A 53,731-nucleotide genomic window follows, 5' to 3' on the forward strand; every position below is an offset into this window, starting at 1 on the left:
CTCATAAAGGAGAGGTTTATTAAGGCCCAGATCACTGACTCAAGCAGTGTGGTTAATTACAGCCTATGTCTTTTTAAAAAAAAACCTATTGTATATTATATTGTTTGTTAGTTTTTGTGTCAGTAATATAAGTAAACTGTTGATTTAGACGATTCAATATTAGAGTGTTTATTTCTAGACTGTTGGTATTTCAAAATGCCTCTTAAATCTGAAACACCTATTCAAGGTTGTAATATTCAAATTATGACTATTAAGACCTTTGTTTTTTTTTCCTGTGTTGATCCTTATCTTTATGCTAGAATAGAGGCTCAGTTTTCTATCCTTTTTTGGTTTATTTTCCAAAATTAGCCTGGTTTGGACTATTAGATTTGCTATCTATATTAAAATTTTGTGTATGTGTGTGCAATTGTTTGTAGGTGTGTGTGTGTGTTTGTGTGTGTGTGTATATTTAGAGAAGAACCAGCTAGAGCTTGGTCGTTTTGGGGCGTTGCAGGTCTAGCCTTGACCCCAACTCAGAGAGCACTGAACCCTGTAGACTATTGACAATGCCTGTGTGCTTTAGATAATTCTGCTTTACTGCTGGTTGACATGTACAAAGGACAAACCTGTAAAAAAAAAAAAAAAAAAAAGGTTCTTTCAGTCCATCTACTATGTGTTTAGTAGAAATTGTACCTGATATTATTATCGATATACACAACGTATATGGCTACAGTAGGGTTTTTTTTACATCCCAGTAAAGTGTACTAAATATTGCAGTGTTTAATTTTGATTAAACATTTGCTCAATGAGTAATAAAGTGCCTCACAGAGGAGCACTATAGATATGGATGTGTATATTATAATACGAATAAAAAAGGGGGAGTTAAACTACATCCTTAATACTCAGCACTTGAATAATTATATTTTATATATCAATGTTTTTTTTGTTCTTTTTATTGTCTAACTGAACAGGTCTTTCTACACAGAAAAGAAAGTGAGTGCGACTTGAGCCAGAGCAATCAGAGAACAATATAGCCAGACAACCAATCTCAAAAAAGAAATAAAAATCATTTTAATGCAATAAAATATTATATAACAATACAAGAAATCTACCGTTATTCTCTTTTAGCACACTACTTCATTGCATGGCCAATACTGTTACAATGCGTTGCATCATACCTCTGCAGTACAACTCTTCCCTCGACAGCCACTGCCCCAGATTTTTTTGGGGGGGAAAATGGTATTTAAATAACAGAGTATTATTATTATTATTATTATTATTAAAACAGTAGACATTTCACCCGTACAAAAATACTGTACAGACCAAAGTACATGAGCATGGGGGGGGGGTTCCACAACACCACCAGAGTGACACCAGTCATCGAGCATGTGAGTGTTGCGCAATCCAGGCGCCAGTCCTCTTTACACGCTCTTGTAAACATTATTTTAAAAGCACTGTTCGTTGTTTTCACGCAAATTTGACTCATTTGTAAAAAATAAAACAAATACAAACAAAAACAAATAAACAGAACAAACAAACAAACAAAAAAATGCATACTCTTTGGAACCGATGCATTAAGAGTCTCACGCAGAAAAGCGGGTAAAAGTCAGCGTTAGCACTGGCCGGTGGCGGAGAGCAGGTTGCGGAGGGTGGAGAGCTCTCGGGAAAGCTGCTCTACGCGCTTCTGCAGCCGCTCGTTCTCAGCCGCGAGCTCCAGCACTTTGTGCTGCGTCTCCAGATTGCGCATTTTCGCTTTGTCCCTGCTCTTGCGCACGGCCAGGTTGTTGCGCTCGCGCCGCATCCGGTACTCGTCGCTGTCCTTGTCCAGCCGCTTCTTGCCTTTACCCGAAGACGGGATTTTTCCGCCGTGCTGAGGCGACCTGGCTTTGCTGGGCGTCGCGGGCGTGCCAGGCGGGCTGGAGCACGACGACGAAGCGTTGGAGATGTTTCCCAGGCTCCCGCTTGGCGCCGTCTGGTACTGCAGGTACGAGCGCATGTCGTAGCCTCCCGGTCCGTCCATCCGCGTGTCTTCGTTCACGTCGCCTCGCCACTGACTCTTGCCGTAGGCGCCCAGGAAGTCCGGGCTGAAAACGGTGTCAAGGCGCGTCTCCTGCAGCTCCGGGTAGCCGAGCTGGCTCCGGTTGACGTCGCGTTCGGTCAGCGCTGCGTAGCTCTTGTACACGGGCGCCTCCGCGGCGGCGGCGGCGGCGGCGGCTCGCTTGCTCTTGGCGTCCTCGCTGGACGAGAAGTCCCCAGTGAAGATCTCCTCGCCGTGAAGAGCCGGCTGCTGGTAGTGAAGAGTGGAGTCCAAGTAAATGCTGAAGTCGATCGCCTTCTCGTGCTCGGAGATGCCGAGTTTCGTCATCGAGCCGTCAGTGGAGGGTTTGTACACGCCGCCGTGGACGGGACCCAGACTGTGGCCGCTGTGGAATGCGAGGTCCCTTTCGTAAATACCGACCACTTCCATGGATCTTAACACCCGCCGGATTGCGGCAGGACGCTAAAACAGGGGCTGATCGCCCTGACTAAAAGTTTAAGACCAACGAATAAACTCTCTAAATAAACAGCAACAAGCACCAGTCACGTTGCACTAGAAATCTTCAGGACAACACTAGTTACTAAAGTTGACAAATCTGTCTGAACTGATCGAATCTTCACATACGCGTGGCTTCGTGTGCAAACGCGGTGTCACAAGTCCCATGTTTTGGAGGTTGATATATATGCTCTTGAGGAAGTGGGCGGGGTCCTGACTGTCGTAAGTAAAAGAGAGAAGAAAAAAACTCAAACCGGCCTAAACCTGATAGACTGTACTAACGGAGGTTGGATGTCATTTTCCCCTTACTACAAAGTACACCAAAAAAAAAAAAAAAAACACATCAACTATATATCAAACTGAGACGACCCCCAGAGCCTAAAATAGCACAGGGAGTAATCAAGACCTGGAAATGTGAAGCTATTCTCAAACAAACACAATATGGTTCAAATCAGAACATCTGATCAGCCCATTTGGCAGATATTAAGTGTACACATTACAGGCTGTTGAACAAAACAGAATGGTACAGTAACATAACACCAGAGACATTGATCAAGTTTATTTGTAAAACTGCTTTGCTACATTGATCTGTTCTTTATTGGACATACAAATCTGATTTGTTGGATAATTTTTGTAAAAAAAAAAAAAGTTAGATTGGAAAGCTCTAGACAGGTAGATAGATAGGCTTTGATAGTTACATAATGTCATGGTCCACATTTACCCTGCTTCTTAGACCTTTCCGTAATATACCTTGATTCTAAAGTAAACATAGTCTGGGACCATTCATTCAATTACCATTAGGAGTTTATTATTTTTTTTATTTTACCAGTATATAGAGAGACAATGTAAATAAAAAGGCAGAAACATCCATCTTAAGAACTTTCCACATTGTACAATAAAAGCAGGCTTATCATATCACACTATGTAACATGCTGCTAATAAAATCTAATTTCTAAAGCGCACATTACAATGTCATGCATACTGAGTTATACAATAAAGATTGTCTGGAGATAAGACTGTGACAATTGTGAAACAAAAATGGATTATGAATTTGCATATAGAAGCTCACTCAGTAAAATCATAGCTGTCTGACTCTTTAATCGGTGGGACATCCACTCATAAATAAATCCTGATGGTATTCTGCTTGAAGAGTCTGTTTCAATAGGAAACGTGTCGCATAATAGAAAAAGTAACTTTAGAACCGCAAGAGAACTAGGACAACATGAGGTTCCCATTATGCTCTCATTTCTGTTCATTATATTACCAATGGCATTTCAGACAAGCCATATTAGATCAGAGGAGTCTCAGTATAGTTGTGAAGGGCATCCGCATGGCATTTTTCCAATCGAATTGCATTGCTGATCCATAGTGTGGATTAACTGATCAATCATAGCAGGGCATTGGTAAAAATCCTGAGAAACGGACACTGGGGAATACACCACCCCAAATTTACATTAGGCGTTGGCTTAATTCTATAGTTATTTGCTCTGGTCACCGTTAATTGCTAATTTACAGAGCTGCTACTACAAGATTTTCTTAATTAAAAGAAATAGACAAACCCTTTCTAAGGGTTAGGTTTGTCTGACCAGCTACCAACAGCCAAAATACAGGCCTAGCTGGTCATGTCAGTCAGTTCTGAACATCTAGAGTACTACCACTAATTCTATATTAGAGACAGGTTCTTCTTAGAAAAATGACATAAATGATCAATATCGTCAAATAATAAGAAAGCAGACTTGGAAAGACGTCCACCAGCTTCACCTGCTGGTGCCTGTGTTTTGGTAGTTGGTCAGACTAAGCAGGATGTTTCAAAGGAAACCTCTATTAATGTTAATTAATGTTAGGAAGTCAATTTATCCTAAAGACATAGGCCTTCAACTGATGTTCAATATGGACTTGCTATATAATCTGAATAGTTTTGTTCCAAAACACATCATGCCTGCAGTTGGGTAACTTAAGTTTTAAAAAATTGTAACACTCTGAAATAAAATAAAAATAAAATGAAATAAAAGCATTTAATGCTGGGACTGTTTATATAGTCAGGAAACCAAAGCTTAAGCAAACTCTAAAGAACTGAAGTTGGGCCACGCTTGTAAACTGAAAGACAATTACTACGCTGACACCTAGCGGAGACTATGTAGTACTGCAAGTAACGGCGCCATTAATTCTTTGCAGAACTATCAGCGTGTATGTAGTGTCACGTTGCAAATGATATGCAAACTCTGTGCAAATCTAAGTTTATTTGCTCCTATGCCTCGAGATACGTCCTGCATACTAATTTGCTGTATTGGGTGTAAACAACAAGACAAATTTTTCAATTTCATACTTTGTATACTAACCCAATGTTTTTAATCCAATTACAATCTAATGTAGTACGTAATCCAATTTACTACCATAACATATCTACCATAAGCAGTAAACATTGATTTATTTATTTTTTATTGCTCAAATTACTCATCCAATGTAGTGCACAGGATTTGAACACCCTGATTGTTCCCAGTGCAACAAACACACAGAGATTTTCACACTTTTTCAGGCAATGATATAAAATAATCTCATTTTTTTATAAATCTGGATTAATCTACCGAGCTACCTGCTGCTAAAACAGCTGCTACAACACTGGCAGAGCTAGTCGAACTGGTAGACAATCTTTTCCAGGAGGTAAACACAAGTAAAAAAATATATATATATATAATAAAAAAAACAGAAGCAATTTGTGATTTACTGCTACTAACATTTGTTTTATGAAAATAACACATAAGGCATTCAGAGAATCTCTACTGACTAGTCAAATCTAATAATAAGAACACTGATAAAATAACCTAACATTTAGGTCTAACAGCTTGGCTTGTGTTTGGCAGTTGCTCAGGCTAAACTGGATTTTTCCAAGACGTTTGTAATGGCTTATTTGACAGAACAGAATACGTGATTTTATTTTTAAATAGTCATGCTATCATCTGCATTGCACTCCTGTTCTAAAAGGTTAAAAGAACTAAACAGCTCAAGTCTGCGTTAAAGCGTTTTCCTGATGCCTCATTAGTTTTTTTTAAACACACACCAAAGGGTAACACGTTTTGGTTTGAGATAAAAATCCTGTGCAACAACTTAATTGAACTAGCAGGGATTCAGTGAAGTGATGCATGATACATAGTATAGGTCACGGTGTACATTATAGTGTACAATATACAACATTCAGTGTTTACATGTACAGTTTGTTTTATTAAATAAACAATCTATTTGAAAGAACACACATTTTCTGTACTGGACGGTCACTTTTTTCTATCGTCTCACTGGTTTTTTTGTACTAATGTCACACACATGCACTTTTTGAAATGCGCAAGTTAGTTTTGTTCAAGTTCAAGTTTATTTCTATAGCACTTTTCGCAACGGACATTGTCTCAAAGCAGCTTCACAGAACTTAAGAATTAAAGTGAATTGTGTGGTTTTATCCCTGATGAGCAGCCTGTGGCGACTGTGGCAAGGAAAAACTCCCTTAGACGTTATGATGAAGAAACCTTGAGAGGAACCAAACTCAAAAGGGGAACCCATACTCATTTGGGTGATATCAAGAGTGTGGTTATAAATATTTAAAACAATACAAAACACCAGAGATACAATGAGCACCGGAATGTATGATTATGAGTAATGTCCTTTCTACAGTTGTATATAGTCAGATGACGTTGTGAAACCCGGAGCTACTGAGCAACTCAATAAATAGCTCAAAATTTGAGATCATCCTTGATACAACACCAGCTTCTTCATGCCTTTAAGTCTATAAATGTTCAAAGAGGTCTAATCTCCAAACTCTGCATGAAGTCTGATTCAAATGATGCTGGTACGTCTCTAGATTGTTTTGGGATGTTCGCGGGGAGGACATCTACTCTTTGAAGGTCCATAATCTTCATGAGGTGGGACACGACTGGAGCTGGCGGAACCTTCGGGATTCCTCGGGGTGGAGAGAGAAAGAAAAGCAGTTTAGAGGAATTAGCGTAGCTGCTGTTCATAATATTAACAAGCACAAGTTAATAATGTGCCTATGATCAGATGTACTGGAACACAAGATAATGAGATCTGACACGTGTAATGTGTAGGTCTCGCTGAAATAAATATGTCTCTGGTCCTCGAACACTGTAAGGAAGGATATTCCAAAGTAATGGCTTAAACAGTTGTGTAGTGTTTTGTGTTATTTTTGACATGTTGTATTAAGTAGCACTTTGGTCCTGTTTCGTTTCACTGTGCACTATACTGTATATTGTTGGAATGACAATAAAAGCCTACTTGCCCTGACTTGACACTGTGTAGTGTGTAGTATACAGTGTATATATACCTTGAGACGTGTGCACAATAGGCTACAAGTGAGCCAACATTTAAAATTTTCAAGTATAATACACTATTCTGTAGACTATCCATAGCAGGCATATTGCACTGTTATAAACTAGTATTTGCTGTGCATTAGACAGCGGTTCCGAAGCATTCGGGCCGCCACATCCAGACTGTGCAATAGTTTCTTTCCTCAAGACATCAGGCTCCTCAACAAAGAACTGAACTGAACTCTCACACACACTCACACCCACCATTCAGTACCACTCACACTAATCATTACCACAAAAATGTTTACATGCCGTTTTTGCACTTCTGTTCACTTTATCTCTGTTGAGTTCACTTTATCTCTGTTGCTGCTATATGTTTAATTGCACAATATTGTTTACATTTTTCTGCTACTGTGCACCTTATTTTATTTTGTTAGGACAGGTATACTGGCGGAGCTATTTTGTGTTTTATGTATTGTGTATTGTCCTGCACTGTCTTGTGTTGTCTTTTTGCACTGTTTGCACCAGTTGCACACATGCACTTTATGTGGCGAGGATCATTCTACTAGTTCTTGGCCCTGTGTTTTTTTTCCGTTTCTGTGACTGTTGTTTTATGTTGTTGTATGTAGCACCTGGGTTCTGGAGGAACGTTGTTTCATTTCACTATGTACTGCATCAGCTATTGAAATGACAATAAAAGCTTCTTGACTTGACTTGACAGTGCAGCATAACCATACGACTTTTACTTTCGTGGAGATCAGGAAGTAGGTTGCTATTTTGAACCCAAATGGGTTTGTCCAAAACTGCCCCTATTCACCAGCCCATTATTTTTTGTTGTGTACAGAATGCCATTTTTTCCAGGCTCACTCTGAGAGAATACGAATATCCAGTTCTCTAATGACTTCTTTCTGCTGTTTCTATAAAAACTGCAAGACACCAATGGCGAATCTAATCTAATCTAAATTCTTTGTGCATCACGTGACCCCGTTCGAGGACTATGGTACCAATAAACGATGCGCGCTGGATGGTTTGTGTGGGTGTGGTTGTTGGACCGCCTTCTAACCTGAACATGCATTCTGATTGGTGGTATACGGGTGGGGTCATAAATTACGTCTGTCCCTTGTTGCAATTCTATTGGCTAAGATTTCTAATTGGAAGCAAGTGTAGGGATTGATGATTGGACCACGCGACACGTGACCGAGAGCACTAGGGCGTGGTTTGTAGTTTGAGGAACAGATTCGGCCGGGTTGACTTCCTCGCCGGGGAGAGAGAAACTAAAGCCGGAGACAACATGACCAGCAACCCGAGTGACCACGGGGCTGCGGAGGCCAGAGGGGAGGAAAGCGAGTCGAGCTCTCCGGCTCGGGCTTCGGCCAGATGGGGTCCTCAACACGCCGGCGCTCGGGAGCTCGCGAATTTATACTCACCAGGTGAGAGCGCAGGGTCGCGCTTAGCTCGATAGCATAGCTCGGGATAGTTTCTCTGCTAACGAAGCTAGTCGGGTATTAAGTGCTTTATCACTGATGGGAAGTCAGGAGCTTCACCTGCTCGGAACTGTGCAGAACTTTCTGCTTCATGTTCAGGTTGGTGCTGGGTGTTAATGTGGGATAGAAGTGAGCAGCTGCTCGCTGCCTGATACGCAGATGTGAAGTGATGCTGTGATGTGACTTCATGAATTGTATAAGTAAATAACATTGCTGTGTGTGTGTGTGTGTGTGTGTGTGTGTGTGTGTGTGTGTGTGTGTGTGTGTGATGATACTGAGGGATCTGTAGCCGGATCCTAATTACACTCTTCGGTCACTTCCATATGATCCTGCTGGGAGAGGCGCGTGCGTGTGTGCGCGTGCGCGTTTGGACAACATCTCCATTACTGTTTTTCATTCAGCTTTGTGAAATTCTCACGTTGTATTTACCTAAAGGCAGTTGTATGCAAAAGATTGATCACATCAGAAGAAATCAACTTTAATGACCCGGATGACAATTGCAGCGTTGCAATCAGATAGGAGAGGCAGAGGGCTGTTACCTCTATAGAGATAAAGCACATCTCTGTAAACGATGCACTAAGATGTGCAAATGTGTAAAGATGTGGAGGTGGCATGTAAAATATGCCATGATGTAGTGTTTATATATATATATATATATATATATATATATATATATATATATATATATATATATATATATACACACACACACACACACACACACACACACACACACACACACACCGACCAGGCATAACATTATGACCATATAAAAACAGTGAAAACCACTGATTATCTCTTCATCATGACACCTGTGTGGTTGGGATATATTAGGCACTAAATTAACATTTTTTGTCTCAAAGTTAATGTTTGACAAGGAAGAAATTGTGATAGGTTGATGACTGGTTCAGAGCATCTCCAAAACTGCAGCAGGGCTGTTCCTGATCTGTAGTGGTCAGTATCTCTTAAAAGTGGTCACAGGAAGGAGCAGTGGTGAACCAGCAACTGGGCTCATTGATGCACGTGGGGAACAAAGGCTGGACGTGTGATCTGATCCAACAGACGAGCAACTGTGTCTCAAATTGCTGAAGAAGTTTATGCTGTTAATGCTTGATGGGTCAAAATAGGGACCATCACAATATGAGGCAGGTGGTCATAATGTTATGCCTCATCAATGGCCATATATATATATACTTTTCCCTCATAGTCCTGCTAATAATTTCTACCAAATAATAATTTTCTTCCTCTTTCTCATACTAAGCACTACTACTTCTACTATTACTACTTTTGCTACTAAATTTTAATCCTCATACTACAACAACTTCTAGACTTTCTAGATTTATTTATCGACTTCCAGAAATCCATCACTACCATTATAATATAATGATACAAACAAATACCATGTTGTATTTTTACCTATAATATAATAGTCATTCTTATTCTCATTATCATACTACATAATAGCAGCTACATCAATACAGGCACTACTAGTTTACTGCTACGGTTACTACTGACACTACTATTAATAATAATGCAAATAGGATCTGGTCCTGGTTCTTTCTGTAAAGCGGAGATGTGGGAAATTTTTATTTGGTTAACCGTGTTTGGTTTTTATTATCTCTTAAATATGTGTATTGTTTGCAGATCAAATCATAGTTGAGAGCAAAAAGTGCATAATCATAGAACAATAGTAAAGACAAAAATTTTTGAAGTTCTGTAGTGTTTAAGTTTGTCCAAATAACCAAAATTGGACGTTAATTGTAAATAAAATTATGTTTGTTCTGAATTGTGCATCTCTCCTTTTAATAGACCAAATTAATTATATTAATTTTGTACCACACTGCTGTCTACTTGGTGAGATTTTTGATTTATTGATTTATTTTTAGAGGAAAGGCGTGTTCAGAGTTTCCACTGAAGCTGGCCTATTGTTTTCCTACACAGCAAAGTCTTTGGGATAGAGAGCTTTGTGTTTTTTCAGTAACATGACAATAACAATCTGTCTCTTTATTTTACATCGTAAACCTTTTTATCCATTTAAGTAATTCTTAAAATGGATGAAATCTATGGCATGTTTTCCCTTAATTAATATTGAAAGTGTATGTTCTCAGATTGCTGTGGAATGTTCTGTTGTGCCGTCTCATTTGTAAAATATTAGCATTCTTTGTGATCTCTCTGCTCTATGAATGGTCTCCTTCACATTCGATCTTGATAGTGGGAAGGTCATAAAATGTCTTTTGAAAAATAGATTGAATTGTTGTCTTTTTGCAGAATATACACATGTTTTCTGTCAGGAAATTGAACAGTAATGGTGAATATCCTTTACTTTTCATTAGATTTTTTGTTTTGTGTTTAAGGGCTGTTCTGTTATAAATAAACTAGTTTACATAGCAGTTCTTTTGTGGTCATCTACAGCTTTCTGGTAGCATGTGATGTAAAGGAACAATGTGATTCAACTGAAAAAAATCCAGGAACTGAACATGTGACTGTCTTTATTGAGAGCGGTTATTGAGAGTACGTTTGTTTTGTTACAATATGTATATGTTACAATATGTATGTACAAGTGACTTGTTTATAGGTAGACTAACATACACTTACATTGTGTCAGACTATTTTGGCTGAGGTTTCATTGACTTTGTCTTAATTTATTGTTAGGAAAATACAATTAAAGTGATTACAAGTTAGTATGGACAGTATTAGTAGTTATGAAAGTGATAAATGTTCAACTTTTTTTTACAGTACTAGTAGGATGTTGCTATATCTACATATTTTTAGGAGTTATATGTCTACTTATTTTATTATGGGAGTCATGGGCGTACGCGTGAGTTAGTGTGTGTGTGTGTGTGTGTGTGTGTGTGTGTGTGGGAGAGAGAGAGAGAGGTATGAATGATCTGGAACTCAAATTAATGTTGTGTCTTTTTCTATGATCGAGCACAGTACACATATAATTGCTGAAACAGCCTTTTTTCCACCAAAGTTCAAATTCACATAGATGATATCAGCAGCTCTGAGGTTGCAAAGGTTCAAAACCAAGATATCAACATGTGTAATAGCTGCGTGCGTGCATGTGTATGCACTCTTTTAGAAACATATGCTGTCTGAAATGCCAAATGCAGAATAAACCCAAATTGTGTCTGGACACTACCATCATTATATCCTCCAGCATTCTAAAAGCATACTAAAAGTTTGTTTAACCAACATGTGTTTTATGATTGTGTTTCCATGTTGGTGCTCCTCCTATGTCCTTTTTCCCCTGCAGCTATTTTACAGATGATGAAGAAAGGTGATTTTTAAACCAAGTTTACACAGTAAACGCACTTAGATGTTGGACAAATAGAAACGAGCAGCAGAGTGTAGGAACCTGAAACCTGGCATTTTCTTCAGCATGAACATCTCAGAGAACTAAACAGGTTTAAAAGACACTATACACTATTTTTTTTTGTGCAGGTTATTCATCAATAAAACCGTAAATTAAGTGTTTTGCTGTTATGTTTAGTTTCGATGGAGACAAGTGTTTACTGTAAAGCCAGCAAGTACAATGTATATGTAGTTATATCTTCAATGCACTGCTTCTTCTCGCACTTTTTACGAAACTTTTTAGTTTCACTCGCTTACCTCTTAAATATAAATCGGAAAGTTCACAAACATGTTTAAGTCTGACTTTTTGTGTAAATGTTGAACATGGACCCAAACAAGGAATTTTTCAAAACATCAACTGGAGCGATATCTTATAAAATAAATAAAACAGGCCAGGGTTTTGTTGTGTTGTATGTACCTTTCTTTATTAATGAAGTGATATGTGTAGCACTCGGATTCTCCTGTGTATTGCGCCTCGTGCGCTTTAGTAGTTACCGCACATGAAGCACGCAATGCCTGTTAATCGCTTTACTTTATTTTAGTTGCCATTGTTGCTTTAGTGCAGTGGACGCATAACAGATTTGTATTTACTACACTTTTATATATATCATTTTTTTTTTTAAGACCATTTTTGAGTCCCGCAAATGATTTTATTGTCCCGCACGCACGAGTATTTTATTGCCCGCACCCGCATTCCCCCATCAAATCTTGTCCCGTATGCGGCGCTAGAGAGTGCAGGTCTTTATACTGTGTTCTGCTGATCGGTTCATCACCACCACCGGATACCGACAAGGAGCTCAGGAGATCACAACACTTGTTTTATTGAACATCGGGAGGTGAAACTCATACATTAGCCACAACGGATTAACCAGTGTATCACGCAGCACGCGCTAATAACCTCTCCGGTTACCATAGCAACGACCAAACGAAGGGAGGACGTTTTTAACAGCATGCGACGCTCCAGCTTCTCACCAAACACCGGTTAAACATCATCCACATTGTGTGACCAAACTTTTGACCACTCGACTTTTCCGCTTAGAGAGTAATTGTAGGCATCCAGACAGCGATCAAACTTTACTGCTTCTCTCGTGTCATCTGGTTGAGTCTCAACCAGATGATAAAACATGTCTGGGTACGGCAGAGGTAAACATTCAATGTTCTGAGTGAAAAGGGGGGTGGGGGGTGGGTTGGGGCTTACTTCCAGTCAGTGGTTACTGACTGGAAGATCAGTTTCACGCCTTGGCATTGCCAAACTGCCACCCTTGAGCAAGGTTTAAAATGTAACATTTAAAATGACCCCATCTTCCCAAAATCACTGTCAAATGTGAAGGATGACTTTCACTGTGCGGGTTTGTATATGTGACAAGTAAAAGCCCCTAACCTTACCGTACATATACATGTCTGTGTATTACATACCAGACAAGAAGAGTTCCTCTAGAAGTTATTGGGTGCTGATGAGTAAAATGTTATATGAAATGTTAATAAATGAAATGGCTATAATTTAGAGTAGGCATCTCTCACAGGATAAACAATTTAGCCAATTTAACGCAAAAGCAATGTATCGATAGTGTATTGAGTGTGTCAGTACTACACAATACACAGTGGCAATACAATATAGCAGCAACTAAATGTCATTCTACCTTTGTGTGTGCTGTACAATGATTTACACTATATGGACAAAAGTTTGTGGACACCTGACTATAAGATGTGCTTTCTGACATTCTCTTACATTCAATTCCTATTAGCTGTTGTCAAAACCGCCACTCTTTTGGGAAGATGTTTCACTAGATTTTAGAGTGTGCGTGTGCAGATTTGTGCTTATTTAGACACAAGGGTTTTATTAAAGTCAGGTACTGATGTAGCATGAGGTTTGGGTCTCTGAGTTCAAATAAAGGGAAAATGTAATGTTTCCACATCGATAGACATCCTATACAGTTGTGTGCCTTTAACATTGAGGTAGTAGTTTGGGGAAGAACTAAATATGACTGGAAAGGCCAGGTGTCCCAAAACATTTATCCATATAGTGTATCTTATACTATGCTATTTCTAGTATTTTTTTTATACCCCTGGCATTGTTGTGTATGTTTTTTAAGTCTAATGATTAAAAAAATAATAATAATAAAATAAGAAATGCACTCAAAATGCGAGGCGTAGACTAAACAAACCTGTGGTCCCCCACTTTATACAATTCTGAGGGGACTCATATTTTAACTTATATTTTAACTTCTGTTCCACACGTAAAAAGGATTTCATTTGCTGTACTGAACCGAAAGCCCTGTATGTTAATATTTTATATGTATATAATAATATAATATTAATAATATTATATAGATATATAATTAATATTAATATATAATACATATATTACTAACATTTATTTTGATAATCGGTTGACTGGGTTTTCTATTAATCGATTAATCAGATCTTTTTTTTATTTAACGTTTTGCCTGTTATAACTATGTTTGTGGATTTAGAGAGAGTGTAGGACAGGGTGCTGAGAGAGGAGTTGTGGTATTGTATGAGTAAGTCAGGTGTGGCAGAGAAGTATGTGAGGGTGGTGCATGACATGCATGAGGACAGTGTGACAGCAGTGAACGACAGATTGGTTCAAGGTGAAGTGCATCAAGGCTCGGCCATGAGCCCTTTCCAGTTTGCTGTGGTGATGGACAGGTTGACGGACGAGGTCAGACAGGAGTCTCCATGGATTATGATGTTTGCGGATGATATTGTGATTTGTGGTGAGAGTAGTGAGCAGGTTGAGAAGAGCCTGGAGAGCTGAAGGTATGCACTGGAGAGAAGGGGAATGAAAGTCAGTAGGAGTAAGACAGAGTACGTGTGTGTGTGAATGAGAGGGAGGGCAGTGGAGTGGTGCGGTTGCAGGGAGAAGAGGTGGTGAGGGTGGAGGAGTTCAGATACCTGGGGTCAACAGTGCAAAGTAATGAAGAGTGTGTTAGAGAAGTGAAGAAAAGAGTGCACGCAGGGTGGATTGGGTGGAGAAGGGTAGCAGGAGTGATTTGTGATGAGGGTATCTGCAAGAGTGAAAGGGAAAGTTTATAGGACTGTGGTGAGACCTGTGATGTTGTATGGTTTAGAGACAGTGGCATTGAGTAAAAGACAGGAGGTGGAGCTGGAGGTAGCAGAGCTGAGGTTTTCTTTGGGAGTGACGCGGTTGGACAGGATTAGAAATGAATCTATTAGAGGGACAGCACATGTAGGACGTTTTGGAGACAAGATGAGGGATGGATTATGGATGTGGTGAGGGAAGACATGCAGGTAGTTGGTTTGAAAGAATCGGATGTAGAGGACAAAGTGATATGGAGACGGATGATCCGCTGTAGTGACCCCTAATGGGAGCAGCTGAAAGAAGTAGTAGAAGATATTGTCAAACAATCTTTTTGCACAGTGATCTCATTGAAGAAAGGGGATGCAGAAATTGAGATACACAGAACAGGGACGAGCTGGTTCTAGAAACATTGGGTTTGTTGCTGTGGGACTGTATTCGAAAAACATGCTGACACATACAATGGGAGGACATTTGAGCTATTTTGTGTGAGTCACTCTTTTCTCTCTCTCTCTCTCTCTCTCTCTCTCTCTCTCTCTCTCTCTCATTTTAATTAGGTAAAAGGTGTCAGGAATGGATCAGTGTTATTCTCTGTTTCACGCTCATGGCCTTTAATTTCTTTTACCTCCTCGCCCACTTCCACCTGGGCCATGTCTGGTACATCCTTCTGGGAATTGGTAAGTAACACGTGCGCACAAGCACGAACACACAATCACACAATAGACTAACAAGCCTGCCTTGTGCTTTACTAATCACCCAGTATGACTCAGCACACACGATTGTGTCCATGTAAGCAGCTAGACTGAAACTCTAGACTTGGGTTGTGTAGGCACGTATATTTAGAACATTGTCACAGTCTCCAGCGTCCTCGTACCGTGACAGATTTTTGCAGGAGGAGACGGGTTGTATTTTTGACATAATTTCGAAATGCACTTTCCATGATGCAACCTGTAACACAGTTACGTGGACGCGCGAAACGTAATGTGTGCTCTAGGGTTGCGTTACTAGCTAAAATAATAATTATGATATTTATAGTCATGTTCCAGAAATATTCAGCTAATTTGAGAACACGTTTGTTATTAATTATAATTTCCTCATTTAGCATTCAAATTATTATTTAAATGCTGTACATTGTTTATGTTAAAAATTTTCATAATGTTTTGAACTGGTAGTCTTGTAAAAAAAAAAAAAAAAAAATTATTTAATTTGAATTTGGTAAATTTAGATATTGTAACTTTAACCAACTTTAACTAAAACCTTTTTCACAAAAACTATGCATACAATATTAACATTTGGGCTGACGGATCTCCCATCACTCTGCATTTCAGATTATGTATTGCTATACTCTGTATATCCACCTGACCTCAACTGCATATGCATTTTTTTAGATTTCTACTCATGGATCGATTTCTTAATGAAATATAATATTCAGAAATTGTGTCCAAAAACCAATAAAGCTGTACCTGGTTTACTGAGTAACTACATGTATTATGAGCCATACACAATCCCAAATGGTATTTTAAATGGCATATTTTACCATTTATTTCCAGTGTGTGTCATTTGGTAAAAAAATCAATAAATAATTAAATAAATAAAAAATAAAAAAAATAAATAAAAAAGAATTTTCAGAAATGTTCAGGACTGAATCTGCATTATGAAATACTGTATCCCAATTTCCTGTAGCAACATTTATGTAAAGTCTTTGTCTAGAAATTACTAAATTCACAATAATAAGGCAATAATTGGAACAGTGAAAGAATCTGATTTATCTTGTACTATTTCCAGTTATTTAGACTATGCTGTACTTCTTAAGTCTTAGGGCATGTTGTCATGGAGATACTGGGTTATTGAAACCAGCATATCAGAGACCTTTACAGTTCCGACTCTTACTGTGTGTGTGTGTGTGTGTGTGTGTGTGTGTGTGTGTGTGTGTGTGTGTGTGTGTGTGTGTAGTGGCAGGAATTCTTACTGCAGATTTTGCCTCTGGGCTGGTTCACTGGGGGGCTGACACGTGGGGGTCTGTGGATCTGCCCATCATTGGAAAGGTATGGAGGTGCAGGATTTTGCTTTTCTACTCAACTATAAATGTACTTAAAAAATAAATCATTATTAACAGGAGTTAAGTGTCCAGAGCTGGGAACCCAGTTCTTATTAATATACTTCATGTTCTGTATAGCTGTATAGCCGCATTCTTTTATATGATTCAGGTGTTAAGGGGACATAAAATTTTTAACATTGTCAGAAGGATACAGCTGATCTTTGATGGTGCTCTGTTTTGATCTCAGAGTGAGAATCTTTTGCTTATAAGCAGTTGTGGTGTGTTCTGTCTCAGTGGAGCAGGTTATCAGGGTTCATGGTTTCTCGCTCTCGCTCTCGCTCTCTCTCTCTCTCTTTTCTCATTTGCTTCCCGCAGGCATTCATCCGTCCATTTCGAGAACATCATATAGATCCAACAGCCATCACACGGCATGATTTTATAGAGACAAACGGTGATAACTGCATGTTGACGATTATTCCCCTGGCTCATATGGCCTACAACTTCCACACTTTAACACCAGGTAAGGCAGACTATAGGTTTTGTGGCAGATATAGCAGATATGATTTCATGTGTTCATATATTTAACACAATTAATATGTATGTAGTAATAATATGTTCAATGACATTTTTAATAAAAAAACTCATAGCCCAACATCCACTCTTTTTAAAAACTTTCAATTATAGCTTGAACTCCATTACAAAGCACTGACACTAGAGACTCTTTACATCAATGTTAAGTCTACTTGGAGAAAACCCCAACATATCAGCAATGTTCTTGCTGTGTTAAATAATGCCTTTTTAATTTCTTTATTGTTAAACTTGGATTATTGGAGCATCGGCCATACAAGTTCATGCGAACAAGCACAATTTTGGACCAAAGTGGGTTTGAAAATACCACTGTGCTGGCAGATTTAGAAAGTCACACTCCCTATTGCATGTCTCTACCCACGTTAGCAATTTCAAAAATAGCAGCTGGGCGAAGAGGGGAGGTGGTTCAGGGCCAAACAAATAAGCAAAATGTCAGCCTTTTTACAGGTGCACCAGCACAATTCTAAAACCCATGAATTGATTGTTATACAAGCACCATTGCCATAATGTCCTTTATTTTATTTTCTCTCTCTTTTTTTTCAGCGGAGATTTATCATATCTTCCCCTTATATTGCTATTTGTATTCTTTGGGCATTTTTGTGACCCTGACCAATCAAATCCATAAGTGGTCTCACACTTATTTTGGGCTGCCACGCTGGGTCACTTTCTTGCAGGATTGCCACATCATCCTCCCTCGCAAACACCACAGAGTTCATCATGTGGCACCTCACGAGACCTATTTCTGCATTACTACAGGTACACACACACACACACACACACACACACACACACACACACACACACACACACAATTGTATTTCCAAAAGTAAATAATTTATTTTTTTTATTATACTGTTTGTTTCTGGGATAATGTTATAGATGGCAAGCATGTGCATACTGTGAAATTATGGTGTTTTTTAAAAACAGTATAACTTATTGTATGTGTGTGTGCGTGCATATATACAGGCTGGTTGAACTACCCACTGGAGAAGATTGGCTTCTGGAGGAATCTGGAGGACATCATCCAGAGCCTGACAGGAGAGAAGCCCAGATCAGATGACTTGAAATGGGCCCAGAAATCCGAGTGATGTTCCTCTGGTGCCAGCATCCCTCTCCTACCTCATACCTCCGCACAGAGGTCCAGCCTTCATCTCCTCTTCATTCAGCTCCTCAGCATTGACCAGGCGGTTGGAATGATAAGAACTGTATGATGCTGATAACTCAAAAGCTTCCAGCCCCACAGAGAGAAGAAGGAGGACGGAATTGGAGAGTGTGATTGCAAGCAATACTTCTCTGCACTTCTCATCCAGGAACAGATGTCAAATCTGTCTTTATACTCACCAGTTTTTCCCCCTTTTCCTGCACAAAAAAGCCATTTTACCTCTGCCGTGGGGTATTAAGCATCCTAAAGTTCCCAGTTGACAAACTTGAATCCCGAAGCAAAAAAAAATTCCACGTTTTTTTGAGCTGCAGTTTAAACAAATGCCTTTAAAAAAAAAAAAAAAAAAAGATTAAAAAAAAAAAAAAAAAAGGGAAACCAAGACCTGCTCACTGATTTCTGCCGACTGAGTAGTCTGATTGACTGTAGGACGGCTCCTCTCTGAACATTTCAGTCTGCAAGAAGAAAAAAAAAAAAAAAAAAACATCTCTTTCCTGGCCCATCTCTTTTTACTGACATCATGTCTCATTATAACTGAGGGCTGGAACCGGTGTCTTCACCTGTTGCTGATGTCTGAACAGACAAAGCCGATGAATATGCAGTCTTTCCTCAGTTCGCCTTACTTATGCAGTACATGCAGCAGAGAGTTCAAGCTGGTCTCTCTCTCTCTCTCACACACACACACACCGCTCCATGTTTTATACCTTACACTCCTCAATTTGCACCTTACACTCCACATGTACTCCATATAAAATCTTAGGGTTATGCCTATGAATGATACACACTCTTTGTTACAGTATGTTTTTCTACATTGTTTCACATTTATATCATTTTTTTTTTCTTTTCTTTGCACAGCCATATTCTTTCTCATTAATATTCTACCTTCATAGGTGCTCTCAAGATAGCCAAACACACAAAAATGACCTATTTGTAATGGTTGTGCTCTAAACTGAATTTTCAGGGGGAGTTTTAAGAGCTAAACAGGTCCGAAATCTAATTACAATTTAGATGCATAGAAAAGATTTGTGTAGGCTTGTTTATATTATCTTTGTTTTCTTGTCTTAAATGATCAGTTAAACACAGTCGAGCATGTCTGCTCAGTTGGATGAACTTGTGCTATTAGTCCCCCCCATTAGCTCATGGCCCTTGTGAATGACAGAAGCTCATAGGTCAGTTTGAGGATGTTATGCTGCTCCCAAGAACATTGTAACACTTCCATCAGCTGCATATACTATTTAACTGACATGCACTCATACAGCTAGTTGTAAAGCCAACTTGTAATGGCTTTCTGACTACAGAATATGTACAAACCGACCAAAAGAATATTTATCATTAACATATTGTAGTTTTTGAATAATGTTAATATCAAACAGCGCTTAGTTACTGAACTAGTCACTCGCCTTATTTCACTTGTTTGAGCTCAGTATGTGTTGGGACTGTAAGCTATGTGTATATTCTCTGCACAAAATTAAGTTTTCTGATAGTTTACTACTTGCCATGAACAGATGACTTAGCTTTGCTAATTTTAAGAAAAAGTAGGATAGAGTTTTTTTTGGTTTTGTTTTTTTGTGGAGAAGTATATAAATTGAATTAGCAAGTGCTGGTCAGATTTCCTACTTACAACAGCACTCTAAAGTTATTACTTGAAATTATGAATATCTATATATGATCTAATTAGTTACGTGTCTAGAAGGAATAGCTATCTAAATGATGTATTATTTATATATAAAAATACAATCACTTTTTTGTCCAAAGGTGTTTTATTTGAACCATTTTCTTTGTTTGATCTTCATCAGCTGTTCATCTTGTCCTCCTGTACTTCAACAGAGTACAGGTGATCTATTGAATAATTCTCCATTTAGACCTTTTCTGATTTTTGTTCTTTATGAATCAAATATGAAAACTTCTAGTAAAATGAAAAGCAAACAAACATGTGATCTGGGCATAGGGTGCTTCCTGTGAATGAAATGTTCAATCATAAGCCGGGATGCCAAATATTTTAAAGCTCAAGTCTTTTGAATGATATTTTTTTTTTTGTTATTGTTCAGTATAGAGACATATTTAATTAGTTCTGTTGGATACGTGATGGTCAATACTTAGATCTGGTAGATCTGGTAATTATAAAGGTGTCAAATTACACTGAGCATAAGAACAACTGCCAGGATTTGATTTGTTTTCTTTAAGATAATTATTTGTTAAATGTGCACATTTTCAGACCTTTTTTTTTTTTTACGGTGTTAATTTGTAGTATTCTTTTCAATATTGGTTTGTAAATTAAGGTTTCAGCATGGTGTTTTCATTATTTGTTACTGATTTGAGATGATTTAACTTGATTGGCATGTTGTAGTCTGATTAGACTGGTGTTCATTTTAGCCAGGGAGATCTCAATGGGATAAATGCATAATATATTTTTAATCACATAAGTACTTCTAGCTTACAGTAGAAAGGAAAATTTGCACAGAAATTCCAGGAACTGGAACTGTTTTGTTTATGTAATCATGCATTCATGTTGGTGCCCATGTTAAAATCCACACTAATTTAATAATACTGGATGAAACGTATCCACTTAGTTTTGCTTGTGCAGCTTTTTAATAAGATATTAAAGGGCCGTTCCATCAGTGCTGAACTTCTATCTTACTGACGCAGATGTTTTGAGACATGTTCATGTTTGGGCTGTAATCTTCTATCAACAATTTGGAAAAAAACTATTTACATGGTGTGTAAGTGACTTGTGACTGTGCACCTTAGTCTTTTAGATTCCACTTTACCACTGTAACACTGTTGCATTGGATTTGTGACCTGCAGGAATTTTACTAACCTGCTCATGAAGTGTCATAACATTTGTCTACATGTCTAGAGGTATTATGTTATTGTAATATTTTTGTGGCGTGCTAAACTGGTTGATTGTATCGATGAAAATGATTTTAAGTGTGTTGAACGATCTTACAGTGCTCAGATTTTTTGACTTTTCGAACACATCTGACAAACAAATTTAATGCCATTTATTCAAATTCACAAGCGTAGGGGTAAAATAAATGGATGTCTTTTTTTTTTTTTTTTGTGCGGTTATGTCTCATTTTGATGTATTTAGTATGAAGATTGTTACAGAAGGCAGCAAAGTAGGTAAAGAGTACGTCTGTAGCACTTTCTTATTTGATGTCACACCCCTCAAGGTCTGCTTAGTTAACATGATTTGCGTTTTGTTCTGAGTGGACAGTTTTAATTTGGATTTGGTTGAAGTGGATTATGTGGCAGTCAACATAAGATGAAAAATAATGCCTTGATGCCTTTCTGTTGTCTCCCAATAGGAAGACTTTAATGTTACATGTATATATTATATTTATAATGAAATTAATAAACTATCAGAGTAATCATTATGTGCTGTTTATTGATTTTTTTTTTTTTATTGTTAGTACATGAATTAAAAATGAGCTGAAGAGATCTGTGTAATTAAAAGGTGAAATGAACGGTGGGTGTCCACCTTTTAGGCAGATATTATGCAGATGTTCCTCAACACAGGTTGGTGGGCTTTAAAAATACACCACTGCAGGAAAAAAAACTTCGTATGTACAATGAACATGCATAATTCATTTAAAGTCCTTATTACTGAAGGTATTTGGCCAAATGCATACAACACTACAATTATTTACATGTACATGAACTGTATGCTCATAAATGTGTTTCCTCTGCATTCTTTGGCTACTTCATGGTTCCTTAGGTCCCTATTAATACATATTCCACAAACAGACTCACTGAAGAAAGTTTTAAGATATCCAATTTTCTCTTTCATAACATGGTTTTGGAGGTGGTTTATCCTTGTCCAGGTCCAAAGATTTGGATCCTTTCTCCATAACATTTCCCACTTTCTCTGGGTATGAAGTGGGAGAATTCACCCAGGACATGCAGGAATGCACATTCACACATTTGTACTTGGGAGGGAGTTTAGCATTGTTAATTTCGACCTGCATGCATTTGAGGGTTTGAGAAAACCCATGATAACCACCTGATGTATTTAAACTATTGAAATGTTATTCAAGGTCATACAAAATTACAGGAATAATTCACATTTTGTGTGTACAAGCAGCATCAGTGAATAGCTAAAATATTTGTAAATTTATGTTTGACTTTAAGCCTTTTTTTTGTTGAGCTCTATAAAAATATTCACCAGAGGGAACTAAGCCCTAAAAATGCTTTTTCTAAAAGTGTAATGAACTGAAATAATATGCCTATTAGATTTAAAATATATTAAAATTATATAAAATGTATATAAAATGTAATAGGCCTATTTTATACATTATATATACAGATGCCTATTACACCTACGCACCCCTTGAAATTTAACAACCATTTTAGTATATCTTGAACAATACTAATGGACAATACTAAAACAAGCAAATATTTTTGAGTAGTCGATGTGCAGCTTGTATAGGAGTACAGATTTACTGTCTTGAAATTAACTCAACATACAGCCATTATTGTCAAAGTAACTGGCAACAAAAGTGTGTACACCTTAAGTGATAATAGCTGTATGTTGTGTAACCATGCAAAGCCACATTTCCTATTAATCATGTTCATGTTTTTTTTGCTTGAGAAGACCATATAAATTTGTGCATCTTGTATTAGAGCAGTTAAAATGTGCTTTAAGTACAATTCTCTCATACTGGCCACTGGATGTTTAACATGGCACCTCATGTCAACTCTCATAACTCTCATGTCAAAGAACTCTCATTCTTCATTTAAGAATTAGAATTATTGCTCCACAAAGATGGCCTAGTCTATAAGAAAATCAATAACACCCTGAAACTGGTTTACAGTACGGTGGTCAGGGTCATACAGAGGTTTTCCAAGACGGGTTCCACTCAGAACAGGCCTCATTAGGGTCGATCAAAGAAGCTGCGTCAAACTGCCAGCATTAATATAGAGGTTGCTGAAGCAGAAGGTCTGCTTGTCAGTGCTCAGACCATACAGCGCACACTGCAGAAAGTCAGTTTTCATGGCCATTGTCCAAGAAGGAAGCCTCTGCTGAAGCTGGCTCAAAAAAAAAGAATAATCCAAACAGTTTATCGAAGACCTGGCTATGAGCATGACTACTGGAACCATGTCCTGTGGTCTGATGAGACTTAGATAAACTTGTTTGGCTCAGATGGGATCAAGCATTTGTGGTGACGCCCTGGTGAGGAGTACCAAGAAAATTATACAGTCAAGCCTACAGTCAAGCATGGTGATGGTAGCATCATGGTCTGTGGTTGCATAAGTGCTGCTGGTACTGGGGAGCTGCGGTTCATTGAGGTAAACATGGATTCCAAAAAGTACTGTGACATTCTGAAGCAGAACATGATGCCCTCCATTCAGAAACAACAGTTTTCCACCAAAGAACGAGCCCAAACACACCCCCAAGATGACTTCCCAGATATGTCTCTAGACCTGAACTCTATTGTGCACCTGTGGTGCATCCTCAAGCGGAGAGTGAAGAAGTGTCATGTGTCTAACAGCCACCTGCTTCATGATGTCATTATGGAGGAGTGGAAGAGGATCCCAGCAACAACCTTTGCAGCTCTGGTGAATTCCATGCCCAAGGCTTACACAAACTTTGGACATATTTTTACACTTTGGACACAGTTCTGACATGTTCAATTTGGGTGTACTCACTTTTGTTGCCAGTTACTTAGACAATAATGGCTGTATGGGTAATTATTTTCAGAGGACAGTAAATCTGTACTGCTATACAAGCTACACATTGACTACTCTAAAATATATTTCTTATAAGCTTAAAAGTACAATTTCTTTAACATATAATAAAATGGTTGCTGAAATGTGAGGGATGTACTCACTTTTGTGAGAAACTGTATATATTTGCTGCCAAAACAGCCATGACTCGTCTTGCATCAACAGCATTAACTTCAGCAATTTAAGCTACAGTAGCTAATATGTTGAATCAGACCACAAGGGCCAGCCTTCGCTCCACACATATGTATGTATGTATGTGTATATATATATATATATATATATATATATATATATATATATATATACACACACACACACACACACACACACACACACACACACACACACACACACACACACACACCCTTTGACAAAATTTTGGACAGGGCATGCGCATTTGGCACGATCTGAGCGCGCCCACGTGTGCGTGCGCGCACTCGTTAACTGTTTATTTTCAAAATGGCGGTCGCCGCCGGATCAGGTAAATCATTTCCCTGATTTTTCAGGTTTGCTTTAATACATGGCATGGGGATGTTAACGCGCTACCGATAAGCATGAGATTATAGTCGTGTTTTAGTTCAGGCGTGTTCGCAGTAAACCCACTCACCGAGGTGTAATTAATTGTCAGTTCCGCTGAGCAGCAGCGCACTTTACTGGCATTAGCAAGTCTGCCGGCTAACTAGCGGATAAATGAATGTTAGCTTTATTTCTGGGCTTCTCCAGCCGGCATCGTGCACACATCGAGTATTTAATAGTGAGGAAATGTGAGGTTACCTCAACTCTGAAACCGGTCGACGATTAAATAGAGGAATGGATCTGTAAATTAATCGTCAGCTCATTGTCATGTAAATGTTGTGCCACGGTTATTTATTCATTCAGCTGCCAGCTGCTTTGTCCCTTTAGCTATGCTGATGGACAGATCAACATTCATGGGTGAATAATACTGGGCGTTGGATTTGGCTTTCGAGATCATCGTTTGTTCTTGATTTTATTTATATATATATATATATATATATATATATATATATATATATATATATATATATATATATATATACAAACACACACACACACACCACAAATGTAATAGATTCATTGCAACAGCACTGCAGTATCATGTTTACAATGTGAATGATTTAGGGCTCATTAGCTCCTTGTTTTTTTTCACCAGAAGCATGCATTTATTCCCTCTTTTATCAGATCAGTCATTGTCAGTGGTTTGTCAGTATTCACACCGCTATTTCACACGTGAGTGCCATTTCCTGCAAAGGCACTCCCCAAAAGCGTAATCTAAAATCCTCTGACATTAAATCTAATAATGGCTTACATTATGTAACACTACTCCGAAGCATTCGTCATAAATCGACTTCGTATGATTCAGCAATATCTTTCAGGCCCCTACATCTTACTCAGCATTTCTGCCCAGGGCCTGGTCTTGTCTTTCTGCCTGGGTTTTAGAAATCTGGGATGCATGCTGTAATGCAGCGTGCTCATTATATATTTTAACACTGGATTGAAAATCAATATGGAGCAGAAGCCAAAGTTAGCAGCTGCATGTGCTGCTGGAATTTGTGGAGTCACTCGGTGGAAAAGTTCTTGCTGGTGTAGTTGTGAGCTGAAATACTCAGGGGAGATTTTGCATCCGGAGGTTTTTTCCTTTCAACTTTGGTTGCATTTGCATTATGTTGCACAGAAGTATGTATAAGTGAAATGCATTTGTCTTTTTGTTGTAGCATCGGCTGTGATGTGCACAATTTCAACTGGATGTATACGCTGCTGGCTTTACAAAATCAGGGGACCGCAGTGTGTGTGTGTGTGTGTGTGTGTGTGTGTGTGTGTGTGTGTGTGTGTGTGTGTGTGTGTGTGAGTGTGTGAAAGACAGATGAGGTAATGCAGATGGCATCCGAGCTTTTCGGTGATGCTTGTGCAAACTTGCAGAAGGGAGAAAGAGATGAATGAAGTGCACCATGACAAATGCATCCTGGCTCATTTTAAAAGAAGAATTTCACAGGTTTAGGCCTCCTGGGACAGATGCCCTTGAAAGAAACAGTGAAGGTCCTTCATGCCTGCAACAACAGAGAGCTAAAGAATGAAAACACTCGGTCTGAGCTGTGTGAGATACAGATTACCCTTGCCCGATTGGATTCTGGCTTTCCGCTAGAACTCGGTCATCAGCAGTGTTTGGGTGAAAATCATGTGAACCATTTTGCACTGCAGGATGCAGAAGCAGTTGGATGTTTTTCTTTTTAGAGAGAGAATTGAGATATCGGTGGAATTTATACATTAACTAATTTTTTAAGATATTGCAGTTTTAGAAAAAATGTCTTTGGAATATATATCTACTGCTTTGAGCTTAAGTGTTTCAATAATGTTGTAATGTGTGTTTCTGTGGTTAGGCGTGAAGGTGCCACGCAACTTCCGTCTGCTGGAAGAGCTGGAAGAAGGCCAGAAGGGAGTGGGGGATGGAACTGTGAGCTGGGGGCTGGAGGATGACGATGACATGACCCTCACTCGCTGGAGAGGCATGATCATCGGACCACCACGGGTAAGACACTGGTGTTATAATCAGACTCGTATTGGTTAAACACTTATATGCTGCCCGTCCAAAAAAAAAAAAAAGTCACCACCTGGATTTAACTTAGCAAATAGGTAAGAGCCTCCTATTGGATAATTACTGCATGGATGATTGTTTCAGCTGACAACAAGTTCTTTAACCCTAACTGATGCAGTGAGTAGTTTCTCGTTTCTTAAACAACCATGTCGGAGGACACATCCTCTGTTTGTGGAAAAGATGGTTATCTTTTCCAGGTGGATAAATTGGGTTAAGAACTGTCCAACGCACTATTAAAAACTGGAAGTATAGAGGGGGAACCATCATCTTCGAGGAAGAAATGCGGTCTGTAAAAAAAAAAATCACTTAAACGTTAAAACGCGATCGCTTAAACGTTTTGTGAAATCGAATCTTAAAAAAAACCCCTCCGAACTCACGGTTTATTCGTGAAAGTAAGAGCATTTCTACACGCACAGTGCAAAGGGAACTCGAGGGATTGGGACTAAACAGCTGTGAATCTTATCAGCGAGGTTATTCAGAAAAAGTCTTAAATTTGCTTGGGAGCATAAAGATTGGACTCTGGAGCAATGAAAGAAGGTCATGAGGTCTGATGAGTCCAGATTTACCCTGTTCCAGAGTGATGGCATCAGGATAAGAAGAGAGGCGGATGAACTGATGCACCTATAATGCCTAGTGCCTACTGTACAAGCCTGTGGGGGCAGTGCTATGATCTGGGGTTGATGCAATTGGTCAGGTCAGGGTTCAGTAATGTTATGTGCCCAAAGAATGAGGTCATCTGACTACCTGAAAATACTGAATGACCAGGTTATTCTATCAAAGGATAGATTAGATAGAGATCTTTTCTTCTCTGATGGCACAAGCATATTCCCAGCTGACAATGGCAGGATTCATCAGGCTTCCAGTTGTGAAAGAGTGGTTCAGGGCACATCATTTTCACACATGGATTGGCCACCACAGAGTCCAGACCTTAACCCCATTGAGAATCTTTGGTATGTGCTGGGGAAGACTTTGCGCCTTTCCGTTCTGCAATGTTGTAACGTTGCCACGTGTGTGCCCTTTTTTTAATTTTGGACAGGCAGTGTACAACCGTACACATTTATGTTGGGTAAATGAGTAATGTTTTGTTGGGGAATCAATATTAGATCACAGCAAACATGTTCATAATAGAAACATGACGGCATTTCCTACCTCCCATTGCTTTCTCTTTTTTTCCTTGTAATAATTTGTTCTTTTATTTAAAAGTTCACAGCAGTAGAGCACATTATACACCACACTCATAACAGCCCACCAGGCCAGCATATATTAAATCCAGTTTTCTTTTACACAGGTGGAATTTTTCTTGGCCATAAGGTGTAGCAAGATTTATAGGGTTATTAATGATCAATTCTATTTCTCCTTCACTGGCTCTGGGCTGATTACTTCTGCTGCACGACTTAGAGACTGACAGCTTCAACTGGGTTTAATTCTGACGTTCTCAGTGTGCTTATAAAGCAGTAGGTAGTGATGAAACTTCATTTAAAACTTCATTTGGTGCATTCTGCTGTTGTACTACTCCAGTAGAGGTTCTCTACAGTTACTCCCAAGTACTCTGCAGTTACTTTCTAGAATTTTTGTTGCAAAGTAGCTAACTTTTCTGTTCAACTTGTCAGAAGGACTGGTTTAATACAGACATTATACATTTTGAAAAGTTACATTTTGAAAAGTTTTTCTATTTTTCTTCCACCCAAAGAGGTTTCTTGACATCATTATTGTTTGTCACTGTTACAGTACCAGCAACATCTTATCAAGTGACGTAGTATTTTAGTTTGGTGTAATCAGTTAGGCTTTTTTTTTTTTTTTTTTATGTATATCTCGCAACACAGAAAGAATGTCCTCTTCTGGATCCAATACAACCTGCTTGTGCACACAGTTACAAGTATTTGGTCTGTACTCATTTTCGAGGTTGACATAGTCACCACAGGTTCTTGCAAGACCTTCCCACTGCCCTGTTGTGTAAACTAGAATTTTCTCAGACTTTTAATCTGCCAGTCATCTGTAACTTCTCTCTTGCTTTCTTAAGTATGATGAGTCACATCCTCTGTGTCAGTCTGACATTTCTGCTATGTACCAGAATACCAGGTTGTCTAAAAAGGGTTTCTGAAACAAATCCAACATATCAAATTTTACTTTGTTAGGGATCATTACTCCTTTTTTTTTTTTTGTTTGATGATTCTGACCAGTTCTATTTTCCATACAACAAAATACATTGTTTTAAAATATTATGGGTTAAAGCTCTAACACTAAATGCTGGACTTCTTTTCTCAGACTATCTATGAGAACAGGATGTACAGTCTGCGAGTGGAGTGTGGACCCAGATATCCAGAAACACCCCCGTTTGTGCGGTTTGTGACAAAGATCAACTTAAATGGAGTACACAACTCAAGCGGTGTGGTGAGTCCTCTATTCCCCCCAAGAACATGTTGAGTTATTCGCACATATCCATTGCACCAACATTTAATATATAGAGATAGATTAAATTATTTTAATTATAAAAACTGCAAGTCCCAGAAAAAAATAGCACAAAATGCTATGTGGAAGTATGTGTGATCTGTATCTTGAATGTTAATTGTTATTGTGGAAATACAGAAAGATGAAATACAGAGCTCTTTAAATACATTGCCACCCTTGGTAAATATGAGCAAAGAAAGCTGTGAAAAATTGTCTATTATTTAACCTTTTGCTCAAAGATATATATTCATTGCAGTTTTAATCTGTTACACATTTCAGAATTTCACCATCTGCTTTTCCAAGTTCATTTCTGAAGATGCAATAATGTGGCTGGTGTTTGGTTTTCCCTCACGCACCCAATTAATCTTACAGCTGCGAGTACATCCACCGAGATTGAATTTAAGGCCGTGCCCTAAACCACACACTGTCGACTGAATGCACAAACAATGCAGTGACATGCTGTAATACTAAGTGTTATGAAAATTAAAGGGCATTGTAATGCATCTCGTGCCTTTCAAAAGTTATACCTAGACTTTTATGGTTTTTGCGAGACAGAGACATGTTTCTTTTCTTCATATGCAACAAACTCATTTATGGTACAAAGATTAAATTACCAAACGAATATATAAATATACAGATGTTAAAAGTATATTTTCATTGAAAAATCCCCCCTTTTCTCTAAACATTCAGCTGAAAAAAAATATTTTTTAAAGATCTAGTTAATCCCAGAGCAGTTCAATAGGGTTTAGGTCTGTGACTGGCCGGGCCATTTATGAAAGATCCAGCCGAGTGTTTGCTCTCTAAAATAACTCTTACAGTGCCATGCAGACGTATGCCTCGGGTCATTGTTTTGTATGGTGAAGGTTCCAATTAGGCACAGTTCAGTTGGAATTGAATGGTGTTGATATATGGGATGGTAGCCATGTTGGTTTAGTATTTCTTTCACCTGGAGTAAGTGTCCAACTGTCCCTGCTACAGAGCAACCCCAAACCATTAAGCTTCCACCTCCATGTTTATGAGGAGGTCCAGTAACATCCTGTTTGTTCTTCTATTAAAATGTCAAATTTGCACTTATCTGTCTACAGAAGTTTCTTCCAGTCATACACTACAATTTCTGTGTGTTTTTGCCATTTACCTCGATTGTTGCATTTAAAGTCTTATGATAGGCACTATACCATGTAATGGAGCTGCTATCATGTTTGTGTGTGTGTTTAGGTGGAGCCGAGGGCAGTGTCATCTCTGGCAAAGTGGCAGGATTCCTACAGTATCCGGGTGGTGCTGCAGGAGCTTAGACGACTTATGATGTGCAAAGAGAACATGAAGCTCCCACAACCACCTGAGGGACAGATTTACACCAACTGAGACTGTACTATACTGCAAATACACACACACAGTCTGCCTTTAGCATTTTGTTTTCATTTGTACTCATTTTCATTTCTATCTCCAATCAGTCATCCTTGAATTCGTAAACGTGCAAACTCTCTCCTGCTCTGTCTGTCTGTAAGATTTGTTCCGTCTCTCATACACGTATAAAAGCCCCATCTGGAAAGAATCCATGCCTCAACTCATACACATCCCCCTTATGGTCCCTCCCTTTTCTCATTTTTCTGAACTAAAGATGAGTGAACAGTTGTTTTTTTTTTTTGTCATGGGACAAATCATTTGAATACTGTGCATCTTACTAATCTTTGTTTTTCTTATTGTTTGTTAAAAATCTGATTGTATAATATCATAAATAATCTAATTGAGTGTGACTTGTGGTTGTATTTTTGTCATTTTCATATCGAAAATCTTTTGCTTGAGTGCAATTCAGCTCAGCTTTATGCATTGTAATGTCGTTGTAGATGTTCGGTAGTAAAGTCTTGGTATTTGCAATCTGCAGTTGTCAAATGATATTTAAAACTGCGTACAATATGGTCTCTGAACATCAGAACTCCTTACATGTTATGACTAGTCTTGATATTTGCAAATGCACACATACTGAAGGCAGAAGGAATTTCCTAAAGAATGAAATAAAAAGTGAAAACCGTACATAAATGTGAAAACCATTGAGAAAGATTGTGTGATGTAGGCCTGTTTGCATTCATGTTGTAAATTGAGCTCCTGTATGAATTGACATGACATCAGCGCTGTGTCTATACAGGTTTCTTTGGGTTTTTAGAATTTGCCCAACCTATAAAAAACATGCTGGTATGTGAGTGAGTCTAACTGACACCGAGATGTGAATGTATATACATAGTGACCTACGATAGTATACAGTACACGGTGCCTTCTAGTCTTTAGCTGAGTGTTTACGGGATGAGCACCACAACGCTGACCAAAATAATAGGGTTTACTGCAATACAATAAATAAATCATTACACTAAAAAAACCTGAAAATGCCTGAACTAGTGCCCACAGGCTGACATTTCCTTGTGACCTTTAAATTGGTCTGTCATGCCATATGTGAGAAAAGGAAAAAAATGTCATTTGGAAAAACCTTTGAGAAATTAGGACCAGTTAACGTAGAGGTCACTGATTAGATGTAATAGGCATTAAAGTTTATTGTACAATAAATGAGATTGTTTCTCATTCTACAATAAGTTTCACTGAATTAAAACTTTGAAAATAAAACTGCATTACATAAGCAGATTACATTCTTTTGTATTTATTTTTAAATATTAAATCATGTATGAAAGGAACTTATAGCTTAGCAAAACTTTCTTTCCGCTTCTCCCATTAGGGGTCGCCACAGCGGATCATCCGCATGTTTGATTTGGCACGTTATTACGCTGGATGCCCTTCCTAACGCAACCCTCCCCATTTATCCTGGCTTGGGATTAATGGGGAGAGTTGCGTTGTGTCACTAAGAGTGGCTGGGGTTGGTTCCCTGACCGGGGATCGAACCCGAGCCGCAGCAGTGAGAGCGCTGCATCCTAACCACTAGACCACCAGGGACCAACTTATAGCTTAGCAACATTTATTTAAAAGTAATGTTTGTATACTTTTGGCCCACGGCCCTAAACCAAGTTAGATTTTTGACACTGGGCTAAGTGCTGAGCTTTTTGTTGGCATACTTAGTTAATAATAACATCATAACAGTTTTATAACTTGCTTCACAAAATGTAACTTTCAGGCTTATTAGTAATTGTGATATATGTTTAGCCATGATCGATTAAACAAAACAAAGTCAAAATATGAAACCTTCATAATCAGCTTTTCAGTTTGTGCTTGTTCCAAGTCCAGTGATAAAAAAGCAGTTCAAGTGTTTCACAACAAATTTTAAAAGTATCCACTAGTAGTCAGACCTGATAAACTGAAGCACAACGTTCTTTGGATGTTGTTGGTCGGCCAGCCACTCCTGATAAAGGTTCTCCACTGTTCCATGTTTTGCCATTTGTGAATAATGGCTCTCACTGTGGTTCCGTGAAGTCTCAAAGCTTTAGAAATGGCTTTATAACCTTTTCCAGACTGATAGATCTCAATTACTTTCTTTCTCATTTGTTTCTGAATTTCTTTGAATCTCGGCACGTTGTGTAGCTTTTGAGGATCTTTTGGTCGACTTCACTTTGCCAGGTAGGTCCTATTTAAGAGATTTCTTAATTGTGAACAGGTGTGGCAGTAATCAGGCCTGGGTGTGGCTACAGAAATTGAACTCAGGTGTAATAAACCACATTTTTAATAGGGTTTAAAATTAATCTTCATTTAAAAACTGCATGTTGTGTTCACTTGTGTTATCTTTTACTAATATTTAAATTAGTTTGTTGATCTGAAACATTAAAGTGTGACTAACATGCAAAAAAAAATAAAGAAATCAGGACACTTAACACTTTTTCACACCCCTATATATATATATTTGAACTTTGCATGTATTGTAAATTCTACTGCAATTGTCATATACAGAATACATATACTTGATATGGTGTGTTTACACATACGATCTCTCAAATACCTCCACACCTGTATGTAGACAATGTGTATAGAAAGGATCTTCCTACTACGGTCATTGTTTCAGAACAGCAAAAATGATTGGATTGGCATGTCTACTTTCTTTGTACAGTATCCATAGTGGTGCAACACTGTTGTAAATGCAGTCATAAAAATGGGGTTAATAATGAATTATATGCTACACTAGTAGTAAGTAGGAAGGAGTTGCTCCTCCTGCAATACTCCTCAACTGAATATGCGAGGGCAGGATGGTGGAGCTACATTGTTGTATTCTTCCTGAAGGTGTGTTGGAGTATTTATTTCCTTTTGTTGCAGATATTATTCAACAGTGCTGTGAATTTGTGTGACCCCACACAGGACTTCTGGACTTCTTTTCTTCTACTATCTTAAACTGTGAGTAAGACATTTATGAGCTGATAGTGGTAAAATAAGAATGTGCGAAAATAGGACTTGTATAGTGGCTTATTTGAGAATTTGGGTAATATATATGCTTTAGTCACAAAAAGAAAGTATGAATTATAATCAGTGTGTGCACAGGCCAAGTGTAATGTAAATGACATTTGGTTCTGGGCAAACATTTACATTCAGTATTGTTTTATCTACATCCAGCGATCCTTACTTTTGTTACAAAGTTCTTGAGTGGGAATCTGAAGTAGAGGTCAAGTTACTAGAAAATCGTTTATAACGCTAATCTATTAGGTTAAAGATATAATAAACAATATAAAGCCAATTATGTTTTAGTCATTGTTGTTGGAGGCAATACAAGAAATACATGAAACATTGCTCTTTGCCTATGCATAGATCTCATATAATTATAATCATATAATCATAATATATATCATCAATATATAATCATATAATAATACATATTTCGCAATTTAGTCATTACATTGATTTAAATATTAGATTTTCTTAAAAGATTAATGTAGACAACAAAGTGATTATACAATATGATGCAAATGTAAACTTTACTGACCTTTTCTGGATTACACTAAGTAAAAATGATGTCTGTTAGATAGGTGTTGGGTTCAAATGAAGCCACCAGATCAACTTCAATGCACCTACAAGTTTCCGGAACTGTACTGCAGGACAAATGGCCTTTTTTTTTGATGAAGCTGTAGATTGTTAGATGTTAATCCAAGATTTTCCACAGTTTTTCGTTTGGCTTGAGAAGGATGTGATTTGCATGTTTTCCATTTTCATCAAACTATGCAGTAAGCCCTTGTGCACTTATTCATCCTGGAATAAACCACTCCCATCAAGATAGAAGATTTTTTTTACTGTACGGTAAATGTGATCACGCAGTGGAATGTTTAAATGATTTGTAGTGATTCTTCACTATTAGGAAATACTAAACTATGCCAGCAAAATATCACAGCATAACCACTGTATTTTTATTAATTTATTAATTTATTGCTTTAATTAGTTGTAGAGTGCTAAATAAAGCGTGCAGTGGTGCAGTAGAAAGCATTGTTCTCTCAGAGCTCCAAGGCCATGAGATTGACCTTAAACTTAGGTTGCTCTCTAAATATAACACATGCATAGTTTGAAAATAATTGTGAAAATTTCGTCTTATGGACTCCTAATTGCAGAATGTATTTACTGAGTAATGATGTAACATTAGTGCCAGTAAAATTGATAATCTTTATATTTACTGCGTTTCTTTAGATTTTGTCACACACAAGCCCTTATTGCATAATGTGGTTAATAAGTAATGAGAAAACACCAGAATCTGAAAGGAGACTTTAACTTGCACTCTGTAAATGTAATAAACACTTGAGCTGAAGCCCTTTCACCTACTTTTGGTGAAGTAATTCAGAGGCAAAATTCACTTTTTTTATAAAACTCACATCAATAATATTCACATCACACATAGAAACTGTGAAAGAAGTGATCTCAGAGACTGTGACATGGTTCATGAAACAGGCTGATTTGACTAATTCCGAAAGTGCTGATTTCCTGGAATTTTCACTTGCACCAATCAATAGAGTGTGTAAAAAACACATAAAACAGTGAACAGAGTTTTTTTACGCAGAGACTCCTTGATGATGAGAAAGTTCAAAGGAGAATGTCCAAGATGGTTTGAGCTGATACAAAATCTATGGTTGATAAAAAAACACCCTTTGCAACTTTGGTAATCATTAAATCATCTCAAAAACACAACAGCCCTTGAAGTCCAATGGCTATATTGTATACAAGTTTCCAGTCCTGTCAGCCCACAGTGGGCACAGGCTCAATGGACATTTGGATATTAGGGAAAAAACAGAACAAGTTTTTTTTTTCTCTACAGACTCTGTAATGTGCAAATCCCAGAAATTCAGCAGTTACTGAAAAATCTTACACTAGCTAATTTTGCACTAACAATCACACCATGGTCAAAGTCACCCAGACCATTTGTCCCTCTTCCAAGTCATGATATAAAAATTAACTAAATCTTTTCACCAGTATCTGCCTTATTTTATGCATGGAATTGCTGCCACATGATTGGATGATTAAATAATTTTATGAATGAGCAGGGGATACAGGTGTTCCTATTAAAGTGGTCAGTAAATGCATTTAATCTATCTATCTATCTATCTATCTATCTATCTATCTATCTATCTATCTATCTATCTATCTATCTAATTTGTTATTTTTTTCTTGGCATATAATATTATGTAAATAATGCTGTAATAAAAGAGGAATACATTAATTATATCTTTGTTAGTAAATGCAAGAATTTGTTTCCTCATGATTTCTAACAAGAATATGACTGACTTTATTAGCTCCAAAAATGTATGCACCACTGCCATTTTTTCTATTCCTGTATCCACAATTTGTTTTTTATTTAACTGTTTTAAATTATTTTTGCTTCTTACCACTTCTTAGTCTAATCACACTAGTCTGATCACAGAGTTTAGTATCTCCTCTCTCAGAACCCTATTTGACCCATATTCAGATTGTAGTCTAATTCTAATCTTATAAATATGGGCCATGTAGCTCCTGAGAGATGAAATTCAGTTCCAACAATTTTAAAGGTTTAATCCAACCACTTTTTCTTCTGAACAGTGGAACTGTTGAAAGTAGGACTTCCGACACCCTGAACTTCCTGTGATGCTTCTATGGGACCATGTTTATGAAGAAAAGCTTGAAACCATGCACCTGCTAAGTCTCAGCCTTCCAGTTATTTATGACCACTTTGGTCTAGTTGGCTCTACTTGAACAGCAGTGTAAGCATCTATGTAAAATCCCATGAGGGGACCTTTCCCTAACTTTTCAATAGTTTCTATTCTTAGTAAAAATCTCAAGGGTTGCCTTAATATTTATTGTTTTGTTCTTCTCTCAGGAGTGGTGGACTGATACCTTCAGGAAGCAAAGAGACCCATTTCTGAAACCTTAGCCTAGGATTCCACCTTCCCATAATGTCCCTGTATATCCATTTGCTGGCCTGCGCCTTTGGCCTGGGATCTTGGGTGGCCATAAATGGAATGTGGGTGGAGCTGCCACTAATCGTCAACATTCTACCAGAGGGATGGGATTTACCTTCATATCTTACAGTCATTATACAGCTGGCCAATATCGGGCCTCTCCTAGTTACCCTTGTGCATAAACTGTGTCCAGGTCGACTACATGAGAATCTAGTAATCTATGCAGTGCTGACAGTTGGTATATTAGCATGCATCCTTCTGACAGTATTTTGGGAGAAGACAACAGTGTTTTTAGGTCAACCAAGAAGCATGGCATTCTTCATTATCACTTTCTTTTTGTCTCTTGTGGACTGCACATCCTCTGTCACCTTCCTGCCCTACATGATGCAACTCCCGAACAAATACATCACCACCTACTTCATTGGTGAAGGATTAAGTGGCTTTTTGCCTGGGGTTGTAGCTTTGGCACAAGGGGTTGGCATGGCCAAATGTGTTGATGTCCCTGACCCATTATCAAACCTCTCAAACCCAGCACATGAGAACACCACTCTGGAAGCTCAGTACCTACATCCCAACTTCTCCACAGAGATCTTTTTCTCTTTTCTGGTGGTCATGATGGTGATAAGCCTTGGTGCATTTGGTTTGCTAAACCATGCCCCTCGAACGTTTACACTCTCCACTGAAGATCTGGTGTCTGAACCAGGGACAGTGGTAACAGTCAGTGGAGGTCTGGAAAACGAGGCAGCAAACAATTCAGGCAAGAACAATCAAGAAGGTGCCACTGTAGACCAGCCCAAGCCGCTGATAGTGAAGCGGTACTATTCCAATTACGAGCTCACCTTTATCTACTGCATGGTTGTGTGGGCGAATTGCGCAACCAATGGACTCCTGCCATCTGTACAAACGTTCTCCTGCATGCCCTACGGAAATATGGTCTATCACCTCTCTGCTTCGCTATCATCACTTGCAAATCCCATGGCCTGTTTTATCGCCATGTTTGCTCCCAAACGGTATGCTATAATATCATAATCACTTGACATGACCTGACATGATATTTTTTTATTGACCATATAAACAGTTTACACTCTTTGAAGAGTGTAGCTGCAGGGTTCTTTGGGTAATTAACACAAACATTTCTCAAACTTTGAAGTGTTCAACATGTTGGTGAATAGTGGTGAATTGATTAAATATTCGGACTACTGATTGAATGGTTGTGGGTACAATTTCCAGTAACACTGTCACTTTAAAGCCCTTGGTGAGGTTCATAAGCCTTTTATGCTCAAGCTGTGTATCAGTTGAAAGGTACTAGAATTTATTTTGCGATTCTTGACATTGGCCAAAGCAGTTAGTTAGCAGTAATTAGCTAAAAAACACCATTTCTATCTCATTATGTTTCCTAGCTCACTGGTGTTACTGGGTATTCTGTGCTTCCTTGGAACTGGTTGTGGTGGATACAACATGACTATGGCAGTCATGAGTCCCTGTCCATTGCTTCAAGACTCACAACTAGGAAAAACTCTAATTGTAAGTCACAAACCTATTGACCAGGGGTAGCCTCTTTGATAGTTCTGAAGTTCCCTGTCTAACTCCTTATAATTCTTCACACTTACTTTTTGTACACACATTAAGCAATTTGTCAACTTGTTGTTCTTGAAATTTTAACAAAGTGACAAATTCTTCTTTGTTTCTTGCACCAGTCCTTTGTCCTTTCACCAATATCTTCTGCTAAATGGTCTACATCTTAGTCAGTGTTATAATACTGCTTTACATGTGCTCTAGGTTCTGTCATGGATTCTCTTCACTGGCCTTCTGTCCTATATAAAGGTGATGGTGGGAGTCATTCTAAGGGACCAGAGCCATATCGCCCTGGTGTGGTGTGGAGCTGCAGCACAGGCTGGATCTCTAGTGGGATCATTAATTATGTTTCCCCTAGTCAGCATTTATCATCTGTTTAAGTCAGGGGATATGTGCAACAGCAAGTGCACACTCTGATCCATTCCTGTGAGTTTGCATAAGGAGCTTTATGTGTTTAAAAAAACAAATATTTGAATTAATTATGAATGATAACATTGTAACTGTAAATGTGTCTATGCTCCCTTTGTATAGTAGCAGTAATACATTATTGACACAGTACACAAGTCATGTACTTGAGTGGAAGTAGGATCATACTTGGTGAATTTTGCATATGCTATTATATAAATATTAGTTTATTCATCTTTATTAACTACTTTATCCTATTCGGGATAATTCTGTAAATAATGTAGAACTCCAACACGCACACACACACACACACACACACACACACACACACACACACACACACACATGCTGCCCTATTGTGTACTCAATAAATGGCATATAAGCATGTCATTACAAGTTCCAAAAATATTTTACACCTCATTAGTTTTGTCAACATTTAATACAAAAAAATATCACATATACGAAGATTGGTCCAAACAATTTTAATGTTTTTTCAATTATGTATTTATACTGAATGTAAATACAACATACTTAATATACACAATATACTCAATGAGGTTCACAGTCTTAGCCAAAAGTTCCTAAAATTGATATTTAAATGTAAATCCCCTGATCGAGACTCTGAATCTGTTCGAGTTCTAAGTCACAACAAAACTGTAACTTAAAGTATCACGGTATTGTACACATAGTAAAGCTAGAGACTCAAAGCACTTTTGTACGTCGCTCTGGACGAGGGTGTCTGTTAATGCCGCAAATGTAAATGCAAATGTACAATATCCATGTTTAAAACTTAAAAGTGTGCATTGCATGATTATGATTTCATTTTGGCAAGAATTCAATGACATTTCTGTTACGTAATATTTTACTTTGTTCTTTTTTGTTAGTGTGTCTGCAGTGGGATGTAATGAAAAAGAGTTACAGATTAGAATTTGTGTTAATTAGAAACAAAACCCTGCTCACATGCCTCTGCTGCAGGAGGCAGAAACAGATACATTTGCAGTATTTAACTGTAGGATTGATCAAAGATTTATGATGCCAGATGCTTATGTCCAGAAATCAGAATTTCTGTAACATTAATATTGCTGTTACGGTAAGCAAGCACCTAATTAATAAGCCGTCTTCATCAGAGGTGCTGGAGTCATCCTCATCCTAATCCTCATCTTCCTTCTGCTCCTCATCATCATCATCCAAATCCTCCTCCTCCTTCTTATCATCATCATCATCATCATCATCATCATCATCATCATCATCATCATCATCATTATCATCATCATCATCAACATTATCATCAAACCACTGCTGCAAGAGCTTATTTTCCAGACAACCTTTTGAAGTAGTCCTGAACTGAAATGGAAATTTCCCCTTAGGCTCCAAAAATCTTTTGAAAGCTGTAATTATTACTTCAGATTGGAATTTTAAATATGTAGCATGTCTTCATATTAACTCTGCATATGTGTGGCATAAAATTATTGGATTTGAATATTTTAGAGGTGTTTGGCTTGTGTTTTGAGCTCTCTCTTGAATCTTTTAAAATGTCACTATTGTATGCAATTAAAATCATTCCTGAACTACTAAATAGTGTCAGGAATATTTTGGACTTACTTATCCTGTTTTTATAAAAAAAAATTAGTCAAATTAAGGTTTGCAAAAATCAGATGAGTTATTTGTCTCTCTGGGGAGACCTTTTAAATTACTAAGTGGAATTCGATGACAAGTGTTTACTTATCTGAGAGGGTTTCAAGCAGAACCAAATTAGGATGCAAAGAACCCTTACCCTGTGGTAAATTGGTAAATATTATCAGTATTAGTATTAATTTTACTGTTATTATTATTTTAAATGCACAGAATTTACAAGTATGATATTTGGTCATCAATCATACACAATGACTATTGTGTTGGAAATAACCGGGGGGGAAAAAACACTATATCTACCACTAGGTGGCAACAAAGAATCACTTTGGTCTGGTTTGATTCATTACATAGAAGGTTTTAGCCACACACACAAAAAATCATATGCTGACGTTCAGGAGTAGTTCAAATAGCTCTATTTGGCTGTTTAGCTCTCACTGAATATCTTCACAGTACCTGCAAATACCTTCTTGCTGAAATCCAAACTCCAAAGCAAGCATTGGGAGACTGTGGTCCTCTCTCCAACTGAAGACGTGGGTGTGATAAAAAGTACATGTGCATTTGAGATTCACAGAGGTTGTGTCTATTTGGAGTGGCATAAATATAATTTTATGTTTATTTTATATTTATTTCCACAGTGCTTTTACATAGGATGAGGAGTAAAATGTGTGTGTGTGTGTGTGTGTGTGTGTGAAAGAGAGAGAGAGAGAGAGAGAGAGAGAGGTCTAATCCCTAGCCCCTGTCACTTGTTGACCCCATTAGGCTTTAAGATGATACAGCTTTTACTGCTGTTTCCTACAGAAGATGTCTCGATGAGAACTTGCCTCTCTGCTTGTGATTGTCCAGTCTACAGCTGCTCTGCTTCCTTTTCCCATCCACATGGGCACACGGGACTGTACTGCCTCATGGGAGGTGGGGGTGTGACGAACACACTGTAAGAGAGGTTGGTAGATTTGGTAGACAAATTGGTAGATTTGAATTTATAAAAAAAAAGTCTTGCAGCCAAATCAAACAGAAATGAAACCAGGCAACAATGAAAAATGCAATGAGGAATTCAAAAGCAAGGATGATTAACGATCATATAAAAGCATTAAGGACTTACAGGTTGGAAGCAATCACTGACACCGGAGCTTCCAGTAATTTCTGAAATGTAAAATGCTCTCAAATGTATGCTTTTTCACAATTCTCCTCATCACAATAACAGGTGGATGGTACTAAATGAGTGAGTAATGGGGGGAGGGATGTCAGCTGCTGACCCTGGCTTTTGGTCACTCAGAAATGCTTTACTAACCCAAATACAGGGTTTTAAAAAAGACCTCCAACCCCGTGCTAATCTTAAAGGTTAAAGGGTTACGGAGATGCCACATTCTCACTTTAGCCAGGGTCCCATGAGACATTGAGCTTCCCCTGGAATCACTGCTGCTACGTACCTAACAAGCTAAGAGAAAGACACGACTGTCTGGCACACCACAACACCCCCTATGCCATCAAACATTTTGACTGCAATTGTGCTAAACACCATAAACCCGATATCAGTTAAATGCATATAATTAAAGGAGAAATTTAATTACCAGTTATATTGTGTAGTATGAATCGGAAAAATATTTTTTAATGAATCGCTCCAATTTTTTTGTCTGCAGTCCACAGGCCTTTGCTCTCTATCAGTTTAGTGCAGATATTGTTCATTTACATTATGGGTCTGTTATCTCATTATCCTCTTGGCACTGTGCTCTGTCTCGAGTGCTCGATTGTGCTCCAATGAAAAACAGCTAAAAAAAAAAAAAAGAGCAGACTGTCACGATAATTAGCTTCATTCCTTGATTGGCCTCCCTTTTTCTGTCTGTGCATTTTATTGTGCTGTGGACGTATTGACATGCAAAGTGTGCAGTGTGGAAAGTGTATCATTTTCTCCCTGAATGTCAGATGGCCCATCATTCTCGCAGCTGGTCCGAGGGGCCGAGGCCACCTGGCTCCCCTCTTGCTGCTCATGTGGGACTGCAGCAGCCCTATTGAGGGGCGAGGGGTCCCCCTGAAAAATGCTGCTGCGAGGCCCATCTGCCACGACCATCCAACATCTACACAGCACTAACACAACCTCAGGCTTCCTAGACAATCTATGGCTCTCAGTCAAGCTCGGAGTCAATATAAATGCAATTTTCCTGTTTTTATTCATTAACTCTGACTTAATAAGAGCTAAACGTAGACAGAAGAATATGGATGATGTTTACTAATTACAGATTGGACTCATTTGACTTTTTTGCACCTGTGATGTGTAATGTAAAATGATCTGAACCATCAGGTTCTTCTACATGATATTTTGCACAGTTCAGTTTCTGCATGCTTATTTTACTACTATTTATGAATTTATGACCTTATACATTTTGCAATTTTGCTCATCTCTTGCATAGAATGCCACCAGTACATCCTCCTGTGCTGTCATATTCTGGGTTGCACCAGACAAAAAAAAAGTATATATATATATATATATATATATATATATATATATATATATATATATATATATATATATATATATATATATATATACAACACATAACACATATACAACACATACAATAGAGGCTGCAAAAAACTCCAAAATAAAAGCTGTAATTTCATACATACAAGTTTAGAATGATGACATTTATTCTGCATGGGTGATAATTGACATTTACAATATCGTTGAAATTTTTTATTTCCAGTATCACGACTGTATCTGCACATTGCTGAGCTTGTTTGAGAGTGAGACACGTTAAGCCTGAGCCTCCCCGGACAACACAGACAAACAAATTGATGGTTTGGTCATATAATGTCATTATACTAAACATTCTTTACTACTTTAGCAATATATCATAATAAAAATAAATATGTATACATAAATACATATTAAATATATATGGGGTAGTAAGGATTTTCCAGCTAGAAGAATGATGAGGCTGTAATATACTGTAGGCTATAGTTACTCCTGATTTTACAGCTCATCCTTTTGTTGGTATTGACAGGGCTGCTCATTGTTCTGTTTGTGTATAGTGCAGTTACTTTAGTTTATATGTGTAAATGTTTCCTCCCTCTGTTGTGCTGCACAGGTTCAGCAAAGGTCAGCACTCTTCCCCCGGGAACCTTTATACTGTGAAGGTTTACAGTACCACATATGGGCTCTGCTTATGGTGCGACACAAAAAGGGAGGGAAAGAGAATGTGTAAAGTCTTTGTACTGAGCTCATTATTACTCCATCATGTTGTCAAAAGCCCAGATTGGTCCAATTGTGCTCGAGGATAGCCTTTCAGCAAGAACCCACTATTTTACAATTTTACTGAATATTGTCTCTGGAGAAGCAGAGCAAGGATAGAGTTGTGTTTAATGAGGTGTAGTATGATACACATCATCTACACCTACATACCATTTGAATTAATAAGCACAATACTGAAAGTAAACACCACAGCAAACACTTTTTTGCATAATTGTGTCGAAACTTTGAGGCATTTGTGTCTATGAGGCCTTAATATTTTCACAATACCTACCATTAATAATTGCTTATATTAGTGCTACTGAGTTTTCAAATCTGACTGGTCAGAAAGTGTTGATTATTTTGTAACAGCTGCGCGGCTCTTACAATAGTTCTGTCTGCAAGGCAAAAGGCTTTATATAAACGCTTTATATATTTTTTTACAGTAACTACAGTATTCGTTCACAATGACTTGTATTGCTGACAAATCACATAATCAGAGTCTAATAATAAAGAGATCAGTTTGATGTGATGTGTTGCTATTCACTGATATGGTAATGCTTTCTAGAAGGAAACATTTAGTTAACATTATGGAAGGTGGTGCCTTGTAAAATGTTTTTATATCTTCAAATCTTCAATTTATGACAAACTGCTGTACCATTAGAGAAATAAAAGGAAAAAGTAATGAACTTTAAAATTGAATCTGTTATATCACACAGCCCTATCACTGACTGTATTTTTTATAAGAACATACATTTTGTTTGCTTTTATTTCTTACAAAGCTTCCAGACGTATAGACAATGGGGTACATATGAAGACTGACCACAGAATGAACTTTATTCTGTTGGGAATTAGCTACAGGACAATACTAATCAATACTTTAATTGGGACAATTAATTTTGGGGAAAAAATGCCATATCCCAGATTGTTTATTTGTATTTATAAATGGCTGTTGAAACAGTTTGACAAAATACTTTAGAATTCGCTTTGTCTCACAGCACTACAATGCAAAAACACAGACATATAGAAAACCTTGCATGCATGATTGTAAATCCACATAGGAAACTCAGATTGCACAATACATGGCAACTATTGCACCTTTAGCCTGTGTTGCATTGTAGTTATTCACACATTCACTGTCTTAAAAGCTGCCCTCTTATAAACAAAATAAGATGATTTGGGTAAAAAGTAATATTTTATAGTAATATTTTATAAACTTCATCGTGTATAATTACTCCTTTTGTGCAAATTGTAAAAAGCTGTCAAAAGCTTGTATATAAAAAATGTGATTTAAACATCATGGCCTTCAGGTGAATTATACCACCTATATATTTTTATCTGTCAGTAGTAATAATAATAATAATAATAATAATAATAATAATAATAATAATAATAATAATAATACAAGTGCTTTACACATTTACTACTGTAAAAGTAAGGATTGTCTGGGTGCCTCAAGTGCTATAGTGAAAAAATACTCTTGATAAAGTCTACAAATTTGGTGTAAATGACTATGATTTTATGTGAATGAAAGCAAAATACACTTTACATTAAGATGAGCTGCATTGCACATTAAAATTTAAAGATGCACCTCTAGAATGCAATTTGCTATTTATTACAGAGACGGAAAAAAAAAAGAAATGAGTAATGTGTTAGAGATGCTGTGACATTTATCCTGCATCATCAGATGTTACTGTAGGGTCCAGTAAGAGCTTGTTCCCCACTGCTGGCATTGCAGCACTTAAATAAAACATCCCACTTCCATTTTAGTTTTGTGGCCATTCCATAATTAGTTTTTTTTAAGTAGCCAGCAGCCTGCTGACCTATAGTGCATGTGTGTTGGGTTCATGTCTGTGTGAGTATGCGTTTTTATGAGAGAAAAAGAAAAGACTATCAGTCTTCCTTCAGTGGTTAACTGTGTTCCCAGTGAGGGTGATTAGAGACAGGATGGAGGAACTGTGATGGGGAACCAGAGGAAGTTAGCAGCTGGGTGGTCATATTTCATACATGCTTTTGAAATTGTACAATATGCTGCACTGCGCAGGTGATTGCTGGATAAATCCTAACAGTTTAAAGTCAGAGATATTATTTTGTAAGCGTGTTTGGAGAAGCAGCTGTAGTGCATGGACAGCCGACAACCTACCTGACCCCCACAAAGAAATGCTTATCATCCCTATAGCTACACATTGTTGCGGACCCAACATTTTTTTTTTCTAGTCTGTAATCAAATCAGTGCACTTTTATAATGTGCACCCTAATTGTGCAAGCATGTTCCCGCTAGCATAAAAGATCCACCTTAGCCATTAGCCTGAAGCAGCCTGAATGCTAATCATGCTTTATTAGCAGGTAGAAACAACCTTGAAGGCATGCACATCTGGAGAATGCTACATTAGAGAAGCGTTAGAGGAGTGAATTAGTGTAGCATAACCCCATTCACTTTCTGCTGACGGTCATAATTTTCTTATCAATCTCATCCCTAACAGGCCGGGTGTGTGTCTGACCAGAATTATGAGCTGAATTTTCGTTAGTTCTAAATTTTGCATTGCCATGACTGCATAAATGGTCTTAGTCCACTTTTTTCTTCAGGAAGCGCATCGCAATTTCACTGTGAATTTGGTGCAAAGGCAGCAGAATTTTTTCTGCTGTTTGTTTTATTTAGGTTTATGGCACAGTACTTGTTGATTAGCCAGAATTCTTCAAAGACAAACTGACAAGAAATGTCAAATTAACTAATCATGATGATAACTAACCATGAAGGTAAATTGGATACAATCCAGAATGTACTGTACAACAATAATGATTAATCACTGGACAGAAAAGTCACATTTTTCAATGCCCACACTCATGAATATTTTCTTTCAACAATTTTTATTCCTTATTAAAGAAACTTTAACTTTCAACTTTATTGGAAAACGCTGCAAAATGACCTTATCGAGTGAAAAAACTAATGCAGTGAAATTCTTAAAATGTTTCACATTATTAACTGGAATTAGATCAATGAAAGTATTTCTAGATGTCTCTAGAATTCTGTTCCAAGTACAAGCTTGAAATAATCTTGTTTTTTTGGCAAATATTATCCATCTTCTAATAAATGCTAAATTAAACAAATGCTAATAAACAAAAGATATTTGCCACTTCAGACCATTTGAAGATCAACGTTTAAAAAAAAAGCAGAAAGAAACTTTTTATAAATGATCTTATTTTTGCACAATAATGAATACTTGTTCACATGTAACGAGAAACCTGGTTTACAGCTCAAATTATTGTTTTGGTATTATTTAGCTTTTCTTTAAGTCCAAACCCCAGTTCATAGTATGTTTTTAATACATGCAAAGTAAAAAAAAATATTAGTTTTGCAATTTTATTATCAGTACCTAACTGGAAGAATGTATGAGGAAGTTGCTGTTGTAAATGCATTTTTCAGACAAGGCTTGTATACTGAGACTTTATGGGATCATTATTATAGATTTCTGTTGCATAATTTTCTTCCTGTTATATACAGAAATTCCACATGTAACAGAGTAGTTTTAAATCCAAACTAAGTGAATATAAAGCAGATTGCAGCAAGTTTTAGGATTCTCGATTGCCACAATAGCTCACAATAGCTATCAACCTGTCTTTAGTTCTCAGTTCCATTATATAAAGACAAAATTCCCATCACTTCTAGTTAGAGTGGCTAATGCAGTTTCAGATACAGCACATTAAATGCACATTAGGGTTTAGATCCTGTCTGCTTATTATACTGTACATAAACTGTACAGAGTTCATTTGTTGCATTCCATAGTGATTAATAAGAACCATACGTACTTTCTGACCTTTCCAGAAATAGTTCCATTTAGCTCAAAAAGTGCCATGAAGCCAAGACTGGCTTCCACGTTTTTGTCAAACTTTTATCCGTTTGTCTCTTTTCTTGTGTTTTCTAATTTATTTATTTATTTCTCAGCAAACAATTTCTCATCATTAATCCTGACACTATTAATCCTGATGAAGTCCATTAGCAGGAATGCAGATCCAAACTTCAAGGAACCTCCACCATGCTTCACTGTAGCTTGCAGACACTCATTATTGTAACCTCTCCAGCTCTTCAACAAACAAACTGCTTCCTCCTACAGTGAGATTATTCACATTTTGACTCATCAGTTCAGAGCAAATGCAGCCATATATATATTTACAATTACATTTGCAGCATTTAGCAGACGACCTTGTCCAGCGCGACGTTCAAAAGTGCTTTGAGTCTCTAGCAATGAATAAATCTACACTGGTACGCTAGATTACAAACTTAATATAGATATTACTCTTGAATTCTACAAAGCAAACTTGGAAAGTGCTAATTGAAGTTTTTCAGGAAGAGGTAGGTCTTCAACCGTCGCTTACAGATAGCCAGGGTCTCCATGTATCGACATCTAGGGGAAGTTCATTCCAACACCTCAGTGCCAGAACAGAAAAGAGCCTTAAAGTATACTTACCTCTCATTATGAGAGAAGGTGGTACCAGTCGAGCAGCGCTATATATATATATTTTAGGGGTTTTAAAGGTGCAAGAAAATCTAAGTTCCCTCAGGAGTGTATTAAATGGCGGGCCGCTGGTTTGTTATTTTCCCCTTCGCACTTTGAGCGCATTTTTTTTATTATTATTAACTTGAAAACATACACAACAATGCCACAACAATGGGGTATAAAAAAAGAAACTAGAGTTAGCTCACTGTGGCTACTCACACCATACAGGAAATTAGATTTGTTTTGTGAATGCATGAAAATGCTAAAAAAATCTATAGCACTAGCGTTAGCCTCTAACCAGGAAGTGGCTAGCGGCTAACGCTAGAACTATGGATTCTTTAGCATTTTATGTCCAGCTTCAAGATTTTCTCTTGAAAGGAGAAAATCATGACATTTCCACATATCGAGGGAGTGAATGAATGAAAATAGAAGAAATGAAGAAATTTGTTAAAATATGCTGAAATAAGGAGAACAGTTAAATAGATCATATTTTTTGAAGATTAAATATTAAATGTAACACACACACACACACACACACACACACACACACACACACACACACACACACACTTACATACACATCTGTATTAACCAAATAGGGTGTAACAAATGTAAACTATTTAATAACAATTTTCCTTCATCTAATTTTATGTCATCAGTTTTTATATATATATATATATATATATATATATATATATATATATATATATATATATATATATAATTTTTTATTCAAATAGTTTTTGGGTTTTATTGTAATGCCCATACTTTTGTGATTATATTTCAATTAGAATAAATTTTGTTCCATTAATTAAAGCAAGACAGCAGTTGTTTTGGGTTCCATTGTGGGCAAACTTATTCATATGAGACAATATTGTTTCGTAGAGCACATTGGGGTTTGGATTAAAGCCATCCAGAGAGAAAGTGGTTGCGTGTTAAGTCTGGAAGCCTGGAAGTCTTTGGTCCTTTGGGTTGTATAAATAATGTAGCCTGTACCCCATTCAAACCAACTGATGCACAACAGCCACACAGCTGAAAAATTGAAAAATGCTGGGAGCAAAAAGCTTTCTCTCAAAGACAGCATGACACACTTACATGCACAAGCACACAATAGCAGAGTTATATGGATATTGGAGATAGTTTTCAGGCTGGCTTGTTGTGCATGGATATTGTTATGTACAATGACTGCAAATGTGGAGGTAAACCATTAGTGTTTGGAAACAATTGTACTCAAACTCAATCAAGGTTAATGGTGTCAGGTAAAATCTTAGCAATCAACTTTTAAGCTTCCAAAAACTAAACAACATTTTGGACTTATTCTTTTCTAATTTGGTGAACTGCCAATTCTTACTTATCAGTTTCCTTCTATCCCTTACTGCTACCAACCAGAGAGCAGTTTTATTAACTATCACAAGGTAGTGTAACACACTTAGGGGAATGTACACTCTGCACTCTTGCGTATACATTAGCTGGCAGGCACCCACAATTGCTAGTAATGCAATCCTCACACCCTAAGAGCACCCATTTTTGTCTTGACCTCTGGCCATGATGCGTGTGGCACTGCTGGGAATTAAACTTTTGATCTCCTGTCGACAGGGTAAACATCTTATTGGCGCTTTGGAGCATTTGAGGAAATTTGCGAAGCACTGAAATTCTTCAAGAAATATTTAAAATGATTCATATCTTAGTTTTACAGTATGTTAGCAGTGTTTATATAACAAGGGCAGAAAGCCATTAATAAAAGAAGCACATTGTTTTACTGGTGACAAAAGAACATCCTGACTGGTGGGGGAAGTGAAGCGCCAGACACCCTTTTTCCACCATACTGGCCTTCTGCTTGAGCGCTCCAATAAGGCTGGCATGGACATGACTTCCTGTGAGGTCTAGATTAATAAACACCTGTTACACAGACTGTATGTGAAGCTACACCACATACTCTATATCAGCAGTCCCTAACCTTTTTTTTGCGCCACGGACCGGATTAATGTCAGACAATATTTTCATGGACCGGCCTTTAAGGTGTGGTGGATAAATACAAGAAAATAAAATGATACGACCACCATAAAAACTGGTATTTTCTAAATATAATAAACATGAATCCACTGTGTTGTTTTTTGTTCATTTTGCTAGCTTGGGGGTTTCAATTTAGCGGTAATGTATTATGTCTTACTGGCCGGAGCAGCCTCTTTAAAAAGGTAGCGGATGTAGGTAAGACATGTGACCAAGCTCTTGACATGCATCAATATAAGCAGTAAGAGCTGTTTAGGATCTCTCTCTCTCTCTCTCTCTCTCTCTCTCTCTCTCTCTCTCTCTCTCTCTCTCTCTCTCTCTCTCTCTCTTTGTCCATTATACCACTACACCATTGCATATTATAAACACAGGATGGCTACTCAATAAAATCTAGTGCAGAGTTTTTTCTAATGCCAGAGCGTTACTAAAGACAGAACCAGGAATATAGACATGTGGACATATAATATAGTTAAATAAATAGTGTAGGCAAAATTAAGTTATGACATAACTCAAATTTAGGAGAAAGTTTATGTCTGAAGCTTCACTTTTCTACTTAATTAACTAAAGATTCCCATATTTTCCACTTGATCCACATTAGTTCCTCACCTCATCTCCACACCTGCCTATTAGTTTGTACATTCAAGTGTTCCTACATGAAATTTGCACAGGTGTCTATGCATCACAAACATACTTGTTTACATTAAGTTTGTTACTTTAGATTTGCAAGGCAAATTAGCTTACAAACTTAAAAACTCCAATTTAGCATAGTACACTCTGGAGTGAGTTCAGACTTACTCTAAAACCGTAAAAGAGTAACATGCTTTAAAACCGTGTTGGACATCTTTATTTATAAATACGAAGTGGTTTCAAAACACTTCAAGAATAATGGTGCTAGCTGATGCTATTCTGACCACGTGTGTTAAGAAGAAGTCTTCTAGGATATAACGATGTGAGCGCTAAATTGCTGTGCAAGTGGACTATTTTGAAGGTGATAAATAAATAAGTAAATAAATAAGATAGATAATTAAGAGCTAGAAACATTTTGATACCATGTCGTACACCAAATAATACATAAAAATGCTTTTTTATGTTGTATATGGAAATCATATTACTGAGCAAAACATAATGATTTAGGTTGTTTGGTTATACAATGCTAAGCTTCCTTTACTTGTTAGCAACATTAGCCTCACAGCTCTGAAACAAACTCCAGATCTTCTTAAACATGTCTCGGTTAATTGAACACATTTGGAATAAGGGGAAAGTTGTATTTATTTATTTTTTTTGCTTGAACTATTTCTTTAATGTGTTTACATTTTGTCACATGGCAAATATAATGATTTTATTTCCCTATTGAGAGGGAAAGGAAATCATTAATAGATCAAGTCAGTTAGAAAATGAGCTAGTGAATATACATTACAGAATATGCTAAACAATTTTACTCACAGACAAAGTGTGCATGTTCATTAAAAATGTACAAAATGTCATATCATTTTTAAAGTGATTAGAGATGGTTGCTGTGTAAACTTCCCTGAGGCTGCTACTAACTCAAACATGAGACAGAGGAAAAAGTCTGTGAGAAAGTCCTACACAGATGAGCACTTGCTATAAGTAGACATGGTGGCAGGAATCAGCAGAGATCAGGTAAAGAAAAGCAGTGACACACAAATTTATTCATTCCAGTGAAGCTTTCCATTTCAGTCAGTTTGACATATGGGGTTGCTGAAAAAGCAACTAAAATAGCAATAAAATCTGCTGATACAATTCAAGTTGTATCAATATTTAAGATTTTAAAAAGTTGTGGGTTTAATATTCATAGTGTTTTGTTTGTATGTACAGTACACTATATGGCCAAATGATTGGGAACACCTGTCTTTTACACCAATATGTGCTTTCGAGAAACATCACATTCCTAAAACCTTTCTTTGCTATTATAATAACTTTCATATTTCTGTGAATGCTTTTCCAGGTTATACTAAATGTGTTTAGTTTGTTCAAGATTCTGAGGGTCACTTGAGTTCTGCCTTCGTAAACCTATTTTTTGTGGACTTCACTTTGTGTTGTCATGCTGGAACCTGTTTGGGCCACTTGGTTCCAGTTGAAAAAAATGATGATTCTATGAAATAAACACATTCTAGACAAACTGTGAACTTTTATCTTTGGGGCAGCCATTTTTTATAGGTTTAAGGGTCAGGTGTCTTCATACTTTTAGTCATATAGTGAAAGTGCAGCTCCACTTTTTTGTCTTTCCAACTATCAGTTAATTTTATCGAAAATTCTAGGGCTGTATAGATTCAATGAAGATCCTTTTGCCCTAATCTAATAACATGTGCTGTCACAGGTTTACTTTACAATGTCCATAACCTGTTACTGAGAAAACATTTCAACTTTAGAACCAAGCTAACATTATGGAGTATTACTTTACCACCTTAATGTTGAAAATGATTTAAGTCATCACTAAAAAATTAACAGAATCTGTACTGATCCAAATAAATTTAGATTATAAATTGTTTAATAAATGTTGTTTGTTGTAATAATAATTATTATGATATTTATTGTTATTATTATTGTTATTATTGTTGTTGTTGTTGTTGTTGTTGCTGTCATTAATATCATTAATTAAAATATATAATATTCATAATTTTTTTTTTTATTATGTCTAAGGGGATCTTGGCGCACATTTGTCAAAAGTATTTCCCCCTCTTGCTTTCTCTGAGCCCAGTTTGGATGACTTCCACTAACTCCATCTGTAGATTAATGCTTCTTCATGGCAGAGATGGGCTTAATTGGGGCTGGATTTCTGTAAAAGCATGTCACCCCTTTTTCTCTGTCAGAGTGTCAGGCAGGGAAAGTGCTAATCTGTCAGTGGGAAATCAAACAGGTGTTCTGGTAGAAGGAGGGGTTGGGGGTGAGTGGGGGGTGGGGGCGTGGACATATTGGATGGATGCAAATAATTGTGCAGAATATTAGAACTGTACCATATGTCTGGTGTGTTTGTGTGGGTCTTTGTCCTTGCTGTCTTGGACATTTCAGTGTCTGCATTTAAAGATATCCAAATGGAATAATCTCACGGTTTTTTTTTTTTACCCTTTTCTTTCATCCATCATTACATTTGTCAGCTGCAGGGTTTTTATGGAAAGAAAGGTTTTGTGTCCAATGCCTGAAGACTGCATCCTTCATTACTTTCTTAACCATTTGTGTTAATTGTATTGTCGTTACTCGGTGATGTTATTAATGGGTTGACACTTAATTTTTGCATTTTAAATTATTGTTATTCATCTAGCACATTTTTGCTTGCTTAAGGCATTTAGTGGCTGAAAAAGCATGTAGGAAAAAAAACCCTCACTTCTCCGATGTGGCTGGTATTATGCTACTCTAAAAATTCAGTCAAATTGCGTTTTTAAATAGTTTGGGTTCGAAATTAGAAAACAAACAGTTGAATTCAAAAGAATAATTGTTAAACGCCAAGTAAGTCAAGTAAGTAAGACAAATTAATACTTAGCTTATCTCAGGAAGCCTATTTTTGGCATTATTGTTGTTTGCTGAGAGCTTGTCACTGTGGACTATTTTCGGCTTTATAATAAGAGGCTCAGCAGCTGTCAGCTACAAGTTCACTGTTGCAGAAAATAATCCAACTGGGAATTAGCTTCATGATTTATTAAACAAGGATACATAATAACTGGCATTCCAAAAAAAGGCCACTCTCAAAACTGTACTTGGATATATTTTATATAATATTTAAGATTGAAGATTCATTCAAACATCTT

At 37.4% G+C, this 53,731-nt stretch overlaps 4 protein-coding genes across 6 annotated transcripts; 3 read left to right on the forward strand and 1 right to left on the reverse strand.

Annotated features, from left to right (window-relative positions):
* Positions 1-1,027: 1,027 nt before the first annotated feature.
* On the reverse strand, positions 1,028-2,679 carry cebpb (CCAAT enhancer binding protein beta). Its single transcript, XM_046872330.1, has one exon. It carries the CDS (start codon positions 2,444-2,446, stop codon positions 1,592-1,594), a length of 855 nt encoding a protein of 284 aa, XP_046728286.1. The 5' UTR covers positions 2,447-2,679; the 3' UTR covers positions 1,028-1,591.
* A 5,367-nt stretch (positions 2,680-8,046) lies between these two features.
* peds1 (plasmanylethanolamine desaturase 1) lies at positions 8,047-21,883 on the forward strand. The gene is made up of 6 exons (XM_046870911.1): positions 8,047-8,252; positions 15,279-15,398; positions 16,675-16,766; positions 17,135-17,279; positions 17,891-18,103; positions 18,314-21,883. Exons 1-6 carry the CDS (start codon positions 8,114-8,116, stop codon positions 18,433-18,435), a joined length of 831 nt encoding a protein of 276 aa, XP_046726867.1. The 5' UTR covers positions 8,047-8,113; the 3' UTR covers positions 18,436-21,883.
* A 2,679-nt stretch (positions 21,884-24,562) lies between these two features.
* Positions 24,563-31,167, forward strand: LOC124399754 (ubiquitin-conjugating enzyme E2 variant 1-like). Of its 2 annotated transcripts, none has more exons than XM_046870913.1 (4): positions 24,563-24,714; positions 26,630-26,778; positions 29,110-29,235; positions 30,508-31,167. In XM_046870913.1, exons 1-4 carry the CDS (start codon positions 24,693-24,695, stop codon positions 30,652-30,654), a joined length of 444 nt encoding a protein of 147 aa, XP_046726869.1. In that variant the 5' UTR covers positions 24,563-24,692; the 3' UTR covers positions 30,655-31,167. The 2 variants fall into 2 exon arrangements, with proteins under 2 accessions (XP_046726869.1, XP_046726868.1); XM_046870912.1 differs by lacking the exon at positions 24,563-24,714 and adding an exon at positions 24,832-25,166.
* A 2,028-nt stretch (positions 31,168-33,195) lies between these two features.
* Positions 33,196-40,207, forward strand: slc52a3 (solute carrier family 52 member 3). 2 transcript variants are annotated; one of them, XM_046870357.1, is made up of 5 exons: positions 33,196-33,612; positions 36,268-36,428; positions 36,545-37,636; positions 38,027-38,150; positions 38,406-40,207. In XM_046870357.1, the coding sequence occupies exons 3-5, from the start codon at positions 36,621-36,623 to the stop codon at positions 38,616-38,618; spliced, it is 1,353 nt and encodes a 450-aa protein (XP_046726313.1). In that variant the 5' UTR covers positions 33,196-33,612; positions 36,268-36,428; positions 36,545-36,620; the 3' UTR covers positions 38,619-40,207. The 2 variants fall into 2 exon arrangements, with proteins under 2 accessions (XP_046726313.1, XP_046726314.1); XM_046870358.1 differs by having other exon boundaries at positions 33,196-33,501.
* The last annotated feature ends 13,524 nt before the right edge of the window (positions 40,208-53,731 follow it).

Source organism: Silurus meridionalis, chromosome 17 (genome assembly GCF_014805685.1).
Source record: "Silurus meridionalis isolate SWU-2019-XX chromosome 17, ASM1480568v1, whole genome shotgun sequence".
Classification (NCBI taxonomy): Eukaryota; Metazoa; Chordata; class Actinopteri; order Siluriformes; family Siluridae; genus Silurus; species Silurus meridionalis.

What these genes read in the sequence shown, in the direction of transcription:
- peds1 (XM_046870911.1), top strand. Translation starts at nt 8,114, where the DNA reads ATGACCAGCAACCCGAGTGACCACGGGGCTGCGGAGGCCAGAGGGGAG. An exon ending in GTACATCCTTCTGGGAATTG is followed by an intron (nt 15,399 to 16,674) that starts GTAAGTAACACG and finishes GTGTGTGTGTAG; the next exon opens with TGGCAGGAATTCTTACTGCA. An exon ending in ATCTGCCCATCATTGGAAAG is followed by an intron (nt 16,767 to 17,134) that starts GTATGGAGGTGC and finishes TGCTTCCCGCAG; the next exon opens with GCATTCATCCGTCCATTTCG.
- slc52a3 (XM_046870357.1), top strand. Translation starts at nt 36,621, where the DNA reads ATGTCCCTGTATATCCATTTGCTGGCCTGCGCCTTTGGCCTGGGATCT. An exon ending in GCCATGTTTGCTCCCAAACG is followed by an intron (nt 37,637 to 38,026) that starts GTATGCTATAAT and finishes TATGTTTCCTAG; the next exon opens with CTCACTGGTGTTACTGGGTA. An exon ending in AACTAGGAAAAACTCTAATT is followed by an intron (nt 38,151 to 38,405) that starts GTAAGTCACAAA and finishes CATGTGCTCTAG; the next exon opens with GTTCTGTCATGGATTCTCTT.
- cebpb (XM_046872330.1), bottom strand. Translation starts at nt 2,446, where the DNA reads ATGGAAGTGGTCGGTATTTACGAAAGGGACCTCGCATTCCACAGCGGC.
- LOC124399754 (XM_046870912.1), top strand. Translation starts at nt 25,139, where the DNA reads ATGCTGATGGACAGATCAACATTCATGG. An exon ending in TGATCATCGGACCACCACGG is followed by an intron (nt 26,779 to 29,109) that starts GTAAGACACTGG and finishes TTCTTTTCTCAG; the next exon opens with ACTATCTATGAGAACAGGAT. An exon ending in TACACAACTCAAGCGGTGTG is followed by an intron (nt 29,236 to 30,507) that starts GTGAGTCCTCTA and finishes GTGTGTGTTTAG; the next exon opens with GTGGAGCCGAGGGCAGTGTC.